Source organism: Medicago sativa, chromosome 8 (genome assembly GCF_051527215.1).
Source record: "Medicago sativa cultivar Bolivia chromosome 8, Bolivia_mono, whole genome shotgun sequence".
Lineage (NCBI taxonomy): Eukaryota > Viridiplantae > Streptophyta > Magnoliopsida > Fabales > Fabaceae > Medicago > Medicago sativa.
In genome coordinates, this window is record NC_140756.1 from 35,385,496 (window position 1) to 35,457,584 (window position 72,089).

The window sequence follows — 72,089 nt, forward strand, 5'->3', positions numbered from 1 at the left end:
ACTACATAATGCACAAAGTCGATCATTAAATACTGAAAGTGACACTTTCTTGCCGAGTGACTTGTAATCATCAATAATTTACTCGAAAATAATACATGCACTAATTTTCCTTTCAACTAATGCATGCTTGAAACCCAGGTCATATCTTGATTCTCAAATTAGAGTTAATAATTTTCATTGCTGAAAAAGATATTTCAACTGTGGCCGTAGAAACTGGAAGAGTCAAAATAAGGTGCAACAACCTAGCAACCAAGAAGTGTTTTTTGGTTTGTCTAGTGGTAGCCAAACATTATCACAATTCTTGTATAATTGATAAAGTCTTCAAATTTGATGTTTGACGAGCATCAAAAAGGAAATGTCGAAGATGAAATGCCAAATTAATCTTCACTTGATCACTAAAATCTAGGAGATAAATATTTTTCAACAATAGTACATACAGTGCCATTAAGCTGCTCTTGATCACTAAAATTGAATGACAATCATTGAGGTCAAGATTCTCAATACCATGCTCTTCACAAAATGACACGACATTGGCAAACAATTACAAGTGTTGAATAACAGATTTAGTGCACAAGCATAGATTTGTTAACTCTAGGTTGTGCTTTGTCTCCTGAGGATAAATATAAAGCTTTTGGTGTTGAGACTATATGTACGCTTGTTGAAAAATATTATCCCATTGATTTTAGTGATCAATAGAAGATTAATTTGCCTTTTCATATTTGACATTTCCTTTTTGATGCTCACCAATCAACAAATTTGAAGAATTTATTAACTATTCAAGAATTGTGCTAATGTTTGGCTGCCACTAGTCAAACCAAAAAATACTTCTTGGTTGATAAGTTGTTGCGCCTTATTATAAATCTTCCAAGTCCTACAACCACAACTAGAAGATCTTTATCAACAATGATAATTGTCGAGTCTAACGTGAGAAACAAGACGAGACATTTGGTTCTAGCTGATAGCATGTCAGTTTATATTGAAAGGGAAATTAGTGCGTACTAGTTCCGAGTAAATTATTTATGATTACAAGTCGCTCGGAAATAAAATGTGTCACTTTAAGTATTATTCACCGACTTTAAGTATTATGTAGTTTAAATTTCGAACGATTGATTTTTGGTTTATTACAACTTAAATGTGTTGTATGCAATATGATTTATATATTTTAGTTTATTTTGATGACGGCCATCCCAAACTTTTTTGTCTGGCTCCGCCACTGATTGGGGCAGTCATCATGGCAAAGCCTTAAACTGATTGCTCTGAGACAAATAAAGGAGCAACTTATGGACATAATGAAGAACATATTTTCTTTGAAAATCATGAATATGATATATCAAAACTTGATAATGAACTCAATGATAATTTATTTGTAATGAAAGGGCGTCAAATAAATGAATCCATTTGGTTTTCTATATGACGTGGCCGCCATCAAAATAAACTAAAATATATATAAATTAGTGGCATAGCATTTGAAAATATTGAGAATTTAGACGCCATCAAACTAGTGGTAGCTACTAATTAATAATTTTCAAGTGTTCCACGACCGATTTACATATTTTAGTTTATTTTGATGGTGGCCACCTCATATAGAAAACCAAATGGATTCATTTATATGAGGCCGTTTCATTACAAATGAATTGTAATTGAGTTCATCATCAGGTTTCGATATATCATATTCACAATTTTCAAAGAAAATATGTTCTTCATTATGTCCATAAGTTGCCCGTTGATATGTCTCAGAGAATTAATATAAAGCTTTGCCATGATGACTGCTCCAATCAGTGGCAGAGCTAGAAATAAAAGTTTGGGTTGGTCGCAATCACAATGAACATAAATATATAAATCATATTTCATACAACACATTTAAGTTGTAATAAACCAAAACTAAATCGTTCAAAATTTAAACTACCTAATGCACAAAGTCAGTCATTAATTACTGAAAGTGACACTTTCTTGCCGAGTGACTTGTAATCATCAATAATTTACTCGGAAATAATACATGCACTAATTTTCCTTTCTACTAATGCATGCTTGAAAACTAGGTCATATATTGATTCTCATCTTAGAGTTGATAATTTTCATTGCTGAAAAAGATATTTCAACTGTGGCCGTAGAAACTGGAAGAGACAAAATAAGGTGCAACAACTTAGCAACCAAGAAGTGTTTTTTGGTTTGTCTAGTGGTAGCCAAACATTATCACAATTCTTGTATAATTGATAAAGTCTTCAAATTTGATGTTTGACGAGCATCAAAAAGGAAATGTCGAAGATGAAATGCCAAATTAATCTTCACTTGATCACTAAAATCTAGGAGATAAATATTTTTCAACAATAATACATACAGTGCCATTAAGCTGCTCTTGATCACTAAAACTGAATGACAATCATTGAGGTCAAGAATCTCAATACCATGCTCTTCACAAAATGACACGACATTGGCAAACAATTACAAGTGTTGAATAACAGATTTAGTGCACAAGCATAGATTTGTTGACTCTAGGTTGTGCTTTGTCTGCTGAGGATAAATATAAAGCTTTTGGTGTTGAGACTATATGTACGCTTGTTGAAAAATATTATCCCATGGATTTTAGTGATCAAGAGAAGATTAATTTGCCTTTTCATATTTGACATTTCCTTTTTGATGCTCACCAATCAACAAATTTGAAGAATTTATTAACTATTCAAGAATTGTGCTAATGTTTGGCTGCCACTAGTCAAACCAAAAAATACTTCTTGGTTGATAAGTTGTTGCGCCTTATTATAAATCTTCCAAGTCCTACAACCACAACTGGAAGATCTTTATCAACAATGATAATTGTCGAGTCTAACGTGAGAAACAAGACGGGACATTTGGTTCTAGCTGATAGCATGTCAGTTTATATTGAAAGGGAAATTAGTGCGTACTAGTTCCGAGTAAATTATTTATGATTACAAGTCGCTCGGAAATAAAATGCGTCACTTTAAGTATTATTCACCGACTTTAAGTATTATGTAGTTTAAATTTCGAACGATTGATTTTTGGTTTATTACAACTTAAATGTGTTGTATGCAATATGATTTATATATTTTAGTTTATTTTGATGACGGCCATCCCAAACTTTTTTGTCTGGCTCCGCCACTGATTGGGGCAGTCATCATGGCAAAGCCTTAAACTGATTGCTCTGAGACAAATCAAGGAGCAACTTATGGACATAATGAAGAACATATTTTCTTTGAAAATCATGAATATGATATATCAAAACTTGATAATGAACTCAATGATAATTTATTTGTAATGAAAGGGCGTCAAATAAATGAATCCATTTGGTTTTCTATATGACGTGGCCGCCATCAAAATAAACTAATATATATATAAATTAGTGGCATAGCATTTGAAAATATTGAGAATTTAGACGCCATCAAACTAGTGGTAGCTACTAATTAATAATTTTCAAGTGTTCCACGACTGATTTACATATTTTAGTTTATTTTGATGGTGGCCACCTCATATAGAAAACCAAATGGATTCATTTATATGAGGCCGTTTCATTACAAATGAATTGTAATTGAGTTCATCATCAGGTTTCGATACATCATATTCACAATTTTCAAAGAAAATATGCTCTTCATTATGTCCATAAGTTGCCCGTTGATCTGTCTCAGAGCAATCAATATAAAGCTTTGCCATGATGACTGCTCCAATCAGTGGCAGAGCTAGAAATAAAAGTTTGGGTTGGTCGCAATCACAATGAACATAAATATATAAATCATATTTCATACAACACATTTAAGTTGTAATAAACCAAAACTAAATCGTTCAAAATTTAAACTACCTAATGCACAAAGTCAGTCATAAATTACTGAAAGTGACACTTTCTTGCCGAGTGACTTGTAATCATCAATAATTTACTCGGAAATAATACATGCACTAATTTTCCTTTCTACTAATGCATGCTTGAAAACCAGGTCATATATTGATTCTCATCTTAGAGTTGATAATTTTCAATGCTGAAAAAGATATTTCAACTGTGGCCGTAGAAACTAGAAGAGACAAAATAAGGTGAAACAACTTAGCAACCAAGAAGTGTTTTTTGGTTTGTCTAGCGGTAGCCAAACATTATCACAATTCTTGTATAATTGATAAAGTCTTCAAATTTGATGATTGACGAGCACCAAAAAGGAAATGTCGAAGATGAAATGCCAAATTAATCTTCACTTGATCACTAAAATCCAGGAGATAAATAGTTTTCAACAAGAGTACATACAGTGTCATTAAGCTGCTCTTGATCACTAAAACCAAATGACAATCATTGAGGTCAGGAATCTCGATACCATGCTCTTCACAAAATGACACGACATTGGCAAACAATTACGTGAGTTGAATAACAGATTTAATGAACAAGTATAGATTTGTTAACTCTAACTTGTGCTTTGTCTCCTTAGGATAAATATAAAGCTTTTGGCGTTGAGACTATATGCACGCTTGTTTAAAAATATTATCCCATGGATTTTAGTGATCAAGAGAAGATTAATTTGCCTTTTAATTTTTGACATTTCCTTTTTGATGCTCGCCAATCTACAAAGTTAAAGAATTTATTAACTATTCAAGAATTGTGCGCGTGTTTGGCTGCCACTAGACAAACCAAAAAATACTTCTTGGTTGATAAGCTGTTGCGCCTTATTATGAATCTTCCATGTCCTACCGCCACAACTGGAAGATCTTTATCAACAATGATAATTTTCAATTCTAACGTGAGAAACAAGACGGGACATGTGGTTCTAGATGATAGCATGTCAGTTTATATTGAAAGTTAGGGAAATTAGTGCACGTACTAGTTCCGAGTAAATTATTGATGATTACAAGTCACTCGGAAAGAAAATATGTCACTTTAAGTATTATTCACCGACTTTAAGTATTATGTAGTTTAAATTTTGAACGATTGATATTTGGTTTATTACAACTTAAATGTGTTGTACGCAATATGATTTATATATTTTAGTTTATTTTGATGGCGGCCAATCCAAACTTTTTTGTCTGGCTCCACCACTAATTGGAGCAGTCATCATGGCAAAGCTTTATACTGATTGCTCTGAGACAAATCAAGGAGCAACTTATGGACATAATGAAGAACATATTTTCATTGAAAATCATGAATATGATATATCGAAACTTGATGATGAACTCAATGACAATTTATTTGTAATGAAAGGGCCTCAAATAAGTTAATCCATTTGGTTTTCTATATGAGGTGGCCGCCATCAAATAAACTAAAATAAACTAAAATATATATAAATCAGTAGCAGAGCATTTGAGAATTATTGAGAATTTGGACGCCATCAAACTAGTGGTAGCTACTAATTAATAATTTTCAAGTGTTCTGCGACTGATTTATATATTTTAGTTTATTTTGATGGTGGCCACCTCATATAGAAAACCAAATGGATTCATTTATATGAGGCCCTTTCATTACAAATGAATTGTCATTGAGTTCATCTTCAGGTTTCGATATATCATATTCACAATTTTCAAAGAAAATATGTTCTTTATTATGTCCATAAGTTTCCCCTTAATATGTATCAGAGCAATCAATATAAAGCTTTGCCATGATGACTGCTCCAATAAGTAGCGGAGCTAGAAGTAAAAGTTTTGGTTGGTCGCAATCACAAATAACATAAATATATAAGTCATATTTCATACAACACATTTAAGTTGTAATAAACCAAAAATAAATCGTTCAAAATTTAAACTACATAATGCACAAAGTCGATCATTAAATACTGAAAGTGACACTTTCTTGCCGAGTGACTTGTAATCATCAATAATTTACTCGAAAATAATACATGCACTAATTTTCCTTTCAACTAATGCATGCTTGAAACCCAGGTCATATCTTGATTCTCAAATTAGAGTTAATAATTTTCATTGCTGAAAAAGATATTTCAACTGTGGCCGTAGAAACTGGAAGAGTCAAAATAAGGTGCAACAACCTAGCAACCAAGAAGTGTTTTTTGGTTTGTCTAGTGGTAGCCAAACATTATCACAATTCTTGTATAATTGATAAAGTCTTCAAATTTGATGTTTGACGAGCATCAAAAAGGAAATGTCGAAGATGAAATGCCAAATTAATCTTCACTTGATCACTAAAATCTAGGAGATAAATATTTTTCAACAATAGTACATACAGTGCCATTAAGCTGCTCTTGATCACTAAAATTGAATGACAATCATTGAGGTCAAGATTCTCAATACCATGCTCTTCACAAAATGACACGACATTGGCAAACAATTACAAGTGTTGAATAACAGATTTAGTGCACAAGCATAGATTTGTTAACTCTAGGTTGTGCTTTGTCTCCTGAGGATAAATATAAAGCTTTTGGTGTTGAGACTATATGTACGCTTGTTGAAAAATATTATCCCATTGATTTTAGTGATCAATAGAAGATTAATTTGCCTTTTCATATTTGACATTTCCTTTTTGATGCTCACCAATCAACAAATTTGAAGAATTTATTAACTATTCAAGAATTGTGCTAATGTTTGGCTGCCACTAGTCAAACCAAAAAATACTTCTTGGTTGATAAGTTGTTGCGCCTTATTATAAATCTTCCAAGTCCTACAACCACAACTAGAAGATCTTTATCAACAATGATAATTGTCGAGTCTAACGTGAGAAACAAGACGAGACATTTGGTTCTAGCTGATAGCATGTCAGTTTATATTGAAAGGGAAATTAGTGCGTACTAGTTCCGAGTAAATTATTTATGATTACAAGTCGCTCGGAAATAAAATGTGTCACTTTAAGTATTATTCACCGACTTTAAGTATTATGTAGTTTAAATTTCGAACGATTGATTTTTGGTTTATTACAACTTAAATGTGTTGTATGCAATATGATTTATATATTTTAGTTTATTTTGATGACGGCCATCCCAAACTTTTTTGTCTGGCTCCGCCACTGATTGGGGCAGTCATCATGGCAAAGCCTTAAACTGATTGCTCTGAGACAAATAAAGGAGCAACTTATGGACATAATGAAGAACATATTTTCTTTGAAAATCATGAATATGATATATCAAAACTTGATAATGAACTCAATGATAATTTATTTGTAATGAAAGGGCGTCAAATAAATGAATCCATTTGGTTTTCTATATGACGTGGCCGCCATCAAAATAAACTAAAATATATATAAATTAGTGGCATAGCATTTGAAAATATTGAGAATTTAGACGCCATCAAACTAGTGGTAGCTACTAATTAATAATTTTCAAGTGTTCCACGACCGATTTACATATTTTAGTTTATTTTGATGGTGGCCACCTCATATAGAAAACCAAATGGATTCATTTATATGAGGCCGTTTCATTACAAATGAATTGTAATTGAGTTCATCATCAGGTTTCGATATATCATATTCACAATTTTCAAAGAAAATATGTTCTTCATTATGTCCATAAGTTGCCCGTTGATATGTCTCAGAGAATTAATATAAAGCTTTGCCATGATGACTGCTCCAATCAGTGGCAGAGCTAGAAATAAAAGTTTGGGTTGGTCGCAATCACAATGAACATAAATATATAAATCATATTTCATACAACACATTTAAGTTGTAATAAACCAAAACTAAATCGTTCAAAATTTAAACTACCTAATGCACAAAGTCAGTCATTAATTACTGAAAGTGACACTTTCTTGCCGAGTGACTTGTAATCATCAATAATTTACTCGGAAATAATACATGCACTAATTTTCCTTTCTACTAATGCATGCTTGAAAACTAGGTCATATATTGATTCTCATCTTAGAGTTGATAATTTTCATTGCTGAAAAAGATATTTCAACTGTGGCCGTAGAAACTGGAAGAGACAAAATAAGGTGCAACAACTTAGCAACCAAGAAGTGTTTTTTGGTTTGTCTAGTGGTAGCCAAACATTATCACAATTCTTGTATAATTGATAAAGTCTTCAAATTTGATGTTTGACGAGCATCAAAAAGGAAATGTCGAAGATGAAATGCCAAATTAATCTTCACTTGATCACTAAAATCTAGGAGATAAATATTTTTCAACAATAATACATACAGTGCCATTAAGCTGCTCTTGATCACTAAAACTGAATGACAATCATTGAGGTCAAGAATCTCAATACCATGCTCTTCACAAAATGACACGACATTGGCAAACAATTACAAGTGTTGAATAACAGATTTAGTGCACAAGCATAGATTTGTTGACTCTAGGTTGTGCTTTGTCTGCTGAGGATAAATATAAAGCTTTTGGTGTTGAGACTATATGTACGCTTGTTGAAAAATATTATCCCATGGATTTTAGTGATCAAGAGAAGATTAATTTGCCTTTTCATATTTGACATTTCCTTTTTGATGCTCACCAATCAACAAATTTGAAGAATTTATTAACTATTCAAGAATTGTGCTAATGTTTGGCTGCCACTAGTCAAACCAAAAAATACTTCTTGGTTGATAAGTTGTTGCGCCTTATTATAAATCTTCCAAGTCCTACAACCACAACTGGAAGATCTTTATCAACAATGATAATTGTCGAGTCTAACGTGAGAAACAAGACGGGACATTTGGTTCTAGCTGATAGCATGTCAGTTTATATTGAAAGGGAAATTAGTGCGTACTAGTTCCGAGTAAATTATTTATGATTACAAGTCGCTCGGAAATAAAATGCGTCACTTTAAGTATTATTCACCGACTTTAAGTATTATGTAGTTTAAATTTCGAACGATTGATTTTTGGTTTATTACAACTTAAATGTGTTGTATGCAATATGATTTATATATTTTAGTTTATTTTGATGACGGCCATCCCAAACTTTTTTGTCTGGCTCCGCCACTGATTGGGGCAGTCATCATGGCAAAGCCTTAAACTGATTGCTCTGAGACAAATCAAGGAGCAACTTATGGACATAATGAAGAACATATTTTCTTTGAAAATCATGAATATGATATATCAAAACTTGATAATGAACTCAATGATAATTTATTTGTAATGAAAGGGCGTCAAATAAATGAATCCATTTGGTTTTCTATATGACGTGGCCGCCATCAAAATAAACTAATATATATATAAATTAGTGGCATAGCATTTGAAAATATTGAGAATTTAGACGCCATCAAACTAGTGGTAGCTACTAATTAATAATTTTCAAGTGTTCCACGACTGATTTACATATTTTAGTTTATTTTGATGGTGGCCACCTCATATAGAAAACCAAATGGATTCATTTATATGAGGCCGTTTCATTACAAATGAATTGTAATTGAGTTCATCATCAGGTTTCGATATATCATATTCACAATTTTCAAAGAAAATATGTTCTTCATTATGTCCATAAGTTGCCCGTTGATATGTCTCAGACCAATCAATATAAAGCTTTGCCATGATCACTGCTCCAATCAGTGGCAGAGCTAGAAATAAAAGTTTGGGTTGGTCGCAATCACAATGAACATAAATATATAAATCATATTTCATACAACACATTTAAGTTGTAATAAACCAAAACTAAATCATTCAAAATTTAAACTACCTAATGCACAAAGTCAGTCATTAATTACTGAAAGTGACACTTTCTTGCCGAGTGACTTGTAATCATCAATAATTTACTCGGAAATAATACATGCACTAATTTTCCTTTCAACTAATGCATGCTTGAAAACCAGGTCATATATTGATTCTCAACTTAGAGTTGATAATTTTCATTGCTGAAAATGACATTTCAACTGTGGCCGTAGAAACTGGAAGAGACAAAATAAGGTGTAACAACTTATCAACCAAGAAGTGTTTTTTGGTTTGTCTAGTGGTAGCCAAACATTATCACAATTCTTGAATAATTGATAAATTCTTCAAATTTGATGATTGACGAGCACCAAAAAGGAAATGTCGAAGATGAAATGCCAAATTAATCTTCACTTGATCACTAAAATCCAGGAGATAAATATTTTTCAACAAGAGTACATACAGTGTCATTAAGCTGCTCTTGATCACTAAAATTGAATGACAATCATTGAGATCAGGAATCTCAATACCATGCTCTTCACAAAATGAAACGACATTGGCAAACAATTACGTGAGTTGAATAACAGATTTAATGAACAAGTATAGATTTGTTAACTCTAACTTGTGCTTTGTCTCCTTAGGATAAATATAAAGCTTTTGGCGTTGAGACTATATGCACGCTTGTTTAAAAATATTATCCCATGGATTTTAGTGATCAAGAGAAGATTAATTTGCCTTTTCATATTTGACATTTCCTTTTTGATGCTCGCCAATCTACAAAGTTAAATAATTTATTAACTATTCAAGAATTGTGCTCGTGTTTGGCTGCCACTAGACAAACCAAAAAATACTTCTTTGTTCATAAGCTGTTGCGCCTTATTATGACTCTTCCAATTCCTACCGCCACAAATGGAAGATCTTTATCAACAATGATAATTGTCAAGTCTAACGTGAAAAACAAGACGGGACCTGTGGTTCTAGCTGATAGCATGTCAATTTATATTGAAAGGGAAATTAGTGCACATACTAGTTCCGAGTAAATTATTGATGATTGCAAGTCACTCGGAAAGAAAAAGTGTCACCTTATTTTAGTTTATTTTGATGGCGGCCACCCCAAAAAAAAATTATTTGGCTCTACCACTAATTGGAGTAGTCATCATGGCAAAGCTTTATACTAATTGCTCTGATATAAATCAAGGAGCAACTTATGGACATAATGAAGAACATATCGAAACTTGATGATGAACTCAATGATAATTCATTTGTAATGAAAGGGACTCAAATAAATGAATCAATTTGGTTTTCAATATGAGGTGTCCGCTATAAAAATAAAGTAAAATATATATAAATCAGTGGCTGAGCATTTTAAAAATATTGAGAATTTGGCCCCCATCAAACTAGTGGTAGCTACTAATTAATAATTTTCAAGTGCTTCGCCGCTGATTTATATATTTTAGTTTATTTTGATGGCGTACACCTCATATAGAAAACCAAATGGATTCATTTATATGAGGCCCTTTCATTACAAATGAATTGTCATTGAGTTCATCATCAGGTTTCGATATATCATATTCACGATTCTCGAAGAAAATATGTTCTTCATTATGTTCATAAGTTGCTCCTTGATATGTATCAGAGCAATCAATATAAAGCTTTGCCATGATGACTGCTCCAATCAGTGGCAGAGCTAATCAAAAAAGTTTGGGTTGGCCGCAATCACAATAAAGAAAGAAAAAAAAAAAAATATATATATATATATATATATATATATATATATATATATATATATCATATTTCATACAACACATTTAAGTTGTAATAATCCAAAAATAAATCGTTCAAAATTTAAACTACATAATACATAAAGTCGATCATTAAATACTTAAAGTGACACTTTATGCTTTCTGAGTCACTTGAAATCATCAATAATTGACTCAGAAAGAGTAAACACACTAATTTCCCTTTCAATATAAACTGACATGCTATCAGCTAGAAACCCAGGTCATATCTTGTTTCTCAACTTAGACTTGATAGTTTTTATTGATGAAAAAGATCGTTCCATTGTACTGTAGAAATTGGAAGAGTCATTATAAAGCACAACCATTATCAACCAAGAATTATTTTTTCGTTGGTCTAGTGGTAGCCAAACATTAGCACAATTATTGAATAATTGATAAATTCTTCTAAGTTAATGATTGGTGAGCATCAAAAAGGATATGTCGAAGATGAAATGACAAATTAATCTTTTCTTGATCACAAAAATCCATGGGATAATATTTTTCAACAAGAGTACATAGAATGTCAACGTCAAAAGCTTTATATCTATCCTTAGGAGACAAAGCACAACTTAGAGCCAACAAATCCATTACTTGCTCACTAAATCTGCTACTTAACTATTGTTTTTTTTACTGAATCAAGAGTGAGGAAGACATCAAGGAGCCGCTGGACATCCCGACTAGATCGGCACTCCCAGGGAACTCCAATCCTTTGTCACTCACCCATTTATTATATATATAAAAAAGGGAATAATATGTAGGGGGCAAACCAAACCCTTGATAGAAAGCGAAAATTACAGAAAACAAAAGTTACGTATCCCCGACTGGTCCCTAAAGAAATCCCCCGAACAAACTCGGGCATAATGTCCCACCAAATCGTGTCTGAACCATGTGACAGTGACTAGCTAGCGCATTGGTTCAACAATAAATATGAGAATAGGCTTATGAGTAATACGAGAATCCGAATTACCTATACCTCAAATATTCCAAAATAAAATCTTCATAGCAGTAAACCCCTCATCATCAACATCTTTACCAACTACTAGGGAATGTTGTATGACCTCTAATTGGTAATGATAGGAAATCGATGCGGAATGACAATAGCAAAAGGATTTGATTGAATGGCAAGAGATCTACCTGCAACTGCAACTAACAAGGCACCTGAATCCACTTGCGCATTCCCCTCCTCGACCGTAAGGGGGGCATGAACATGTTGGAGCTGCAGCACCAGGTCTAAAACAGAGGTACTCTCTACATCATTGGAACGAATAACATAATTAGTAAAGAACCAATTGATAGGTGAAGGCAGACTTGTCACTATGCGCATGTCCGCTTGAATTAAGGGGCATCGCTTCTGGGCAGGTTTATGATTGTGCAACATATGTGTCAACGGGGGCAGCAACCGTGGGGGAGACGTGTTGTTCAGGTGGTTGATCAGTCGCCGCAACTGGTACCGTAATTTCAGAAGTCAGTTTTGCAAAAGAAGAAGACCCAACGTGATGTTCAGGTGACTTTTCTAATGATGCAGCAAGTGCCGTAACTTCATAATTAACGACAAATTTCTCAAAAGCCACAGATGACCCAATACCAAGTGGATTTTCACATGCCTGCCACTTCTTTGTTTGAACTTTCTGTTGTGTTATAGCATTCTTCCCCTTGTCATGCACCTTCTTAGTGTTATCTTTGTCCAAGTTCAAATCTTTTTTCGGATGCAACCAACGACAGTTAGTGAATCAGTATCCAAGAACTTGACAATGTGAGCAGAATTCAGGGAGCCACCCGTACTCCACCTCAATAGGGAAAGCAAACCCTTCCCTCTCCACCATGATCTCATAAAAAAGCCGATGAGGGAAGTCTATATCCACCAGCACCCTCGCATAATGGCAAAAGGGGCATTTCTGAGTTGCGGCATCAATAATGAGAGGAGTGTCAATTGCGCCTGTAATTTCCAATAATGTTCTTTCTAACCAGTACTCCTGTTGCAAGTCAAGTAGTCGTATGCAAACATGTGTATGTTTCGGACGCTGATAATATTTATTAAAATACATGGACCATTGGGAAAGATGCAATAGTCTCGTCTTTAAGTTAATCGTCCCCATTGAAAGAGAAGTGCGGACATCATCACCTAGGGAGAATGAGAACTTGTAGAATCCACGACCAAGTGATATCAAATGCCACGAACCCTTAGTTTTCGAGTGCTACAATAAATTTGTTGTTATTTCTTTAGCTGTGTATGGCTTGTCTCCCTTGTTCAAGAATAGTAGGTCGTGCATATGATGCTTGCAATTCTCTGACCCCATGACATAGACTTTCTCTACGATTTTTATTTATAAATTATCCCCTCGAATTATCGGTTGACGAAGAGGTTGTTGTTGCAGTTCTCTAACCCCATGACATAGACATTCTCTAACCCCTGTGCAAACGAGCGTTGTTGTTGCAGTGTCTTTGGTGTGACATTTGGATTTTCTGCTATGCAAGGCCATGGTCAATAGAGGTCCATGGCCTCAGCTGTCCCTAGCTCCAACCAAACCAATTGATTCAAAATAATGAATCATGTAATCCCAATCCAATTGAAATTAATGGAGACCTTGCTAGCGCTACAAGAATTGGGATCGAATGAATTAATTGAATTAAAGGAGAGAAATTGTACCTATATGTTGGTGACCGCTGGACAGCGGCCAATTTTCCCTCAAATCCTTATGTGCACATGATGTTGCTCTTCCTCTTTCTTTTGAATTGATTGAATCTAAAGTTAAATCAACACATCATTACCCATTTAGCTATTGTAATTGTTTGTTAATGATATTAAAAAAAACAACTCTAAAATAATGCTCTATTGTTACCTGATTATCTTCTAGGCGAGAACATCCAAATCTTGTTGTTGAAAGACAATTATTGAGGTCAGGAATCTCAATACCATGATTTTCACAAAATGACACCACGTTGGAAAACAACTTATCCCAAACATTTTCTCTCAAATCTTGAATAAGAGCTTTTGTTGAACAAACCATAAGGATAATCTTTCATAAAAAGTGCTTGTAAACCATTCCATTCTCCTTTCATATTGGAATCTCATGAACTTGTTTAGGTTCACATTAAGAACTTTTAACTTCTTTATCTCTTTCAATATCATCAGCCTTCCTCTTGAAAAATGAATCCATTTTTTGCCTCTTCATCTTAACTTTTCTATTGCAAAGAAACAAATTTATCAATTTCAACGAATTTCAATTTTAATTTTACAATGCGCAATGAACAAGAATGATTGAAATTGACAAAAGGAAGCAAAGTTAAGTAAGAACTGGACAAGAAAAGTACACTTATTAAGGTATCAATTATGTACCATATGTATATATTTCATTGTTTGTTTCTCTAGATTACCATTTAATAAGTTAATATCAATTCCTTTAAACCAAATAAATGATATATAAAGAGAATTTGTAAAATTAAGAATTATGTCATCAAGACGTAACATACATGTAGAAAATAAGGGATTTTGCTCGTATAAGTAAAATAACTAATTTGAGAAAGCAATAATTTGTGACAACCTCATTACTTTTCAGAATACTCACAAGAATCTTCTTTGAGCATTTTGTTTTACACCACAAGCCAAACGATTTTCAATATATAGTTGCACTTCAAATACTAACCACGGTCTATGACAGAAACACTTTCAACAAGGCATAACTTAACCAATAAAACATAGGTTATTCAGACTAAATAAATGGACAAAGTTTAATTAGGTGATGTTTTTCTGCAAATTCAAGTATTTTACAAAGTATAGCATGGAAATCAAATCAGAATCATAATAGAAGGAAATCGCATTCAATTTCACACACTAATTTCAGTTTCTATTTCCCTTTTGTTTTGATTAGGGTTATGTAAAAATTGAAGGTAAAAGAAAATTTAAAACCAAATTCATTAACAAATAGAAGGAAATCAAACAAATCAATACCTAACAAAACGAAATTGAATGAATTAGTACCTTACAACAATTAGGGTTTGTAGAGAGAGATAAAGATGGCTCTGAACTGAAGAATCAATACAAAGAGAGGGGTTGTGGAAACAGTGAATGATGGAGGGGGGTGTGGTGGTGATGGATGGAGGAGGAGAAAAAGTGGTTGCGCCGTCACGGTAATGTGGTGGTGGATGGAGGATGTTACAAAGAAAAAGGATTGATGGATCGCGCACAAGTTTTTTAAGAAAGGAGAAGAGGAAATGAAAAGGGTATGGATAATTTTCATGATAACTAACGGGCAAAATGGTAATTTTCTATATATAAATTTTTTATAATTTTTTTAAATGGGGTTGCCATGTCTCCCCCTTGCACCCCTGCTTCGGCCACCGCCTCCAATCAAATATGTTCCATCAAAGAAAAAAAAGTATGATAACGTAGTGTTTATTACATTGTAATTAGTACACAAATGTCCCAAAGCATCAACATAAATAGCTTCATAAATCATAACTAGCTTGCACAATGAAACTATTTATTTTTAGATCAAGATAGTATATCAAACTTCATAAAGCTTTTACATACAAGATCGAAATATAATCATCATTACTTTTTTATATACCAGATCTAACCATTTTTTTTATTTACCATCATGTTTATTAAGCAAACTAATTAAAAAAAAAATTGAAAAGGAAGAAAAGCTTTGGTTTTGACAATGGATGAAGACTGTTAGAAATATTAGATCTTACATATAACAGATTTCATAAAACATGTTCAATAATCATGAATCAATAGCGGAAGCAAACAAAATATTGAACATGATTTAGATCATATCTACGACATGTTTAATTTATCAAGGATATAAATAACAAGGTATTAGGAATACCTGGATAAAGCTTTCATGGTGGCCCTCTCAGCAGAACCGATAAACATAGAGAAGTTATATGAAACAAACAACAAGGTTAATGGCGGCTTATTTCATTCTTCCTCAATCGATATTGATGATAGGTCATCTTACGTTATTCTTATCCTGTTTTCAGTCATTTTCAGTAGGTTTTACAAGCAAAATGGAGGAGTATTAAAGGAATTGCCTATGATTTCGGGAGATTTGTAATGTTTTCTATATTTGAGTCTGTAATTCTATTCTTTCTAAAACATAGCAATTTTAGGGTGTTTTTGATGTAATTCACGAAGAAATTATGCAAATCGGCAAAGCAAGAACATTTGAAGATTAGTTAAACCTTGGGAAGATCAATAATGAAGATTCAATAAGCCTTATAAGATTTTACAGAGGGAAGAATTATGTTCCCAGGTCCCAAGACAACTTATTTGGAAGCAAACACCTAAAAGGACGGGAAAACAGAGAAAAGGGCTCTGAACGCACTCACATGCGCCTAGGGCATGGTGCGTTTCACACTCACATGCGCCTAGGGCAAGGAGTGTGTGCCCGAGGACTGAAAAAGTGCGGGTCAAAAACGACTTTTCCTACTTTTTTGTGGGTAAAGCCCACGTTTTTAGCACAAACCCATGTGGAAACTCTCCCTATAAAAACTGCATTCGTCATTCATAATTTCTCATTCAGAACTGGAGCAGTTCAAGAGGAAGGCGATTCTAGGAGCTTCAAGAGTAGTTTTTCTATCTTCTCCTTGTTTTTCTAGGGTATGCTTTTATATTTTAGTAATTAGCCTTTAGTTATCATGTGTAACTAAATCTTTTTAGGTTATGGTTCTAAGATTAACCTTTGTTTATTTTGTTGGATAATTATTTAATTTAATGTCGTTTATTTAGTTATTTTCTGTTCACTATTTAGTTTTATTAGGTTAGATTTATTTGTGTTGTAGTGCAACCCTAGTTTAGGCTCTTAGGTTGTAACATGACCTAATATTGATGATTATATATTAGTATTTATATTTTTCTATCTAAGAATTAATTAATTAATAACTAGACGAAAGATGCTGAAAGTGAGTCGACCCTAATAGTAAGTACTTAGGAGGTGACATTACTAATATTGAGTAAAATATGTCGAACCTAGTATGTAACTAGTTGCTAATTAAGGAAACAATTACTGCATGAATTCAACCAAGCCTAGTAGAACCATTCTCCTCGACCCTTCGTAAGGTTGACGCTGATAGGGCTGCTCATTTGTAGAACTACCAAGAGGGAGAGTGTGCTATGTACTCCTAAGATTCATAGATGGGAAAACCTTTAGGAACACTGGCCCTCATACCTTTGGAAATTTAGGAACGCCAACTTAAGTCTATGTTTCAATTACCTTTGAGGGATTAAGACACCCACACTAATAATCCTTACGTAGGTGGCGGATCCTATAGGATTAATACCCCTATACCTTAGCACACATATAACTTAGTGTGGATCAACAAGTGCACCTCAACATTGGAGGGATAAACCGAAATCAACTGAGAGAGTAAGGGCTCGCATGTAAAGATCATCGTGTGATCACCAATTGCAACTTTATGAACCGATTAAGCATTTTAGGCGGAGGCCCCACACGTAAAGATCACTATGTGATCACGCGTCTAACTTAGTGAAGGTACTTATAAGATCACCTACTCTTTTCTGAATAGCATAACCGGTGAGATTCAGAGCCAAATATTTCCATATCGATTCTAGGTTGTTAGATACTTAAATATTTCTAATGCATATTATGAGTATTCCATATGAATGTTATTATTGCTTGAATTTGCGGCCGTTCTTCACAGACAATCGGTTAGGTTATATTACACACGAGGCAATTTTCTTTGGTACCTTGAGCCTTTCAAGCCACCCTGGTATATTCTTATTATCCTTTGTAAAACCACTTTGAGCCTCCAGACGAAATTTTTTTTTCTTTATTAGTGACTAATCATGTCACAGTCTTACACTTACATGAACCCAATTTGATTTCACTTGGAGTTAGATAGGAATTATTATGACTGCACATGTTTTGAAACTAAGTTTGGGGTTGTTCTTTGGAATTAGCAACCTTTAAGTTTTGGGTGGGGTAACAGTATAATACATTTGTAAGAAAGAAAAAAATGAAGAAAAAAAATGTAGATGACCATGGATCTACACAACAACAAAAAAAATCATGAGCCAAAGAAATGGTCTCTTCAAAAAAAAAATGCATCTTTCTGCCAAAAATAAAAAAGACAAATAGTTATATTATTTTACCCATCTTGTAATCAAGGATGGAAGGATGGCAGTGCAGTAATGTTTATTAGGAATCCATAAGTTAGTAACCTAACTCCAAGTTCTTTTATTAGCCTACTTTCCCAAATTATATCCCTCAAAGTCCTCTAAGTGTGTGAATAACTTTAACTTGACCATATGTTTAGAATTGTTTCAAATTTATAGCAAGGTATATTCATGTGATGACTGGAGTGGGAAAATGGTGTGACCAGCCCTACTGGCTTTAGGAGATACATATGTGTATCATAGAAAAGAGTATGGCTGAGAATATAGGTTCCTTTCACCAAGCTAGACCCGCATGAATGTACAGTGGTAAGTTAGTTGTTGCTCTGTTATAAATTTGAAGAATGATTCCTAAGCACAACTCCCGGAAAGGTATGTTTTCCTGAAAATAATGCAAAGAATAAACTATGTTTGTCTTTTGTTAGTTGAGGACAAGCAACAGTTTAACTTTGGGGTTATGATGACAGGTCATCATACGTTATTCTTAACATGTTTTTCAGTTATTTCCAGTAGGATTTAGCAGCAAAAAGGAGGAGTATTAGAACGATTGCCTATGATTTTGGGACTTTTGTAATGTTTTCTATGTTTCAATCTATAATTCTAGTTTTCCCGAAACATAGCAATTTTAAGGGTTTTTTGAAGTAATTCATGAAGAAATCATGCAAATTATCAAATCAAGAACATCTGAAGAATTGTGAAGATTCAGGATAACAAGAAAGAAGATTCAAGAGGCCTCAGAAGACTTATAAGTGGGAGGAATTTTGTTCCCAAAGTACCGAGGCAATTTATTTGAAGACGAAGACCTAAAAACGATGGAAAATCAGAGATTGCGCCCAGGATAAAGACACCATGCGCCTAAGGCATGGAATAATGCCTCGTGCATGAATTTTATAAACCATGTGCCTAGGGCATGCATTGGGGATCCCTCACATGCGCCCCGTGCATCTGTCACGCGCCTTGTGCATGCAAAAATACAGGGCGCAACTGTTTTTCCTACTTCCGTGTTGGGTAAAGCCCGCACTTTTAGCGCAAACCCAAGTAGAAACTCTCATTATAAATACCAGCCTTCCTCATTCATAACTCCTCGTTCAGAAATGTAGCAGTTCAAGAGGAATGCGACTTTGGAGCTTCATGAAAGTTTTTCTCTTCTCCTTGGTTTTCTAGGGTATGTTTTTATCTTTAGTAATTTGTTTTTAGTTACCATGTGTAACTAAATCTTTTTAGGTTAGAGTTCTAAAATGAACCTCTGTATTTTTTTGTTGGATACTTATTTAATTTAATTTCGTTTATATTTTATTTATTCTTTTGTTCGCTATTAAGTTTTATTAGGAAGTAGTTTATTTATGTGATAGGTGCAACCCTAGATTAGGTACTTGGGTTGTGACAGGGCCTAATATTGTTATCACTAACTGGATGCTTATATCTTGATATTTATATCCTTTTACTGATAAATATATGTCTAGGAAATATGTGATTATTAACTAGCCAAAGATACCATAAGAATTGTTGACCCTAGACGTAGGTGCTTAGTGGCTAAAAACTATCAACACTAGGTGGTGACCCACTAAACCTAGGAAATAACTAGTTAGTAATTAGAAACATGTGCCTAGCTGAAGGAAATAAGTTGTAACCTAATAAAATCATTCTCTTGAAACCCTTAGTAAGGTAGACGTAGATTAGGGCTACCCGTTTGTAGAACTACTAAGCACGCGTAGAGAGAGTGTGATATGAGTGTCTTGAGATTCCTCGATGGGCAGACCTGAGGGAACCTTGGCCTTCATTGCCTAAGGAAACACTAGAAAGCCAATTTAAGTTTATGTTTCAATTACCTTTGAATTAGCAAGACCCCGCACGTAAGGATCACCGTGCGATCAGCAGGTGCAGTTAGCCATCAGATGGATAGACCAAAGTAGGTTAGTAACGTCCCAACGACCTCATCACTTGTATAGTCTACCTAAGATAAATAAACGCGACATTATTGTTACTTAATATCCAACAATATATATAGGGTGGATACGAAGAATCTTAACCGCTGCTTACTTTTTTGCAACCAAAAGCAGGTAACTTGCTCTGATGCAAACAGATAAAATTGCAAGACTTTCTAACCATTTATCTTTTATATCTTCAACTTATAAAAATAAGTAACGAGAATTGTTTGGACGAAACAACAATCCCTAAGGATACGATACTCTACTTATCACTTTATTACTTGGTAAACAATTTGGTACACTTGCCAGAACCGTAACCGTGCATCAGCAATGTTAAACACATTTTATTCCAACATATTCAATCTTCATCTAAAAAATGCTTGATTTGATTCATAGTTCTTGACAATCGTATCAATCTTCACAACCTTCAGATATCCTATTTTGACACTATTTGAATCAATTCACACTTAATGTGATTCGATTCAAATTTGTTATTTTGTGGCTAAATTAACTCTTTCCACTCACACTTATATATACCCTTACACATACACTTTCTCATTCATAGAATCAATTTGAAAATACAGTCTAAAGTTTCCAAATCCTCTCTCTACAACTTCTTTGCATTAAACACTTTTTCTAAGAGCTTTTGTAGGTTTTGTGGTCTAGATTTTTAGGGTGTTATAGGATATTGTAAGATTGGTTTCTCTCAATGATATTGGTGGAGCATCGGGGATCTAAAGGAAAATAAGACACTTTTCACCTAAAAAGGTCATTGTGGGGGTTTTTTTCTCAACAATTCAACGTTCAAGGGGATCGAAGCGGAGAAATAGCAGAGATGATTTCTCGGAGTAGAAGAACAAAGGATTGCATGAAAGCTTGAGATTCAAAAATCTTATGGCTGTGTAATTTCAAGAGTTCTTGAATATTGGATCTTGTGTGATTGTTTAGCATAGAAGATTAGGAATCGAAGAAATCTTTGTAATCATACACTTGTAAATATTTTCATCATAGTGGAAGCCCGTAGAAGAGACGTATTCTTATACGAAGAAAGGACACACCCCTAACGAGGACGAAATAGGGGAACCTCTATACATTTCGGTGTCCTTCTTTCCATTATCCTTTTACTTTCAGCAATTTAATTGTGATATATGAATCTATTGAATGAATTAATTACCATTTGATTATGAGTGTTTATTTTGCATTAACCTCATCTCAATCTGCTTGGTTGAGGTTTATAAACATTCAACTCATTCACAATTAAACTCAGAATGTAACTTCTAAACAATTCATTCATATATCAAGTGTTCAAATTCTTAAATAGTGTGAGTTGTGATCAATTTGTTTTGGTTTGAGATAGTTTAGTTTTGTGATTTAGATTATGTATTGATTGTTGAATTTCTTATTCATAGTTGAGTTGTTGTTTTTACACATTGATTTAGTCTTATCATTTGAACCATTAGCAAAAATCCAATAGTCACAAATATTTTCAAAGGTTTTTTAAATTACGCTTCGCAAATGCATTATTCGAAAAGAAACTATTCACATGTAACCAAAAAAAAAGAAACTATTCACCCCATCGCCTCGAGCTTCCTTGTTTAATCGTCATATAAACTACCAAGAGTTTGAACTCCGAACACACCACTTATTCATCTTAAATAGTAAATTTTTAGTCACGAGACTAATTAACAAAAAAAAACTATTGTCTTGATCATAACTCAGTTGATAGAGACATTACATTATTTATACAATATTAGATTTAAACCCCCTTATTCTTCACTTTAATACTTTCGAGATGAAATTATTGTTGGTAGACCGTAAACTGCTTGGGAAAAAAAGGAGAGTGGTCTACACTCTACGTCAAAAAATAATACTACCTCCGTCCCTAATTATAGGACCCTTTTGAGAAATTTTTTTGTCTCTTTTTATAAGACCCTTTTGGTATTTCCAAGTACATTAATTAATTCTTTACCAACATACCCCTATTTATTTATATCTTTTTCTTCAATCAACATTAAATATTACATTGAAAACATAAACTAACTTTCTCTTTTAAAGGATAAAATTGTAAAAACAATACTAATTACTAACAAATTTATTACACTTATCAATTTTCTTAATATGCGTTATTTTTTCAAAAGGGTCTTATAATTAGGGACGGATGTAGTAAATGCTATTGAAATTTTGAAAATAATCTCATGAGAAAAAGAATTACAAAAGTACCTAATTAGTCTTGTAAAACAAAAAGTACCTAATTAGTCGGTAACGTGCGCATCATCTTCCAATCCAACAAGTTATCTAACCATCACCACCACCAATCAAACTCCATAAGTGAATTGAATAATAACTACAAACGGATCCAAGAAAAAACCAAAAAACAACTCATTATTGCAAAAAACAAATATAAGTTTTATTACATTTATATATTTGTATCAAATATAAAACCGAAAGAAGTAAAAGAAAAAGTAATGTGTTCTCTCAAAAAAAAAAAAAGTAATGTGATTTGGTTCCTAAAATTGTTATAAATCGTTATAATAATATTTGAATGTATTGAAATTTCAAAATAAGTTTTTTATTGTCGAATCTGTTAGTTAAAATAATCTCTTGCGTTCAAATACTTGATTAATATTATTGTATCAATCCTTATTTCGATGTCATGACTCTTTCGATTAACAAAATACGCAATACTATTTTAAAACTTCAATAAACTGAAGAACTACGTAGGCATGACAACAAAACTCATACTCGTGGTTACCCGCCTGAACAGAACCCAATTAGACGGGTTTTCCGCGTTTTGACTGGGTTTGAGTTTTCCCCGATTTCAAAACACGGGGATGAGACGGGTAACGGGTATATAGGTACCCACCCCGAACCCATACCCAAACCGGTCCCGAATGCAGAAAATTATTTTATGTTGATATGTCATGTTATTTTGTTTGATAATTGTCGTGTTATAAAAATTACCATTGATATTTAAATGAGCAACTAAATCAATCGGTTTAAGAAATGTTAATGTGAACATATTACTGGATAACGAATTACAACATTTCTCGAGGAGTTGCAAAAAAACTTATATTTTTTATTAAAAAAATATTCAATGCGGGGACGGGGATGAGGCGGGGATACCCAAACCCTTCGGGGACGGGGTTGGAGTTTAATTTTTCATCCCCATTAGATATGAGTAAGATAACGGATAAGTACATGAGAATCGGGTATGGGGACGGAGAATATAAAACTCATCCCCACCCCGTCCCGTTGTCTTGCCTAGAACTACGTGGCTACTCTTAAAAAAAACAATGAATTATTATTAATTAATATAAACATCCACAACATGATAGAATGACAAAGACAGTATTGCTCTGTTTCAACCAAATCATTGAAACAACCTTTTTCTTTTTCTTCATCTTCTTCAAAGATCCACCAACGATGACGAAAAAAGCTGTATTGATCGGAATCAACTACCCAGGAACAAAAGCAGAGTTACGAGGATGCGTAAACGACGTGTGGAGGATGCACAAATGCTTGATCGAACGTTACGGTTTTTCGGAAGATGACATCACTGTTTTGATCGACACGGATTCGTCGTACACGGAGCCGACAGGAAAGAACATAAGACGTGTTCTGTCGGAGCTGGTCAGATCATCGGAGGATGGTGATCTGCTGTTTGTTCATTATAGTGGACATGGGACTCGTCTTCCTGCTGAAACCGGAGAGGATGATGATACTGGTTTTGATGAATGTATTGTTCCTTCTGATATGAATCTCATCACTGGTTCGTACCAAGGGAAAAAAAACTACTCTCCTTTTTATTTACCTTTTTCTCTCTGTTTTTATTTTGTTTTGATTAAGTGAATTGTATGTTAATTTAAATGTTTAATTTTGTGATTTTGGATCCTGTGGTTACAGCTGAAAGTTGTTTTAAAATTATTATTACTTTTTGACAAAAAGTGTTTTGAGAATTGAGAAACGATTTCAATGTGTGTTTGATTTGATTTGATTTGATTTGATGATAAGGAATCTCCAGGTACGGAATTCTCTACAAGAAACTTTTTAAAGTTTTTACTTTATTTGAAAATTCATAGATCAGTTAAGATTGTCTCCATAGTGGAATTGACCGGAATCTCACAACCTCCGGAACCAATGTTCGAATTTTAATTGAGAAATGTGCATACATTTAGTATACATGAATATAAAGGAACAGAAGGGAACGTGTGGAAAAAATGTATTGATAGCTTGTGATTCATGATTTCTTTGTAGTCTCGTGCATGTCTGGAATCTTTATATAGGGTAATTCTGATGTTATTAGTGAGTAGTAATGGTAGTAGTATTGCTGTCTTTTCTTTGATGATTTTTGTGTGTGAACAGATGATGATTTCAAGGAATTTGTGGATGGGGTTCCTAGAGGATGTAGGCTGACCATTGTATCTGATTCATGCCACAGTGGTGGCTTGATTGAAGAAGCTAAGGAGCAGATAGGAGAGAGCACAAAGGGAGAAGAGGAACATTCTGGATCCGGCTTTGGATTGTCAGGCTTTCTGCATAGGAAAGTTGAGGATGCCATTGAGTCAAGGGGATTTCATGTCCCTTCAGGATTGCGTCGCCATACACACAGGGATGAAGAAACAAATGAAGATAGGGATATCGAACTCCCACATGGAGTGAAGAATAGGTCTCTGCCACTTTCAACCCTCATTGATATACTTCAGCAGAAAACTGGGAAAGAAAATATAGATGTTGGTCAACTGAGGCCTACACTTTTTGATGTTTTTGGGGAAGATGCTAGTCCTAAAGTGAAGAAGTTTATGAAAGTCATCTTGAACAAGCTCCAGCATGGAGGTGGTGAAGGTGGACAAGGTGGGATATTGGGAATGGTGGGTAGTCTTGCCCAAGAGTTTCTTAAGCAAAAGCTGAATGATAATGATGAGGGATATGCAAAGCCTGCCATGGAGACGGAAGTGGGAAGTAAGCATGAAGTATATGCTGGATCGTCAAAGCGCGGTCTTCCAAGCGGTGGGATTCTGATGAGCGGCTGTCAGACAGACCAGACTTCAGCAGATGCTTGTCCTGCCGGAAATGCAGCTAATGCTTATGGAGCTTTCAGCAATGCAATACAGGCTATAATTGAGGAGACTGATGGTGCAATTACATACTCGGAGCTTATTCTCAAGGCTAGAGAGAAGCTACAGAAAGATGGATTCACTCAAAAGCCAGGACTCTATTGCAGTGATCACCATGTTGATGATCCTTTCTTGTGCTGATATGTTTTCATCTCATTCAAAAAGAGAATAATGGGTGTTTCTATCTTGCTGCTACAAAATTTGCATCGTTTTTATATTATTTTTTGTAACAAACTTGACGATGGTGATGCAGTTGAACAATTAACGTCTGTGTGTTTATCCATGGTATAGTCGTATGTTAATAATGGGTGTTTGGACAATGAATGTTGCTCCAAAGGAATATTTATGTTATTATAAAAAAAATGAGAATATTTTCTTCCACTATCATTTTAATAATCATATCTGTTGGTACAAACTGGTTTCCTCTAAAAAATAGTAAAAAAAAAAAAAATCAGACTGGATTATGTGATACAAGCCTAGCCATCTACTTTCTCAGTCAATCAGTTTTACAAATATACAAAATCGTATTTATACGCTAAAATGGAACATAAATATTGGTAACCAAATGAGACTGCACAATTGTGTTGAATGGTGAGGAGGATGAGTCATTCCTCCTAAAAAAATCAGCATCAAGGTTGAGCTTTTCCTAAAACATAAATTGATTATCGACGAACAGAGGACACCGAATATTGAACCCATGGTCAAGACTGGAGACATCAAGCAACTTTCAAAAGGCTTCAAGTTGCTAAAATGAGAAGGTGAGCAAAGTCTATTATCCCAGGTCAATCATCAATTTCTTGAACCCACGCTAAACCTGCCAATGATGTCAATAGGTTAGCTTCTTGACCATGTTTGACAAAAAATGAACAAGGTCAAAATTCTGAGAGAAAATCTTTCTATTAATTATATCAAGTTTCTATCTATTTTGAAAGCAAATTATCAATGAATATATTATTCACAAATAGAAATGTGTTTGAGAGAGAGAACCTTGAAGCACAGTTTCAACAGCTGCATTAGGAACAAGAAGTCCAACAATTCGTTTGTTATCCACAGTAGTTTCTATGCGTACAACACGTAGCCTCCTATGGCTTAGGCGAGCCTGTACATATTTGATTTGCAGTTAAGTTTTTTTTCAAAGAGGTATATTTAAATAATTTCTGAAGCCACTGCTAACAAAAATATATCAAAGAATCAGTCACTGGTCATGTCATGTAGTATAATTGTCTAACGACTAAATAATGAACAAGAGTGGCTTTACAAAGAAAACCTTTTCAAGCAGATATAATCTCACTAAGTCGAAAGTTCTTCTACAATGCAAACTCGGTTGTGTCAACAGTTACTATAATAAATTTCTACAATTTATATCAGAATCCAAGCTATCTACTACAATTTTCATGCTGCAAACCATATCGTTTAAAAACTCAACCAGAAGATTAAATAATAGAACAAAGTAACAAAAGAATGGAAGAGTTGATATTATAACATCATAGATGCAATACTTTCTCATTAGAATGTTTTAGTTTTTGTCATCAATCATCATATATGGTGAAGAAATACCTGCTTAGCAAGGGCCTTTTCTATGGTTCCCCAAACAGGAAGAATGAGGCCACCCAAGACATTCACTTCCTGTAGTCTTCTGCCCACTGTACAGAAGTTGCCAATCTTACAATTGGGACCATGCATGCACTGTCAAAAAAGGTAAAGAGAAGTCGATTTCAGACAATGTAGAGTAAGCAGGGATTGCGATTGTTTCATCTAACTTGTAATGCATCTTTTAGATACTACCATTCATGCATCATACATAGCCATATACTAATCAATGATGTTAAAGATGGTATGGATAATACATCAGGGGAGTAAGTACAGCATATATATGTATACATCAAGGGAATAAGTACAGCATATATATGTCTAAGTGTATTGCTAAGTTAAGTATAAATGACAACTGCCTAAGAAATTCACAACAAAGAGAGCATTAGCATATCAGAACCCCGGCTCAGTTCAGTATGAATGGCAAATGTTCCAGGATTCACAACAGATAGAAAGTACAAATGTACAATGACATGTCAGTTGATCTTAGAACAACACTAGAAAGAACAGAGCATGTATGACTGAGCAATATTTGCTTAGTCTACTTTCTTAAAGGATTTATTTATGAATCTCTGTGGTCAATAGTGGTGGTGGAAGTACTTTGTGTGGCAGGGAAATTGCGGAGAAAACGAGCAGAACAGACGAGACGAGTAGAAAAGCCAGAGATGCCCTTTATTTTATTTTTTATAGCGTATTTTACTTCTGTGACCTCTCTTCTCTTTCATGACCTCTCCTACTCTGCAAGAATGCGACCTCAAATCTTTTTCTCTTGTTTTTCTCTCCCCTAAACTTAGGCATAGCGTCCTTACCTCTACCTGCCAAAACACTATAATGTTTTGGTGGTCATCTGCTACGCTATCCATCATTGACTACATAGTTATGAATAAAGAAAATGACAGTAAGAGCGGAGGAATGGTATTTTTTAAAATTTTGATATAATCACCGTCTATAAGCCTATAACAAATAAATAAAACTATTCCTTATGTTGTTCTAAGAAACCGGTACCCTGATTAAAATGCAACAAGCAAAGCTTGACCTAGCCTCAAGATTCAATAATATTTGGTTTCATTGCAAATTTACACACAAGAAAAATACATTCTAAAGAAATATACCTGTTTAGACGAAGCTTCATATTCCTCTTCCCAACCAGTTTGAGCCTTTTCTAAGGATGAAACTTTTCTGTATTTACTTTTTAATTCAGATAGAGGCATCTCCCTAAATGATTGAGAGGAAACCATGATTAAAATAGAATAAAACTGAAATACCCAACAAAGCCTAATTGCTAGAATACATACCGGTTTGATTCCCCAACGGGAGGACGAACTATCTTATACATACCCGAAGCAGAGCTAGAATACGAAGAACAAAATCAAGGAAATGCAAATCAATAAGATCGTGTGTAGAACAGAATGAAGAACAAAATCAAGGACATAAACAAATCAATTAGAAGAGTGTGTGTCAGTGTCGCATGGGGCTACTCCATGTCTTGATCTATATACTATCATGTCTAATATTATAATGAATTAAAACATTGGAAGCATGTAATATATTCTCCTAAAATTCTCTGCTCTTAAGCAAGTCAAATATCATGATGATATAAAAAAGTATATTGAGAAGCATGTATATCCTGAACTGGGCATCAGACGTTGAGTAAAAACTAGTGCAGAAATCAAGTTTGTTAAAGCAAGCTAAAGGAAATTATGAGGCCAGCTATCTGTACTTTTAGGTGTATCCGTGCACATGTTTTTAATTTGCTCAAGTTTTTAATTTGGCAACTTAACAGCAGAGAGAAATGCTTGATAATTAGTTCATATTCAATATTCAATGATATTGAATCTGAACTAAGGAAACGGGTATTAGGTAAGGCTACTTCCAATAACAGGAACACATAATGAAAACCAAAAATGATACCTTTCAAATGCTAAAATGAAATGACGCTTTCCCAACCACTCCCTCTTGGACTCATAGAAGCCATCATTGGCTGAGCCAAGCCCATCCTTTTGTTTTTCATTCAGCATGTTACTTGCTGACTGACATAAAAATAATAAGAAAGTCAGTATTTTAAGTTTGTTTGAGTAATGCACACACCAAAAATTGGGTCAAACAGAAAAGAACAAGCACCTCCCATGTGATCCCACGATCCAAGATGAATGTAAACAAAACGGTAGAAGCCGCAGTCAATTGATCAACATGAACTGTCTGCATGTACATGAAAATTTTACTACTCCATATTAACAATACAACAAAGTTAACTAAAAGAACAACGACTAGATATTATTTTTATTCTCTGATGATTAAAAAGGAAGGAATACAGCTCATAACATAGGAGTAGAATTGGTTCTAAACAAGGTATACAAAATAATTCTAATATATATTTCAAGGTTGTAAAAAGAGTACATACACTAATTCATTTAAATAGATTAGTCTAAACTGAACGTGCCTGATAAATGGGACGAGTACAATTATTATAATTATAAGGAATTACAAATATACATTAGTTACAAGAGAAGGAAACAATTCTGCAGGCATAAAAATAAAAGATCCCAAGATCTGTTCAAATAAAAAAATGATATTTGGAGCAGATTTGACACAATTCAATAATAAGTAACACTGAGGAAGGAATAAGGAAAGAAGTTAATAACATAAATATAAATATAAGAGCAGACACAAGTCTAGCAAACAAACCTTTGGAGTCCCCTGTAGTTCAATGACATTAGCCTTCAAGTCAACAATGCCCGTGTCGAGGTTACCTTCAATGCGAGCATTCCGAACAAGAAGATCCAAGATACTCACAAATAACTCAAATAGCCTGTTGATACAGTAGTATTTAGCATATTGAATTCAGTACTTTAAATTAGAAGCATCAAGTCATTAATATACAAAGGACACACCCATTCTGAATATCAGGAGGTAGTCCCAAAAGCCGGTTGAGGAATCGTCCAACTTCGTGCATATCTGAATCAATAATTCGACCAGATAACCTTCCAGAATCTTTACCATTTCCTACAAAATAGGAATCACATGTTTAGTCAAAAGAAGGCTAGGTAGTGCGATATGTGGTATCACAACAACACTTCAACAATGAACAAAACCACTCCATTGAACGTTTAGATGAAGGTAGTAATGACTTACCGAGAACTGAGTCCCTAACTATCCCAACAGATACAAGAGCAGCTTTTGCCTGAATAATGAAATCTTGAACAGTATCTGGTCTGTCAGATGAACATCCCGGAGGTACGACAGGTAGAGAATCCTAGAAAACAATTTGACATTAGATGGATTTGAGCACCATGTGGACAAATCTAGTGAGAACACTTGGTTACTGTATCAAATGAGAACAATTAATCGTAACCGGTATATTTAAATTATTGGCTCAGGTTACATTTTAGGTAAAAATAGCACGGAAACTTCATTGCTTCCCCAACCTTTCTCCTCACTCATGGTTCTCCGCAAAGCAGATATCAAGCGGCAGCTCAAAAACCACTTTGCGTAACAAAAGAAGTCATGAATGACACACCGATGCACATCAAAGCTCAATCCAGTGATAGTGGCTGTACTGGTGGCCATTAAATGGTCGGTTTTATGTTATACAGGATCTTTACTAGTGAATATATACTACATATAACAGGCAGTAGTTAATTAGCATTCAAATTCACATAAAACCCTGCATGATTAAAGAACACCTGGAATTTTACTTAACTGCATTTTCGATCATTACTATGCCTCTGGTGTTGACTAGTTGGTGTCATTCTAAAAGGACCCTCAAACAATTAAATTAAAAAAAAATATTTAAAAAAATTAATCAGTATGCTAATCACACCAAAGCATTGGGTCTGCTCCAGATTACTAGATTATTCCAGTTTGTTGTTGTTGTTGTTGTATTTGGGTGAAGACGCGATTGTGGATGAAAAACGGATGAAAGTTCAGTCACATGATAGCCATTAATCTAAATCTATCGGTTAAGATTAATTGTTCTCATCTCTACAAATAACCAAGTGTGTGTGTGTGTGTGCGCGTGTTTGTTTCCCATTTTCAAAGAATAATACTAACCTGCTCCATTATTCCTTTGTACATAATCATCAGTGCCCTCTTTCCATAAGCACTGTCGTAATTATAAGCACTTAATGAAGGCCCAGCCCTGTAAGCCATGAAGGAAGTCAGAAACATCAACAAAGATTTCAAAATTCATTGATGTCAACTCATTGAAAATACAAAACCGATAAATCCAACATGCCTGCGGTCCCCCTGAGTCAAAGCACCAAGAGATTCTAATCTCTTCGCAACAATTGATGCAAATCGTCGTTCTCCACCAAGATTAGTAAAGAGTATCCTGATGCATTTATGAGAATAATGATCAGGTAAAACTAGTATAGCCTGGTAAGACAATATCAACCAAATCTATCGCTATTGAGTCTAAGGGGCATACATCTTAACTTCTATAGGATTTCATGAGACATTGAACAATATACACCAGCAATATAGCATTTTGACAAAGCGTGATAACAACTTATGTATTTAGGTTGACACAATTAAAATTATCTGGTTACTGTAGGACAGTAGGACGGAGAAAAAGATAGATATGAGACTCTTACTATATTCTATTAGATCAAGGTCAATGAAACGTGGTAGTATTGGAGTTTTGGACACACCTTTGACACTGATACTTCTTCAACACATGTCGAACACTACTCACAAACTCAATAGGTATCCAGTTAAAAAATTAATTTTTTATTGCCAAAGACAGGGACCAAACAAGTTTGTCCAACTGTTGCTTAAACAATTGTGAAGCTTGTATGGATGAAACAGAATACTTTGCCTTCAGGCTTCAGTTCTAAGTTAAATACTTTCTCTACACATTTTCTCATTCTCCTAATACCAACCAAAATCTTTTCCTTCAGACTTTGGTTCTATGTTAAAGACTTTACATATATGAAACCAGAGAGGCAATAAGTTAACTAATTAACTTGGTGCAACGGAAATAACAATATGAAAAGCAAGCAAAGAGAAAGAGTGCAAGTCATTTTAACTAATAACCTGTATTCTGGTGCCGAAGCTTGATTTGATCTATGAGTTCTTCCAAACTGCTGAATTGCACGGTCAGCACTCCATGGAAGCTCTAGTGTTAAATGAACTCGTCTTTTCTGTTGTGTAAAGGTCACGGGGCACATAATGGGGAAAACAAGAATAAAACAGATTATAAGTTAAATCAAGCAGGAGTTCAAAGCCACACCAAATCATAAACAAGGGACAGACAAGACAATGATATCAGGGATAAAAATACTTTCAAGTCAGATTGGCATACCTGATTTGCTGCTCTCCTATCTGCCTGCAAAGAAACACCAGCTGATCCAGCTTCAGAGATTATAGCAACAAACTTTTTACCATCCATAAAAAGCTGCTTTTCATGCATGTTAACCATTTCCATGGTGACTTCCTTTCTAAACAGATACACAAAAATTAGCATAATGCAGCTACTATTAAATGCTGTTAATCAATAAGATTTGGAGACACTATAACTTACGTATTACGAGCCTGATAAGTTACACCCTTTCCAGCAGGGCCCCTCACAAGCATGCCTCTCCTTCCTGTAATTTCTGCAACTTTATCGGGCCCCCCTAGCTGTATATAAATATAAATAAAATTTATAACCAGAAATGTTGGTACTGTTAATTCATGCCAAAACATTATTAAGTGGAAAAAGTACAACAAAAAGGACATGGCATTCTCACATGATAACCAAATAAGAAAACTAGAACCTATGAGATTTAACGATGCAACACAGCATGCTAATGTCTGTGAATGTAAGAGGAATACCTAAAAATAATCCTATCACTAATGATTATAGTTATAATTAAGATTTCTCTCTCTATTATCGTTGATATAGTTTCCTCAATTTACTATGTTTCCCTATTTTGAGAGATTCTCTCGTATATATATATATATATATATATATATATATATATATATATTGTGCAGCCACATTGTGTAATGCAAGTCATTCACTCAAAATTATTCAAGCTGGTATCATAGCCTATCTATTCCAGCCATCAACCAAATTATCCACGCACCAAGCCCAGTAGTGCTAGGCATGAGGGGTGTATTGGGAAAAACCTAAGTCTCACATTGGAAACAGATAAGGTCTTAAAAAGAGTTTATATAGATCAATATAAAAACTAAGATGAAAAATGAAGTCTGAATTGAAGCATTTCTCTTGACCCAAAATTATGTAATTTGGGGATAAAGCTTTAGGGTCCCCAAATGCAGCAAGAAACAAAATATTGTGGTAAGATGAAGAGCAGATGCATAACATGAAACCATTGCTTAAGACATTTGTCAACTTATATGGAGCAGTAGCTCAAAGAGATGGGGATTGGGGATGATTCACAGGTGACACCCGAGATAATCAGGTTGCCTTGCATATAGCCTCAAATCCAAAAAATTCACATACAACCTCAACAAACACCGATCATAAAAAAAATTCCTACTTTAGACCAACAATGAGTTATATTGCATCAACACCACACCAGATAGATGATGAGTACAGGTCCTTTACAAATTTATTACACAAATATAGAACAATGTCAAAAAGATTAAAGAAGAAAATCTTCAAAATCAAAGTTTTCAATCATACAATATGGATGAAGAGAAACTTCCCGATCCATGATATCATGCATCAATAACGAAAAAGTTAACTATTCTGCCTATACACGCAGATAGATTCAATGAAATTTGTAATTTGCATTGGATGCTTGAACACACATTTTTCCTATAAATGGGATATTAAATATTAAATATTTCAAACAAAGAGAGATATTAAATATCAATACAAGAGCAAAAACCGGAAGTTTCAAAACTCTGTATAAATCAAACATTTTAGTCATTCCACAACAGCAAAGAGTAATATCAAATATCAAAACAAGAGTAAAAACAGGAAGTTTCAAAACTCTATAAACCAAACACTTCAGTTATTCCACAACAGCAATTGTGATTGAAGAAAAGGTCAGCAAGCATCTTTAATTTACTGTTTTGCATCTATGTAGTCGTTTCAAAATAACCTATAAAGATTATAATTAAATTGTATTTTAGCACAGAAAATGATGCTCAAAGCACGGGGCTAAATCAAACACGTGATCACTACCTGGTCAGTAATGTCATCCAAAGGATTATTTGGAAGATCCAACGAACGAATGATCTCTAATATTTTTGTCCTACGTTCCAAGGCTGCATCATACCTGTCATAATTTAATAAAACAATCAGCATTTTTTTGTGTTTTATTTTTTGCCCCCTAATTTATGTTCATAGAGATAATGTATCTTGCAGTTTCTTTTCTAACCAGTTATTCTCAATAAAACCATCAAAGTTAGACCCCAATAACTTGAGAAATGTTTAAATTGTATACCTCTTCTGGATTTCTGCTATGTAGGCCTGCCTTGCTTGAAGGTATTCATCTGTTTTTTCCTTACACAAATGGCATGACCACTCTTCAGGAACTATGTCACCAATTGGTGGCATCAAGCATGCGGAATGGACTAATTTACCACAGCAGGAACACTGTAGCATTTTTTTCCTTTCCTGCAATGGAAACCATGTGACTACTACATCCCTAGCATAACATCAAAACAATTCAAGAGATTCAAAAACAAAAAAAAAAAAAACACCTCCTCAGTAGTGCAAATTTCACATATCTGAAACTCCTCATCAGAGTCATTAGATTCAATGCCCGAATCAGCTGCATCAAACCAGAGGAATCTTGATAAAATTCAAACATATTTTGATCAAATTCACACATTTATTTTTCAGAGGTTTGGTAAGAAGGAAATAAAATATTGTTGCTAAGTGTTGTTTAACGGATTTTTTGGTTGTGGCTGGGAAAGGACTGACAACGTCTTCAAGAATTTCTACTCGCCTCTGATTTCTCATGGTTCTACTGTAGCTTCCCTTTAGACGGTCTTCCTATTTTAACTGATTCACTATCCTCAATTTTTGTAGTTTTCTCTTCATTACGTATTTTTCTTGAAAAAGAACAACAAGCTCTTACAAACAATTCTTTGCAGCATGGTAATTAATTTGCATTCTTTACTATCCATCAACATTCAGCAAGTCAAGACCAATAAATGCTAATACATTATGAATAGATTGTCGACCGAAGCATGCACTTTTGCACACGATATAGTCCTCAAGGTTATCATTAATTAGTTGGACCAAAATATGGCTTATGACAGAACATTATGGCATAATTTGATTCATGTAGCCGACCCAATTAGTGAGATAAGGCTTGGTTGTTGTTGTTCAAATAGAGTTATCAATGTTATGAGGTGAAATTGAAGTGTGAGGACCACATACTAACTACTTTTTTCTAGATTGAAAAGTGGATGAAATGGTAGTTCGCTGGGTTAAAAGCTAGATGAAGACTAAAAACATTTAAATAACAGAAAGAAAAAAGTCCTCGTCTAAATGGTTTTTCTCAGAACCTTTGACTTTTGAAAATTAGCACAATGGTTTCATTTTTCCAACATAGTGAGACGAGGCTTGGATGTAGATAAATTGGAAAAATGGCTTCATACCATATGCAGCTAAAGCACAATAGGAAAAAGGTTATGTATACAAAAGATTAATCAACTTTACTTCTGGGAGACTCACTTTCAGACTCTTCGTCGCTTTCAGCATCACTAGGAGGCTGCATCTTGGCTGATTTTCTGACCCTTCCTTTTAATGAAACATCAGGAGTTGCGGAGTGCCGCTTCCTTTGAAGCTCCTTAACACCATCCTCTCCTATATTGTATATGAGAAAATATATATATAGCAAGTCCACAATAATGAAAACAAATTAAAATCATTTGGCAAAACAATCTCAAACCTGGAAGGAGTTGAGGTTTTTCTGGTAATGGGTAATTTTCTTCCACAAATTTAAGCAGCAATTCCCGAGGTCCAGAAACAAAGTCATCAAGTTCAGAACCCTTCAGAAAAAAGAAGAAAAAAAAGTCGAGTGAAAAAACTGAAATGCAGAAAAATATTTGTTTATATGGAAACAAATACATAATCGAAATACACACATATTTTGTCACAGCTTCCTCTGTCCTTGCTTCGCCAGTACTCTGAAGACCAATGACTACACATTTTCCATCAACTAATGCTTGCTTTGCTAGTGTTACAGTAGCAGGTACTTTAGCAGACATACACATGTGCCTAAAGAAACGCTACAGAGCCAAGAACATATTTAGTATAGGGACAAGTGACACATCAAAATAGAGACTGTGTCTTCAGGCACCACTTAAATATTAATACCTGGTGGCTTGCCCAGTATAATCGCCATAGTTGACTAGTGTTCGGCTTATCATTTAGGAAGGCACTAGCTGACAGCAATTCTACTCGTAATTCTGCCCAAAATTCTGCTGCCTTTTTATACATGTCCTGAGAAGTTTCATACAAACAATAAGGTCATCAGGTATAAGTATTGAACTCAAAGGATATATAAATGAAACTTCAGATAACATGGATGATCATACATGTTACAGATTTACAATTATATAAAAACAAAAGTTGAACAGTATGCAGCCAGGAGATGTCTCTAGTTTTCCACAACATCAACCCCTTTTTTACAATACATGAAATGAAGTAAAAGGAGTTAAAGTACACATAATAGAATGGAAAATTACGTTCCTAATCTGATACTTACAATACTTACAATACCCATAACAGCAATATACACACACACACACACACACACACACACACACACATACATACATACACACTGGTGTCTGAATATAATGCAGGTAATTGTATATAAATCAATCAATACATTTAATATTGGCAAATGAAAACCAATGAAACACAAACCAAATGTGGATGGACTGGGGGAGCTAATTACAACATATCACAAAACTAACAAACATCCGGTTTAAACTGGTTGTTGGGCTCTACAATTATTATTTCCAGATGCCAGTCAACCAGTCAACATTTTATCAGATAATCTCCATCATTATTTCTTCCGTAGAGCAATTACAGCTTCAGTAAATAAGATAGTATTAGTAAACAAATCAGTGTCACATACCATCATTTTATCTTCTAATGGCGCTTCAATAACTTCAAACTCAGCACCCTCATAGCTAAGTGTCCGACATAAATACATCCCCCTACAATGAGAAAAGTCAACAATATTCTTTCATGAGCATGCATGTTCTCAAGTCTAAGTGTTCATGTATACTTGGAAATATTATACCTTGCTTTCATGTCCATGGCAACTAATTCTAGAGCTCCAACACCCCCTCTATCAAGAGCACCTGGATGTATAAATTCAAATAGTTAACTAAACTTTACATCAAGGGGATGGGCACATGGGGAAAACACATGTAGAAAGCAAGTATATACAAAATTCTAGAACATTTTATATTATGTAGCTGTAGTAAGTTGAAATTTAAACGATTGTAAAATATTAGTTATCCATCAATACATTCATAAATGCTTCCCAAGTTATAATACAAGTCAAAAAATTGTTTAAAAAAAACAGTATGTTCATGAAGAAAACTACATAATCAACTGGAGGAGCATAATTACTTTCAAAACATTGCAGCAGCAAGTATTGTAAAAGAAGTGCAAGAAAGAATAATTTATCCTAAAAAAAATATTTAACGAAGATGATCAATAACAAGATAATAAAAAAAGGAAAGGAAAGACTTAAGAACAGATAAGAATGCTACCAAGAAATTCCCGGAACTCGGAGAAAGAAGTTCCATCTCCCCAAAGACCAAGTCTAACCATATAACCCATATTGCGAGGTTCAGATGCACCAGTTGCTGAGCAATAAACAACACGAGCTTCAGGTAGTTTATCCTGTAAAATTAGATCGCAATAACTGAAACCATGTTTTCAATCCACCATTTCAATGCCAAAATTTACCAAGTAATTAGACTTAAACACAAGTAGATCTGGACCGAGCATGAGACATATAAAGACACATGCAAGATGGAGAGAGCATGTGTACGGGTATGAGTAAACGCTGTTGGGTACCAGCGAAAAAATATCCGTTATGAGTGAGCGCTAAATTTCAAGCATTGTTATAACAAAAAGATGGTCTACTACAGCTTAATAATGAAGTGACTGCTAAAGAGGCTTTAGGTGGTAATAAAACTTGAAAGATATATTTGTAACTTGATAATAAGGATGAGTTTGGCACCTTTCCTAGATAAGTTCAGAGAATGTGTTTGGGAATGCGGTGGGAACCGATTCAATGTGTGGTAGTCCAACACGTCAGAGTGTAGTTTTGGTTCAACTGCGAGATTCCACCATGAAAAGTGTGTCTTCCAACACACGCTGAGTTTGGTATTTTAAAATTGTTGTTGCTCCTAATGTTATTTATCAATTTATTATAGTGAAAAGTGCGGGTAATCGGTATGGATACGGGTACTTCGCTACTCTACCAAGCAGAAAGACTTTATTTAAACCTTTGTATAATTAAGTGGAGCAAAACTAAATTGTCCATATAGCTTAGATTAAATTATTGTCCATTTATTGTTGTTATCTATCAATTAAACCGTCCAATATTAAAAGTTTAAAGATATAAAAGTTCACCCCGTCTTAAAAACAGAGTACAATTTTTCTTAAAAAAAGGGACAAATAATACAAATATTCTTCATTCACTAATCCAAGAGATTGAAAATTAAGAACAAAACCTGAATTTCAAGCACTGCTTCTCCGGTTCGTGTTGGCTGACTACCAGCTTCAGGGACCAAATTTTTTGCTTTATGACACTACAATGAACCCATCAAATATTAGTAACAAAAGGTTAAGAAATAAAATTGAACCAAAGAAGCACTTGAATCATTAATGTTATCCTTCAAAACAAACATTGGAAAATAATAATTTATACCACAAGATGTTTGCATACCTCATCAAAAATTACAAGGCCGTCAAACCCTGGTCCACACCACTGCACAAGCTGCTGGAGACGAGAACGACCTTTCTCTGAAGACGCTATAAGGCTATTGTATGTCAAGAAAACAACTCCCTCCTTGATCCCAACAGACTTTGAATCAAGCTTAGAATAAGGCAGTTTGTTCAAAGCATGCACTGGATTAAAGGAAAAAGAAAAGAAAAGGAAGACATTTGAACTTATCAGAGAACATTGATTGAAATATAGATGAAATTATTACAGGAACATTTTAAATAAAAACCTAGATAAACACGAACACCTGAAATGGGCTATAGATGAAATTACTCCCATGAAGATGATAAACAGAAAATTTCCATTCTTTGGCAAAAGAAGCGTAATTTGAGTTGGGAACGCAGAAAAGATGATAATGATGATAACAAGTAATCCGTGATAATGTGGCTAGTTCATATGACCAAACACAAGAGCAAGGGACGAAAGGGGGTATGACAAGTAAAAACCTAGCACGTTTAAGACCGATAATGTAACATGTCTCGTGGATTAATAAGAATCCTACAATTTTAGCAATGTTGATCGTATTGAGAACCACTGGCCATGAATCACCTATACATATCCAAAATCCTAGTGCGCAATGTGATATCACAAAACTACTCCATAAAATATCCATACAAATCCTAAAATTTGAAAAAATGAAAATAATAAGAGGAAATAAATCCCACAATGAGGACTATTTCTGCACCAGTTATGTATTTGTAAAATTATGTAAACTTAGTGTAAATTCTGTGTCTATAATGAGATCACACGCCTTTGTATTTATAATGGTTATACGATAAATGCATTGAATGCTTAATGAGTAAGCACTACCTTAGGAAGATGTATACTTTAGAAGTAATAACAATCAATCTAATGAGATCACACACCTTTGTATTTATAATGGTTTTACGATAAATGCATTGAATGCTTAATGAGTAAGCACTACCCTAGGAAGTTGTATACTTTGGAAGTAATAACAATCAATCTAGGAAGTTGTACAATTAAAGGAACATGTAAAGATTGTTAACTTTAACAATAGTGTCTTCTAAATAACCACAGTGGTTAATTATGTAACACAGATTTATCTATATAATATCACCAAAGGAAATACCTTCAATACATGTTGCGCCCGCATCATCCAAGTCTCTTCTAGCATCAAACTTCAAGTCTGAACCAACAGAAATCCACCTGTGTAAGATCGTTGAAAACATGACAAAAGCATCAAAACAAGTAAACTCTTAAGAGTATAGCCAGGCATCGAGTTCAAATTACAAACACACATGGTCATATGGTTGGGTAAGTGTGTTCAAATGTGCATCCAAAGAATGAATTTGCTTTTAACTCAGTTATGAATAACAAGCAAGTAACATTGCATGCAGAGACGGTATGACCAAAACTTACAATGCTTTTCTCCTTCCATGGTGCCAGTTCTCCCAAATTAGACCTGCAATTGTTCGACCTTTACCTACACCAGCTCCGTCTCCAATAAAAAATCCTGCCCTAGCTCCACTGGGGAGGTGCTGAAGGTGTCTCTGTCAAAAAAAATACATTATACACAAGAAAGGCAAAGTAAATCATAATCATACACTGTCTATTATGTCAAAGAAGAAACCTGACAAGCATAGACCAAGGTCTCAATTTGCAAGCATGACAAAGCCTTTGAACTTTCCAAATTATCTTTAGTTTTTGGATCATAGGTAGGATCCGGTGGTTGCACTGCAGACAAGGAAGATGTCTCCACAACAGGGTCTGGGTGCGGAGGTCCAATAGATACTTTTGGTGGTCGCTGCATAAGGAGACAATTTAACATCACAATCGAGTACTTGTGTAACTTGAAATATCAAATGAAATGTTGATAACAAACTTTTAGCATAAAATGCTGGAGGAAACAATTAGTAACTCACATAATCTGTAAATGTTTCTCCAGCCATGCCGCCTTCATCTTCATCACGCTCCACTTCAACAGCAACCTGATTTTAATTTAATGCAGGATAAAAGTAAAAATATAGACATACGAAGGCTAGCTAAATATGAAAACATTTTTCAAATAATTAACAGAAAATCAAATAAATTTATAAAAGGAGGGAAATATCACTGAACAACTAGACAATAATTTAATAAAAGTATCAAAAAGGTGGAGAGTAGGCCATCCAATCCCTTTTGCCTATAGGGGTTTTATGTTCACAAATATATTTTATCATTATTCAAAAACAAAAACAAAAAAATACGTCAAATATAAAAATAATAATAACACAAATATAACCATATGTCGAACAAAACTTTAGAATCAAGAACCCAACCATGCACACAGAAAAAAGGAAAATTATCAATTCAAAAGAGCAACCAATTCCCTAGACAGGCGCACAATATATAAATCTAAAAGTATCCTTAAAACGACCATCAGAAGAATGCTTGTAGCAATAGAAGTCTTTCTCTACTAATTTTGCGGGACAGGCTTGTTGTCTTGGTGATACTTGCATTTGACCAGCAGGCTGCATACAAATTATTATTCTTACTTTCTCAGATATATTCAGGTCATTCCTTTAAATCACAAGGCCTGATCATCAGAGATCACGATTGATGACAATCTCAATTTTATACAAATAATCCAGGGTCTGTTTAATTGAGTAGTTTAAAAGTGAAAAGGTATAAAACAGATAATAGAGAAAAAATTATTTTCAACTGAAGTTTTGGTCCAGAGTGAACAATGAGTACACTTTAATATTCACCCTTTATTTCTATTGCACAATGCAAGCATGAAGCTATTCACATTCAAGATTTTCCACCTTCCACCAAGCCAACAAAGGTTTGGATGGAGGGGACTGGTGGAAAAGAGATAGAAACATAAAGTTTTGTAGCTAGATTGAGAAAGTTATAAAAAAATTGTAAAAAATAATGTGGGATGATTGAGCAAGGTATTGCTTCCGTGTTATAAAATCCTCAGATAAGGGAAAAAAAGTTTAATCAAAATAAAAAATTACACTCAAGGACCCTTTACCAGCAAACCCTTTCATCCAAAGGATAAGTGATGAAAAACAGAAGGCTGGTTTTGCCATATGAACAACTGATTCTTGCAGACTGAGGGCTACATAATTGCAAAATTTTAAGACCCGTAAACAATTTCACTTCTTTTTAGAATAACTCCTATTCCAAGTTTACAATGCATGAAACTGCTATTAATAGAAGTTCCGCACCCATCAACGCAAACTATACATTCTCATCCTAAAACAACAAAAAAATTCATGCATGAAATGGACGAAAAGAGAGACAAAAGGGCAACATAGACACCGATAATAATTACCTTAAAAAGTTTACTTACATCTCCCAAAATATGAATTCCCTCTTCTCATTGATAAACTACTTTCTCTTCATCCCAAAAAACAAAGAATATTCTACTTTCCATTCACAGTTCTTGTTCCCCAATCTGTATATTAACACATTCATCTTATAAACAATCAAACATATTTCCTTCCTTGTTGCAAACATAAGAGTTCCTCCATATCTACTACAGCTTAAATATAGAAAACAACTCAACAACAACCAAGTCTTATCCCACTAAGTGGTGTCGGCTACATGAATCAAACAAAGTCATAATGTTCTATCAAATACCACATCTATATCCAACTCATCAATCTCTAGATATTTCTTGATAGTTTCTCTTACGGTTTTTATAAGTCTTCTTCTACCTCTAGTGCTTTAACTCCCATCCATCTGATCTACTGGCTACTCTTACTACAGAATCCAAATGTCTTCTCTCTACATGCTCAAACCACCTAAGCCTAGTTTCCACCATCATTTCTACTTTAGGTGCTACTCTAACTCTCTAATATTGTCATTTCTACTCTTATCTCATCTAGTCTTACCACACATCCATAACAAAGGTAAAAAAAATCCTACATTTTGGTTCCATTAACCGACGACAACAGAACAGAACGCCAAAAACATTGTATTCGTTTTTGCATTAAAATAACACACTCGCATGCAAATTTGAAGCGAAAGTAACAATGTATCATTACAACTCAATCTCACTTCAAGTGTATTTACAAATAAACCACACTAAATTACTGCATTTCCACCATTGTCAATATCTGTAGTTTCGCTTCTGATTGAAGGTGTGTCCGGTGACTGACACGACACATGTTATTGATTACATTCAATTATGTAATTTTTTTTAAATTACTACCGATGTCGTCAGTGTTCGTTTCATAGTTGTCAATCACTAAATGGTATATAAAATAAATTATATACAGAAATCAGCATCACATTATGCAATGTATACAGTAAAACAGTAACACAAGCAACTTCACAATTCCAAAATCATCAACAAAAAAACGATGAAGCAAAATTGAAGTAACGATCAACGAAACCGAACCTCGTTAACTTCTTCAAGCGTCGGCGGAGGTAAAAACTGCTTAACCTTCGACAGATCAACCGCAAGATCAACATTACACTGCGGACACGAAAACCGCGATAATCCATGTGGAACATTGAGAATCGCCTTACACTTAGCGCAAGGAAGCTGGATCTTAGTAGGATCAATACCATGCGCCGGCAAATTCTGCGTCGGCGGAGTTACCGGCGGTGCCGTTTGGTGTACCCTAGCCATGAGTTCCGGCGGAAGCATCTGCGGCATTCGACACGTAGGACAAGCGAATTCGGTTAGTCCAGGCGCTACAGTTAAGATCATCCGACAACCGGCGCAACGAACACGAACGCCGCCGTCAGACGGCGGTGCCGTTGATGCAGGTGGCGGTGGTAATGGCGGAGGAGGAGATGGAATCGACGGTTGTGATGTCATTGCTTTTTTGTTTGTTTGTTCCTTTCGAGCGAGAGAGCGCGAAAGGGAAGAGAATGAAAAGAAAAAAAAAAAGTTTGTTATGGCTTTGATTTGTGTAACTGCTTTTTATATTTCGTTCTTCTGAATTGTGTTTGTGTCTGTGTGGCTTCTCGGTAGGAAATGAACCAAATTGTGTATTGGATGGAGTGTGTGAGATTTGGGATTAGGGAAGTTGGGTTCACTTCTTTCGCAAACTGGGAAACTGGCACGTGATATACCACGTGACACATATCATGTGTTTTATTTTTTTCTTCATTTTTTTGAATTTCTGGTTATTGGTAAATAACAATTTTCCTCTTTAGTAGTTTGAGTCGTGTTGTTCGTCGTCTTTTGCGGTGTTGTATGATATCTTATCCTATAGCTTTATGGAAAGAAAATTTCGAATTTATCCCCGTGAGCTTAGCTCAGTTGGTAGGGATATTGCATATTATATGCAGGGGTCGGGGTTCGAACCCCGGACACCCCACTTCTCAACATTTATATGTGTGAGCTCTAGCCACTAAGCCTACTGACCAAAAAAAAAAAAAAGAAAGAAAATTTCGAATTTTTAAGATGGGTTGGGGATATTAAGCTTTCCATCAACGATGCCCCTTGAATTATATCACTCTTTCCTTTTTCATTAAATTCTTCCAAAGTGTGAGAAAAGACATTGTCATGTAAGTATGAATATTATTTTAAAGTTCAAATATATCTTTTTGTCTTTTACGTTTGACAAAAATATTGGTTAATCCTTAAAGTTTTTTAAATTTCAAATAGGACTTTTAAGTTGTTAATTTAATACACCATTGCCTTTTTAAGGATCTATTTGAAACTTAAAAAACTTCAAATAGGTGCATTAAATTAACAACTTAAAGGATTTATTTGAAACTTAAAAAATTTAAAGGATTAACTCAGTATTTTTGTCAAACAAAGGACTAAAATTGGTATTTGGTGACCACAAGTTCATGAAATAAACGACAGGAAAAAACCAAACATGACTCTAGCGAAAAAACCATTGTTCATCTGCCTCCCCTGTTTAGCTTTTTCATTGCTTATAATCTCCACCACCGCCAATTGAGCCTCCTCCTTTCCCCTAAATCACTATGTAATCTATTGTCATTACTTGGCCTTGCCTTAAAGATGCAACAAATCAACTTGATCTTGCTGTAAACCCATCAAAAGCCGCAACCTCCTCAAAAAAAACCCAATTCCGATAAAAACAAGCACCGCACAAATTACCAATCTTCCAACCATTATCACCTGGAAATGTCTTGAAAATGGTACTGATAACTCATATTCCATCAAAAAAAATCACCTCAAAACATCCAAAAACAACCCAGAACTTTTGCTCAAGCTCTCTCAAATCTTTGTGATATCCCTACCTCCCAGTTACCTCAACCGGTGCTAAAATGTGAAAACTTTGCTATTCCGCTTTCGGTGGATGAGTATATTGCTGGAATTGAAGCGTGCAAGCACAACCTACATGCTCGAATTATTTGGCCAAAGGGTTCCACGCCACTCACCATTTTTGACCTGAAATCCAAGCTTTCTACCATATGGAAGAATCTGAGCAAGTGGGGGATCTAGTTCTTAGGAAAGGGCTTTTATGAGCTTACCTTTTCTTGTTTGGAAGATGTGAAAAGGGTTAGACCAGTGGCATCTTGGAATCTAAATCCAGGTATTTTGAAATTATTTACATGGAAACAAGATTTTAATCCTAATACACAAAATAGCTCATCTGCCCAAGTCTAGGTTAGAATTTATGGCCTATCACAGGAATATTGGCGCCCAAAAATCTTTTTTGATATTGGCAATAGTGTAGGCACTCCCATTTGCACTGACTCTGCATCAACCAAACCAATGATAGATAGAACTTTTGGTCAATTTGTGAGAATTTTGGTTGATATGGACATTACTCAAACTCTGAGATACAAAGTGCTTAGAGACCGATGAGGACATTAGAATTACAATGGAAAAAGCTGATAAGTTACTTGAGGATGAAGTAAATTTAGAACTTGCAGCAACTCAAATCACTCCACCTGAAGTCAGAACGGAAGAAGTGGAAAGTTCACAATCTGAATTTGTTGAAGGAACTCAGTTTGAAAAGAATTTCAATGAAGATTATGATGGGAACAATGAGATGCAATGTAATGATGATATTACAGAGGATATGTTGAATGAGCAAGGAAGACTGGCAGAATTAGAAAGGAAGAACAAGGCATTTTTAGATCAATCATGGGCAAACATTACTGAAAATAAGGAAGTTGAGGCAAGACTATTGAAAGAAATAGAAGCTGATGATTTTGAGCAGTCGGGGAACTCAACTGATTTCCAAGTTGTTGACAGATCAAAAAAGAAGTTAATAAAGAAATCTCTCATTAAGAGTGGTTATGTAACCAGATTTAAGTCTGGTAATTTCAAACCTTTTAGATGAAGACTCTTTTTTGAATATAAGGGGTATAGCCAATGCTCCTTCTAGATTGTCCCTTAAGAGACTCATTTTACTACATAAACCTGACTTCATTTTCATAGCCGAACCTTGGATGAATCATGTAAATTTTCCTGCTACTAGGCTCAATAGATTAGGTCTTAAGATATTCTCTTGTAATGACAGGGAAAATCTTCTGCCTAATTTATGGTGCTTATTGTAACATCCCAATATATTATACAAATTATATATGTTCTTCGTAGTAATTTTCTAGATTTATTTACTCAAAAAATATTTTTATATGTAAAGAACTTATGAAAATTGCATCACTCTATTTTAAACTAGTTAATTAGAACCTCTAATTGATATTTCTTTTGTTGATTTATCTCATTCTGCATTTATGAATATGTTAATCTTCTACTAATGCATCTTTATGTCCTTGTCATAGAAGTTACGTTAAATTGTTGATTATTAAGCCTATAATTTTATGTAAAGCCAAAATATGCTAGTGTAGATTATTACCTAGAGGTTTAATTAATATATAATGGTTAAAGAGGAAGAATGGAAATGGGATTGCAGTGCGTGGACGTGCCAGGAATTGGGTGTATACATAGGATAAGTACTATAAGATGATAATTTAAGAAAAATGTGGAAATAAGAAATGTGACTAAATTCATGGTGTGGTAGTTTTACTTTAGTGATGAAGTGTATCCCCTTAATTTGTGAATTGTGCTGCAGTGTATTACCCATCCAAATTAAGTGGCCACCTCACACTCTCATATATAATGGCTTAATATTAGCAACTACCGTAGGTTGTAAACTGAAGCACGGTCCTGCATATATACACGCACAAATTTACCCCATCAAGGATAGGCACATATATATCAGAACAAACCATAGAGAGCACGACACATAGCAGTTTGTTTTGTGATATCCTCACTGCTTCTAAGCTTCATGGCGAGAGAAATTCTTTAGGCTAAAGTGGTTATTAGGAAGGAAAGCTTTCAGGTAAGGGCACTTCCCCATACTTATCATAACCGTAACTAATGGTTAGGTATTATAATTTAAAGAGTATGATTCATAATTGTTGTTGAAGGGAAATGAAATTAAAATAGAAACTTGCTTTGTAATATTTTACCTTTATAAAAGTGATTGTTTTAATATGTTTTATATGTTATTTATGTATGAAGCTGATATGTGGAATGATTTATGTGAAGTGGATTGTGATTGTATTATGTCTGATATGTTTTGTGATGTTTTTGTGGTGCTTGAAATTTTTTTTTTTTTTGATATCTGATAATTTTAAAGAAAGAAAGAAAATCAAGGAAATGTGAGTTTTATGAAAATATTGGTTTTTGGGTCATGTGCGTGATGGTTATTAATATTTGATTGTGTTTGCCTAAGTGGCGGGATTGCATTCATCGTCATGCATGCATATGCATTTCTGTGTGCCTTAGTGGAGGTTAATAAAATATATATGTTTGCCTGTGTGGCGGTTAAATATTATGTGTGCCTTAGTGGCGGTTAAAGAATCATGTTTGCCTTAGTGGCGGTTAAATATTTTGTGTGCCTTAGTGGCGGCTTATATCCGGATCATTTAGTTTTTAGGAGCATGCATTGCATTGCATAATAACCTAAAGAAAAACAAAAGAGGAATGATTTGTGAATATTTCTTTTCTTGTTGGGAGCTTATGTCTTGTACCATTTATTTTATAATATTGTACCGTATGTTTGGTTTGATTTGTATGGTTTGTGGTTTATGGAAGCTGACCCCTTACACCAACATTTTAGGTTCTAAAGAAGAGATGATGTATGCTTTGGTGTTTTGCTTGAAGCGCGTGCGGGGACGGAAATTAGTTTTTGGATTAAATTGTAATTGTAAAGATAATTTGAAGGATATTTATTTTAAGAATTTTAATTAAATTATGTTAAGAATTTTTGTATAGGTTTCTGGTGAGAATTTATTATTGATGAAAAAAAAATAGTAGTGTTTTTCTAAAAATGGAAATGAATTAAGCGTAATGTCTTGGATCAAAATCCGGGGGTTACACTTATGTTCCTCCAATCTTAACCCTGTTGTTATAGATAAAGATGACCAACAAATCACATTTTCCTTTAACCTTGATAATAACACCTTATTTTTGTCAGCTATGTTATACCCTAATTTTGGACCTAAAAATACTTGTTCAAAATTTTCTTTCATCTTTGATATATGTCTATTATTCTTGAAGAATTGCCAAATTGCTATTGTTTACACTGACATTTTACTCTGCTTTATCTCTCAACTTAGCTTTACAAATCTTTTCAACTGTGTATTTGTCCATGTTTCTTGCATCCAAAACATCTTTCTTGCATTTCAAGTCATTTGAATTGGTCTCTGATCAATTGCATATTTCTCTGCATTTTATTTCAATATTATTTGCAAAATTCATGAAGAAGGGCATTTTAGTCATTTCCTGCATTCAAACTCTTTTTAGTCCTTGAAATTGTTTGAGTCTTTTCAATTGGTTTGAATGAGTTTTTGTTTAATTCCATGTCAAAATCCATTTCAAAAGATTGCATCTGAGTCATTTTGAGTCAGTTTAGCCCCTAGGGGCATTTTAGTCATTTCCAGTGTTAAAGCTCTGTTTAATCTCTGAAAAATTGTCTCTGAGTCTTTTAATTTGCTCGTATAAACTCTTGCTTTAATTCCTTGTTAAAAACCATTTTAAAATTGCATTTGAGTCATTTTAGTCCCTAGGGGCATTTTGGTCATTTCACACGAAAATTTGGCAGAAAGAGGTTACTTTGAAGTACCTCATTTAAGTAGTTGGTTCATGTTAGTCCGTTTTGTTATTTTTAATCGTTTCACTTTACGTTATTTTCAAAATTACATTTTTTACCAATTTTATTTTAATTACATTTTAGTCCTTTTTGTTATTTTGCACTTTAGTCCTTTTATTTCAGTTTTTTGCAGATTTGTCCAAAAGTTAGTTACAAGTCCAATCCACATGTCATTTTCTCATTGGTCCAATCATCACAGTCATCAGCTATAAAAGCCCAGTCATGGTCAAAATCACAGTCAGAATTCTGACCCCAATAACTCATTGCCACATCACAACCACACTTCAGAAACAGAATTTTCTTTCTCTCTCCACAAAAAAAACGATCAAAGAAGCTAAAAACTCAAGAACAACATGAATGTTGCATGAATCTCCATGAACATTCATACGAATTCTTCCAGGAACTCATCAAGTTCCATGAACTGATTCGTCCCAAAATCAACACAATTTCACCTCAAACCATCGCAAATTATCTCCTCAAAACTGAAATTCGCAAAAAACGAATTCCTCAAACCCTAACATTCAAGATCCAAGCTCGTAACAACATCACAGCACAAACTCAAACGCAGATTCACACAACAACACATACATCAAGCCAAAAAACGGATTGAAGAACACAAAAGCCAGAAGTACAAAAAGGGAAAGAACACGAAAGCCAGAAGCACGAACAGGGAAAATATTGACTCACACTTCACAAGATTCGAAGAATCTCTGAAGTTTCCTTTCAATTCGTCTCAAATCTCCGAATCAAACTCAAGGTAAGCTTGTTCCCCTTCTTTCTTTGTTTAAGTGCGAATTTTTGTTCGGTTAGATTCTTGTAGATCTAGAGTTGTTGAGACTTGATATGCGAAAACTAAGGCCAGAATTGGAACGAGGAGGATGAGACGAATGCTTTGATGTGAAAAGATTTTCGAAAACGTAAAAAAAATGCTCCGGTACGGTGGCGCCGCCGGCGAACCACCGCACCGGAGCAAGCTCCGTTCATCTTCTCCGTTCAACTGTTTTCAGAGCCTCTCTCTCTAAAGATAACCTAGAGAGAGAAAGAAGTGTGAATTGTGGTGTTTTGTGTTGTTGCCTTGCTTTTATACCCTCTGTTCAACCACGCGCGCGCGTACGCTATGCTCCCATGCTCCCTATACGTTTGGACAGTTGGATCCAGGTTTTGGAAGATCTGGATCAATCCAACGCCTCTGAGGCGTTTGGATGATCCAGATCCTTTTCAATCTTTGGGCCTGGGTTTCTTTCTTGTTGGATTTCGTTTTTCCTCTATTTTCTTGCTAGTTGCACCATATTACTTGCTTTCTACACCCCTGTCATGTCCAATTTTTTAGAAAATTCTCTAAAAATTTTATAGAGACTTTTTGATATTTTGTGATGTTTTTGTGTTGGTTTTGCTCTGAAAAACTTTATAAAAATATTGATACTTTTTTTTTCCTTGCCTTAATTCTCTTTTTTGTTAAAAAATGTGTGAAAAATGTGCATCGTTTTAATTCCAATTCTTGATATATGTTTGTGGCTTGTGATATATGGACTGATCTCTGTGGTGATGTATCTTTTTACTACTTGTGAATGTGTTATTGTGAGTTGCTTCTTTTACAAGTCATGTGGATGTTGGTTTGTGGAAATAAAGTGCCAAGTATGTCTAAAATATATCATGATTCTTGACTTGCATGTGTTCTTATAGTTCTCATATCATTGATTGTAATAAAGCCTTTGGAAAATTGTCATGATGTGAGGGTTATAAGTCATATACTTGTCTTAATGTTATGGTAAATTTTAGGTGAATTTTGCTACTTCTAGGTTAAGAATTTCATTACTTTTCGTCAAGTTTTTTAGTGTTTCTTTTGCTTATAATTTTCATGCTATTATACCTTATGCTACTAACCACTTTACTTCATGTTTCATGCATTCCATAAGCACCTCATCTTCCATCTTACATTCTTGGTCTTTATCTTCTTACACTTTAAAATTCATGCAAAGTTAGAATGTAAAACCCTAGGAATACTTGTACTTTATCTTATGCCCTTTAATTTCTTGCAAGACCATAGAATGTAACTAGGGCATGATGTAAAGGACAATGGACTCTAATGATGTACACCGACACAAGCATCGACACATGCACACACATCACATGGATATTTTAGATGTATGTTTAGGGAATGTACGTTTAGATGTATGCTTAGGAATCACGATACTTAGAAAAATCCTTTTTTCCAAAAAAAAATATGAACAACATCACTCAAATCTTTTTCCTAATAAACTTTGGGATCAAAATCCCATTGAATTTTCCTTTCATTTTCTTAAACAAAAATCATTAAAGAATTCTAATCATACCTAGACTTTCTTTTGCAAAATGACTAATTCAACCTCACAGTTTCAAAGTCTTATGCCCTTGAGGCCTCTCTCTCTCATTCTTCAAATTCCAATTTTCAAACTTAAAATCAACCAACAAAAACAAAAAAACATTTTTTGGAAGAGAACTACGGTGGATTTGATCCCTTAAAAGGGTACGTAGGCAAGGAACCAATATTCCTTCAATTCAAATAAAATAAAAATTCAAACGCTTTCTTCTCCCTCCAATTCTTCACTTAGTAAACCCTTAGGTGTAAATATCATTTTCCAAATAGCATTTAAAAATAAAGCGCGCGCGTAGAAAGTAAAGACGGTTCCTATAGGATACTATAGTCGTTATGGGTGCCTAACACCTTCCCGTAGCGAAAACAACTCCCGGACCTCGATTCTCAAGGGTTTTGTTTATTTTTTCCCTTCCCAAGAAAAAATGAGATATCAAAGGTTAAAAAGGTTCAAACGTAATCAATGTTTGACACCCGAAAACCAAGATAAAACAGCTGGCGACTTCACTGGAGACATTCGAGAATTACGCCTAGTCTTTATTTCCATGCTTGCGCTTTCGTTTTTACTTGCTTCTTTTTGTTTTCTTATGTGAATAAATGTTTAAATTCTTGCAAACGTGTGGGGTGAGAATATCAAAAGTCCTACACCCGGGCTGAGTGAACTTAGGATTTAGGGGGGATATAATCGACAATTCATTCCGAGGGTTGCCTCGTGTATTGGATTATGTGATCAATCCAACATAGTTGAGGCATTTTGGGGGTAATGTTTTCGGCGCGTGTTGTCGCGTTTAGGCACTTTACTTCTAATTGTTCTATGACGCTATGAACTGTAGATAACCGAACCCATCCATGGCCATTTTCTAGGATGTAGTGCGGAGGCTAAACCGAGTGTTGTCTCGAATTTTAGTCGTCACGCGATACTACACTCAAGTTAGACCTTCTTACGGATAATCATGGAGCTAGTGTTTGTCTCGTGACACCGTGATATACGTCGGAGAGGTTGCAACTTGGGAACCTTTTAGAACCCGGTTACTATTATCCAAAGCCCTAGTTTCACCGGACACCGTGTCCACCCATGACTCCTTGACTTTGAATTTCAACCCACCATGTTTTCTCCGTGCTTGCACATAATCATGCATACATGCATACATGCATAAACATTTTTCCCATGCATTTATCGAAGGGCTTAGACCAATTGAATTTGTAAACATTGTAGGAATGGGGAAGACTAAGTCCTACAAGTTCAAGGAAGTGGATTTGGCTAGTTTGAGAGATTTGGCACTCAAGATCGAGGATCCGACTGGTTTCCGACATCGTTACGGGGCCTTACTTACTCTTCTCCAGACTAATGTGGATGAGAAATTGGTGCACACTCTAGTGCAATTCTATGATCGGGACTATCGGTGCTTCACTTTTCCCGACTTTCAGTTGGAGCCCACACTCGAGGCTTATTCTTGCTTGATGGATCTATCTATTGCTAAGGGGGTACCCTTCGCGGGACTTGAGAATCCTCCTACTCCATTGGTTATTGCTAAAGATCTCTATCTCAAGACCACTGATGTCTCCAAGAATCTTGTCACTAAGGCTCACATCCGAGGGTTCACTTTGGAGTATCTACTTGAGAAAGCCAACCTCAAAACCACTTGTCAAGACACTCTTGAAGCTATTCTTGCACTACTCATCTATGGGCTTATTCTCTTTCCAAATCTTAACAACTTCGTGGATATGAATGCTATCATGATCTTCCGCTCCAAGAATCTGGTTCCTACTTTGCCATCTGACACATACCATGCTATTCACGATCGATCCGGCAAGGGTCGTGGATACATTCTTTGCTGTGTACCTCTCCTCTATAGGTGGTTTATTTCGCACCTTCCGAAGTCTTTCCATGATAATCCAGAGAATTGGTCTATTTCACAAAGGATCATGGCTCTCACCCCTAATGAAGTGGCTTGGCTCACTCCCGCTGCTAGAGTCAAGGAAATCATCTTCGGTGGTGGAAAGTTTCTTAATGTGCCTCTTCTTGGTACCCGGGGTGGAATCAACTATAACCCGGAGCTCGCCTTGCGACAATTTGGTTTCCCGATGAAAGAAAAGCCCATTAATCTTGCTACATCTCCTTACTTCTTCCATTACTCCAATGCACCCACGGGAATAAGAGAAGATTTCATGGAGGCTTGGTCTAAGCTTCGGAAGAAAGAGGTGAAGCATATGGGTGTAAGGTCCGGTGTTGCTCATGAGGCCTATACACAGTGGGTGATAAACCAAGCTGAGAAGATTGGTATGCCCTACCCCGCCATGAGATATGTGTCTGCATCTATTCCAACCATGCCTTTGCCTCTACTCCCACCTACTCAGGAGATGTATCAGGAGCATCTAGCTATGGAGAGTCGGGAGAAGCATCAGTGGAAGACTAGGTACTATGAGGCTGAGAACTTGATCATGACTTTGGATGGAAAAGATGAACAGAAGACTCATGAGGTGATGACACTGAAGAAAGAGTTGGCTAAAGCTAGGAGAGAAATTGAAGAAAAGGATAAGTTGCTTATGAGAGACTCCAAGAGGGCTAGGAATGCTCGTAACTTCTATGCACGATACTGCAGCTACGAGTCTGGGTCTGAGTCTGAGGATGAAGCTTCCACTTCCTATGCTTGAGGATTTCTGTTTCCTGTTGTTATTTCCAGTTGTTTATGTTGTTTTACATTTCAAAGTCTATCCCTTGGCTTAGTATTTCAAAGGGAATTATCTTGTAAGACTCTGTGATGTTTGTTTGTTTTGTCTGGTTTTGATGTTTCAACTGTTTAGTAATGTTTACAAATTCCTAATTTGTCTAAAACCCTTCGATAACACAAAAAAGAGTCTTTTTGCATATGCATTAACACATCTCATGCATCATATGCATTCATTGGTCACAAAAGACTTCTCTAGTGCTCATTGCCTCGTGGTTCTTCTGCCGCAGTCTAAAAAGTGGCTCGTGCTCGTAAGGTTTACCAACTAGATAGAGTTCATCAAACAAGATTTTACAAGAGAAGAAACATGGCTAACTTTGAAGAAGAAAATGCTCAGCTCCGTGCCGAATTGGCTTCTATGAAAGAAGACTTGGCTAAGGCTCATGACGCTATGTCCACTATGATGGCTGCACAAGAACAACCAGCCACATCTGTCCCAGCTTCTACTGAGGTGATTCCATCCATCCCACTGTCTACTGTGATGTCTGATACTCGGTTTGTTATGCCCAATGGACGCCCTTATGGGCTCTCAGCTTTCTATGCTCCTAATACTGCGGCTGGTATTTCTGGTATCGGCAATCAAGGACAGATTCCTGTGACAACTTTTACTCCTACGTCCGCCTTTATGCCTCAAATGACTACTGTTGTTACCGATCCTGTTGTACACACTGTGCAGCAGGTAATCGATGTTGATACCCCGCGTGGACAAGACCCTATAATGGAGGCTATGAGACAACAGTTAAGGGAGTTAGCTGGAGAACTCCGTGAGGTCAAAGCTAGCCGTGGGAACGGTGTTTCTGCTAAGGCTCGTGATCTATGCTTGGTATCCCGATTTGAGGTTCCTAAGAAATTCAAAGTGCCAGATTTTGACAAATACAATGGAACTTCTTGTCCACATAGCCATGTCATTCGGTACGTCCGAAAGATGGCCAACTACGCAGATAATGATGCGCAGATGATCCACTGCTTCCAAGATAGCTTGATGGAAGATGCGGCAGACTGGTACACTGGTCTAAGCAAAGACAATATCCATACTTTTGAGGAACTCGCTGCTGCCTTTGAAAATCACTATGAGTTCAACACCCGCTTGAAACCAAATAAGGATTCTCTTAAGTCTTTGTCTCAGAAGTCAGATGAAACCTTCCGTGAATATGCTCAGAGATGGAGAGGGGCAGCTGCCCGTGTTTCTCCTCGGCTTGATGAGGAAGAACTAACACAGACATTCCTGAAAACTTTGAAGAAGGAATATGTTGAAAGGATGATAGTCTCTGCTCCGAATAATTTCTCCGACATGGTTACTATGGGAACTCGTCTAGAGGAGGCTGTCAGAGAAGGTATCATTGTTCTTGAAAAGGGGGAATCTTCAGCTAGTGCACCTAAGAAGTATGGTAATGGCCACCATAAGAAGAAAGATTCCGAAGTAGGGATGGTATATGGTAACCAGTCCACAGTTGCTACTCAATTACCTCTACCCTACCAATATATGCAGTACTCTCAACATCCTTTCTTCCCATCGTTCTACCAGCAATATCCTCTGCTACCGGGTCAACCACCAGTGCCTGTTAATGTCATTGCTCAGCAAGTACAACAGCAGCCTCCTGCTCAACAGCCACAGCAGCAACAACAGGGTCCTCGACCCAAGACTTATTTTCCACTAATACCAATGTGGTATGCTGATCTACTCCCAACTCTACTCGCTAAAGGCCACTACGTCACCAGACCAGGCAAGCCTCCGCCTACACCATTGCCTCCCAGGTTCCGACAGGATCTCACATGTGAATTCCATCAGGGCGCTCAAGGCCACGATGTCGAGGGTTGCTATGCTCTGAAATATGTTGTAAAGGATCTGATAGACAGAGGACGGTTGACTTTTGAAAATAGTGTTCCTCATGTCCTTGACAACCCACTTCCAAATCATGATGCCGTTAACATGATCGAGGCTTTCGAAAGAGTTCGTGTTCCTCGAGAGGATCTTACTTTAGATGTCCGTAATGTTGCTACTCCTTTGGTGCCACTACATGTCAAACTTTGCCAAGCTTCTTTGTTTGGTCACGATCATGCTTCTTGTTCAGAATGTCTTCAAAATCCCATGGGTTGTTGTGTGGTGCAAGGTGATATACAGAGCCTAATGGATGACAAACACTTGATTGCCAGTGACGTTTGTGTGATTGTGCCAGTGTTTCATGATTCTCCGGCTGAAAGGGCATCTCAGACAAGGAATGTTGAACCTTTGGTGATCAGGCTACCTGGCCCGGTGTCTTATGCCTCTACGAAGGCAATCCCTTACAAGTATGATGCAAGATTGAGAATGGGGTAGAAGTGCCTCTAGTATCCCCAGCTACGGTTGATAATGTTGCAGGTGAAATTATAGCTCTAAGAAGCGGAAAAGTCCGTCCACCTTTGTTCCAAAAGAAGATGGTTACACTTGTTGCTACAATAACTCCACCAGTTGCTCCTCCTGTTGACAAGAACGCCGGCCCATCAGGCCAGTCTATTGAAGAGTCTAATCTGGACGAAATTCTGAGGCTTATCAAAAAGAGCGATCATAAGATTGTAGACCAACTGCTGCAAACTCCGTCAAAAATATCCTTCTTGTCTCTGCTTCTAAGCTCAGAAGCTCACAGGAAAGTGTTGATGAAGGTGTTGGAACAGGCTTATGTTGATCATGAAGTCTCCGTGGATCAGTTCAATGGAATAGTGGGTAACACTACTGCTTGTAATAACTTGGGGTTTGGTGACGATGAGCTCCCCGAAGCAGGAAAACACCACAACTTGGCTCTGCATATCTCAGTACACTGTAAGTCTGACATGATATCCAATGTGATGGTGTACACTAGATCATCCTTAAATGTAATGCCTGAGTCCACACTGAGACAGTTGAGTCATCATGGACTCTCTCTAAGGGGAAGCAGCTATCTGGTTAAGGCTTTTGATGGGTCTCGCAAGGATGTTCTTGGGGAGGTAGATCTACCAATTACCATTGGGCCTGAGACATTTCAGATCACTTTCCAGGTCATGGACATCAATGCTTCTTACAGTTGTCTCCTCGGAAGACCATGGATTCACGACGCTGGGGCAGTAACTTCTACTCTGCACCAGAAGCTCAAGTTTGTGAGGAATGGTAAGCTTGTCACTGTACATGGTGAAGAAGCATATCTGGTTAGCCAAGTGTCATCTTTCTCTTGTGTTGAAGCAGAGTCCGCTGAAGGGACGTCATTTCAAGGCTTGACTGTTGAAGGTGCAGAACCCCGGAGAGCTAGTGCTAGTATGGCTTCATTGAAAGACGCCCAGAAAGCTGTTCAAGAAGGGCAAGCTGCTGGCTGGGGCAAAGTGATACAGATTTTGGAAAACAAGCGTAAAGAGGGCCTTGGGTTCTCCCCGACCTCAAGCGTTTCAACCGAAACTTTCTACAGTGCTGGGTTCATTAATGCTATTGCTGAAGATGCTGCTGAAAGTAGTTATGTGCCTACGATTGTTGAACCAGGAGGCATCGTGAGAAATTGGGAGGCCATTGATGTTCCTTTAGTCATGCATGCTTCCATGTAATGCGTCTTGTTGCTCATGTTTTTCTTTGTTTTCAAAATAACAATCCTTTCGCTCTGCCCAAGGCGAAAGTGATATCATTGTAAGGGCATGTTTGTTTCGGCATTGCCGTTATCAATAAAAGTTGTCGTCTTTTCCGCGACTCTTTGTTTTTTTTGACTTTTTAGTGCCTTTTTCTTGGAAATAATGGTAATGCCAGAAAAAACCAAAACATCTGTATTTTCTTATTAATTTCAAAAATCTGCATAAAGAACATTTTTCTAAAATCATCCCAATCATATTATGCAGATTGAACCATAATAAACCCGTTGAACACAGTGACCCTATGGTTCCTCCAAATTTTGAATTCCCTGTATATGAAGCTGAAAATGAGGAAGATGATGAAGAGATACCGTACGAAATCACTCGACTGCTTGAGCAAGAAAGAAGAGCCATTCAGCCTCACCAGGAAGAGATTGAGCTCATCAACCTGGGTACTGAAGAGAACAAGCGAGAGATCAAGATTGGTGCTGCACTTGAGCCAGAAGTGAAAAAGAAGATCACTCAGCTTCTCCATGATTATCCAGATGTCTTTGTATGGTCCTATGAAGATATGCCGGGTCTAGATCCCAAGATTGTGGAACATCGGATACCGACAAGACCTGAATGTCCTCCTGTCAAACAGAAATTGAGAAGGTCTCGTCCAGACATGGCTCTTAAGATCAAGGCTGAGGTGCAGAAGCAAATTGATGCGGGTTTCCTCATGACAGCTGAATACCCTGAGTGGATTGCCAACATTGTACCAGTACCAAAGAAAGATGGGAAAGTTCGAATGTGTGTTGATTACAGAGATCTGAACAAAGCCAGTCCAAAAGATAACTTCCCATTGCCTCATATTGATGTGCTTGTTGACAATACTACTCAATCCAAAGTGTTCTCCTTTATGGATGGTTTCTCTGGCTATAACCAGACACGGATTTCACCTGAAGATAGAGAAAAGACGTCCTTCATCGCTCCATGGGGAACGTTCTGTTATAAAGTGATGTCGTTCGGCTTGATAAATCCTGGTGCTACCTATCAAAGGGGTATGACTACTCTGTTTCATGATATGATTCACAAAGAGATTGAAGTATATGTTGATGATATGATTGTGAAGTCAAGTGACGAAGAGCAGTATGTTGTATACTTGAAAAAGATGTTTGAAAGATTAAGAAAGTACAAGTTGCGTTTGAATCCTAACAAGTGCACATTTGGTGTAAGATCAGGGAAGTTGCTAGGCTTCATTGTCAGTCAAAGAGGCATTGAAGTGGATCCTGACAAAGTCCGAGCCATCAGAGAGATGCCGGCTCCTCAAACTGAAAAGCAAGTCAGAGGTTTCCTCGGACGCCTGAATTATATTTCAAGATTCATATCTCACATGACTACTACCTGTGGACCAATTTTCAAATTGCTCAGAAAGAATCAGCCTGTTGTATGGAATGATGAATGCCAGGAAGCTTTTGATAGCATTAAAGAATACTTGTTGGAACCACCTATCCTTGTCCCACCCGTGGAAGGAAGGCCTTTGATTATGTACCTGTCAGTGTTAGATGATTCTGTGGGTTGCGTTCTCGGTCAACAAGACGAGACTGGAAAGAAAGAACATGATATCTACTATCTGAGCAAGAAATTCACTGATTGTGAGACTCGGTATACAATGCTTGAAAAGACTTGTTGTGCTTTAGCTTGGGCTGCCAAACGCCTGCGTCATTATATGGTGAATCACAACTTGGTTGATATCCCGAATGGATCCAATCAAGTACATCTTTGAGAAACCTGCTGTTACTGGAAAGATTGCACGTTGGCAAATGATGTTGTCTGAATATGATATTGTGTACAAAGCTCAGAAGGCAATCAAAGGAAGTATCCTTGCTGAGCATCTTGCTTGTCAACCTCTTGATGATTATCAGCCGATTAAGTTTGATTTCCCTGATGAAGAGATTATGTATCTGAAAGCAAAAGACTGTGAAGAGCCACTGGTCAATGAAGGGCCAGATCCCAATAGCAAGTAGGGATTAGTCTTTGATGGTGCTGTCAATGCTTACGGTAAGGGGATTGGGGCCATCATTGTAACTCCGCAGGGGCACCACATTCCTTTCACTGCTCGAATAACCTTTGAATGCACGAACAACGTGGCTGAATATGAAGCATGCATCTTGGGCATTGAAGAAGCCATTGATATGAGAATCAAGCATCTTGACATCTATGGTGATTCCGCGCTTGTCATTAATCAGATAAAGGGTGAATGGGAGACTCATCATGAGAAGCTGATCCCTTACCGTGACTATGCAAGACGTCTGTTGACGTACTTCATAAAGGTTGAGCTGCACCACATCCCTCGGGATGAAAACCAGATGGCTGATGCTCTTGCTACTCTGTCTTCCATGTTTCGTGTGAACCATTGGAATGACGTGCCCGTAATCAAAGTACAGCGTCTTGATAGACCCGCTCATGTGTTTACTGTTGAAAATATGCCAGGTCAGGCTGATGAAGACGTGAATAATGGAAAACCTTGGTATTATAATATCAAACGGTTCTTGCAGAATCATGAATATCCACCTGGTGCCTCCAACAGGGATAAAAAGACCTTGAGAAGATGGGCTAGCAGATTCCTTCTAGATGGAGAAATCCTATACAAAAGGAACTATGACATGGTCTTGTTGAGATGTGTTGATAAACAAGAAGCTGAGAAATTGATGCATGATGTACATGACGGCACCTTTGGGACCCATGCTACGGGTCACACCATGTCAAGAAAATTGTTAAGAGTCGGCTATTACTGGATAACTATGGAGCGTGACTGCCACAAACATGCTAAGAGATGCCACAAATGTCAAATTTATGCTGATAAGATTCATGTGCCTCCACATGCTCTCAATGTTATCTCTTCCCCATGGCCTTTCTCTATGTGGGGCATTGACATGATCGGAAGAATTGAACCAAAGGCTTCCAATGGACATCGTTTCATTCTAGTGGCAATTGACTATTTCACCAAGTGGGTTGAAGCTGCTTCCTATGCAAATGTGACCAAGCAAGTGGTGGTGAAGTTTATCAAGAATAACATCATCTGTCGATACGGTGTTCCCAACAAGATCATCACTGACAATGGTTCCAATCTGAACAATAGCATGATGCAAGCTTTATGTGAAGAATTCAAAATTGAACATCACAACTCTTCTCCTTATAGACCTCAGATGAATGGTGCAATCGAGGCTGCTAACAAGAATATCAAGAAGATTGTTCAAAAGATGGTCACCACTTACAAAGACTGGCATGAGATGCTACCTTTCGCCTTGCATGATTACCGTACTACAGTACGTAGTTCAACCGGGGCAACACCTTTTTCTCTGGTATATGGTATGGAAGCAGTTCTCCCTCTGGAAGTGGAGATTCCATCTCTTCGAGTGATCATGGAAGCAAAACTAACTGAGGCTGAATGGTGTCAAAGTCGGTATGGTCAGTTGAATTTGATTGAAGAAAAACGTATGGACGCTATGGCTCACGGACAGTTGTATCAAGTGCGAATGAAGAATGCTTTTGACAAGAAAGTCCGACCTCGAGAATTCAAGGAAGGCGAACTTGTATTGAAAAGAAGGATAAGTCAGCAACCCGACCCAAGGGGCAAGCGGACACCTAACTATGAAGGTCCTTATGTTGTCAAGAAAGCTTTCTCTGGTGGTGCTTTGATCCTTACACACATGGATGGTGTTGAACTCCCGAATCCTGTTAATGCTGGTATAGTCAAGAAATACTTTGTCTAAAAAGAAAAGAACAGCGTGGTAGGTCGAAAACCCGAAAGGGCGGCCTAGGCAAAAATGCGCTTCCCGGTGGATCGAAAACCCGAAAGGGCGATCCAGGCAAAAGTTAGGGACAAAAAAAATGAATATGAAAAAGCTCGCTGAGATTGTACGCAACTCAGGCAAAAATGAGCGTCTCGATGAGCCGAAAGGGCGGTTCTTGTAAAAATGAGATTGATAATAGAAGACAAGTAACTATATCTGGCAAATCACCATCACCCCTTGGGGCATCTGCAACTGTCAATGATCGTCTTCATCAGAAGCTTCTGTACTTGTGAATTCAAAATTTCTATGAAATGTAGCAGTCATCGTGTTCAATGTACCACCAACCGATAAAATTACCATTTTCCAAGCTTTGTAAATCCGTGAAGTCATGCCTTTGGCTGACTCTCACTCTTCTACATCAATTTGAGCATGTGCTATTGTTTGAAACTCTATTTTTCTTTCTATTTTCAATGCTATATACAAAATATTTCCTTTCTATTTGATAATGTCAATGTCTGAAACAAACATCTTTTAAAATTGAAAAATCTTTTTGTCTATTTTGAAAGCAAACCTGAGCAACAGGGTACATTCCATTGAAACATGCATGAATAAATGAGTGTCAATGTCTATTTCAATACATGTTACGAGCAGGTTACTCCCCAGGATGATCTGTGGTCAATGGCAAGAATGAAAAAACAGAATGAAAGTAAAAAAATATGAAATGAAAATGAAAATAAAAGCTCGCTAAGTTGAAAACCCGAAAGGGCGGCTTAGGCAAAAATGAGCACCCCGCTGATTGACAACCTATGAAGGCAATTCAGGCAAAAATGGGGCAGTGAAAAGAATTTATTCCCGGTGAATCGAAAACCCGAAAGGGCGGTTCAGGCAAAAATGGGATTGAAAAATGAAAGAATGAAAAAGAAAGAATAAAGTAATATGAAAAGCATTGACCACAGATGCGAACATCCAATGTTTACCCAGCACTGACACGCCTAACAGCGGCGACCTGTATCCAAGAATCTTCTAAAAGGTCCCTCCTCCACAAGTCTTTATTGCCCTCAGCCATGGTTTTGATACGTCTTTCAACGACGGTCTCTCCAAAGAGGATTTCCATATCAATATGTTATAGCACGAGCCACTACGTGCCCAATCTTCCAGTATTTCGTCTGTCTCTGTGAAATTTCTCTGTCAAACTACGAACCAATCATGCACTTCAAGCATTCATACATGCATAATCATGCATTTTATGTGCTCACACATTTAATAATCTTGTTATACCATACATACATGTTGCATTTCCTTTCAATCCAACTCAAGCTCCACTTTCAATTCAGTTCAATCTCAATTTTCAATTCAATTCAATTTTAATTTCCAATTCAACTCAATTTCAACTTTCCAATTCAATGTCTATGTCTCTGTGAAACTCTCAATTCAATTCAAAGTCTATGTCTATGTCTTTGTCTATGTCTCTGATTGTTTTCAAATTTCAATGTCTCTTTCAATATCAACTTTCAATTCAATTCAATGTCTCAATCAATGCTAATTCACTCTCAATTTGCTTTTGGGCCAACAATAATGGTCATGTCTATTTTCAAATCAAATCAATGTCAACTTACTCTCAATTTGTATCTTTTCAAATTAAACTTCCAATTTGTATCTTGTTATATGTCTTGTTATCGGTCAAGTGGCTAGTTCGATCCAAAGAACAGCTTGTACCTGCTTATATGCCTATGTTTCCGGTCAAACGGCAAGTTCGATCCAAAGAACAGTTTGTACCCTGCTTATGTTTTGTTATTGGTCAAACGACAAGTTCGATCCAAAGAACAGTTTGCACCAACCTACATGTTGAGATATTAACCAAGCCGCAAGTTCGATCCAAAGAACAGCTTGTATCATCCTTTTGTCTATGCCTCCAGGTCAAATAGCAAGTTCGATCCAAAGAACAGTTTGTACCTGCCTATCTGTTTGTGTTTTCAATCAAGTAGCAAGTTCGATCCAAAGAACAGCTTGTACCTGTCTTGTACTTCTATTCCCGGTCAAGTAGCAAGTTCGATCCAAAGAACAGCTTGTACCCATCTCTTGTTTGTATCTCTCGGTCAAGTGGCAAGTTCGATCCAAAGAACAGCTTGTACCTATCTTTTGTCTCCTGGTTCGTCTACCCTGCCAATGTCTACCTGGATCCCCAGTGACATGACATGCTTTGTAGACTCCAGTTTGTTTGTCTTGCATTCATAATACTCCAGTTTGCTTGTCTTGCATTCATAATCAAAGTGTTGCATGGCATTCATGTTTTTTTGAAAATGTGAGAAGCGTATTTTTATGTCTAAAAACAGTGCAAATGTTAATATTTAAGTATCTTCGTCCTGTCAAATCAAAGACTTCGTCTCTTGACTCTCCGGACAAGGAAACTTAAATAGGGGCAGCTGTTATACCCTAATTTTGGACCTAAAAATACTTGTTCAAAATTTTCTTTCATCTTTGATATATGTCTATTATTCTTGAAGAATTGCCAAATTGCTATTGTTTACACTGACATTTTACTCTGCTTTATCTCTCAACTTAGCTTTACAAATCTTTTCAACTGTGTATTTGTCCATGTTTCTTGCATCCAAAACATCTTTCTTGCATTTCAAGTCATTTGAATTGGTCTCTGATCAATTGCATATTTCTCTGCATTTTATTTCAATATTATTTGCAAAATTCATGAAGAAGGGCATTTTAGTCATTTCCTGCATTCAAACTCATTTTAGTCCTTGAAATTGTTTGAGTCTTTTCAATTGGTTTGAATGAGTTTTTGTTTAATTCCATGTCAAAATCCATTTCAAAAGATTGCATCTGAGTCATTTTGAGTCAGTTTAGCCCCTAGGGGCATTTTAGTCATTTCCAGTGTTAAAGCTCTGTTTAATCTCTGAAAAATTGTCTCTGAGTCTTTTAATTTGCTCGTATAAACTCTTGCTTTAATTCCTTGTTAAAAACCATTTTAAAATTGCATTTGAGTCATTTTTGAGTCATTTTAGTCCCTAGGGGCATTTTGGTCATTTCACACGAAATTTTGGCAGAAAGAGGTTACTTTGAAGTACCTCATTTAAGTAGTTGGTTCATTTTAGTCCGTTTTGTTATTTTTAATCGTTTCACTTTACGTTATTTTCAAAATTACATTTTTTACCAATTTTATTTTAATTACATTATAGTCCTTTTTGTTATTTTGCACTTTAGTCCTTTTATTTCAGTTTTTTGCAGATTTGTCCAAAAGTTAGTTACAAGTCCAGTCCACATGTCATTTTCTCATTAGTCCAATCATCACAGTCATCAGCTATAAAAGCCCAGTCATTGTCAAAATCACAGTCAGAATTCTGACCCCAATAACTCATTGCCACATCACAACCACACTTCAGAAACAGAATTTTCTTTCTCTCTCCACAAAAAAAACGATCAAAGAAGCTAAAAACTCAAGAACAGCATGAATGTTGCATGAATCTCCATGAACATTCATACGAATTCTTCCAGGAACTCATCAAGTTCCATGAACTGATTCGTCCCAAAATCAACACAATTTCACCTCAAACCATCGCAAATTATCTCCTCAAAACTGAAATTCGCAAAAAACGAATTCCTCAAACCCTAACATTCAAGATCCAAGCTCGTAACAACATCACAGCACAGACTCAAACGCAGATTCACACAACAACACATACATCAAGCCAAAAAACGGATTGAAGAACACAAAAGCCAGAAGTACAAAAAGGGAAAGAACACGAAAGCCAGAAGCACGAACAGGGAAAATATTGACTCACACTTCACAAGATTCGAAGAATCTCTGAAGTTTCCTTTCAATTCGTCTCAAATCTCAGAATCAAACTCAAGGTAAGCTTGTTCCCCTTCTTTCTTTGTTTAAGTGCGAATTTTTGTTCGGTTAGATTCTTGTAGATCTAGAGTTGTTGAGACTTGTTGCCTTGCTTTTATACCCTCTGTTCCCCCACGCGCGCGCGTACGCTATGCTCCCATGCTCCTTATACGTTTGGACAGTTGGATCCAGATTTTGGAAGATCTGGATCAATCCAACGCCTCTGAGGCGTTTGGATGATCCAGATCCTTTTCAATCTTTGGGCCTGGGTTTCTTTCTTGCTGGATTTCGTTTTTCCTCTATTTTCTTGCTAGTTGCACCATATTACTTGCTTTCTACACCCCTGTCATGTCCAATTTTTTAGAAAATTCTCTAAAAATTTTATAGAGACTTCTTGATATTTTGTGATGTTTTTGTGTTGGTTTTGCTCTGAAAAACTTTATAAAAATATTGATACTTTTTTTTTCCTTGCCTTAATTCTCTTTTTTGTTAAAAAATGTGTGAAAAATGTGCATCGTTTTAATTCCAATTCTTGATATATGTTTGTGGCTTGTGATATATGGACTGATCTCTGTGGTGATGTATCTTTTTACTACTTGTGAATGTGTTATTGTGAGTTGCTTGTTTTACAAGTCATGTGGATGTTGGTTTGTGGAAATAAAGTGCCAAGTATGTCTAAAATATATCATGATTCTTGACTTGCATGTGTTCTTATAGTTCTCATATCATTGATTGTAATAAAGCCTTTGGAAAATTGTCATGATGTGAGGGTTATAAGTCATATACTTGTCTTGATGTTATGGTAAATTTTAGGTGAATTTTGCTACTTCTAGGTTAAGAATTTCATTACTTTTCGTCAAGTTTTTTAGTGTTTCTTTTGCTTATAATTTTCATGCTATTATACCTTATGCTACTAACCACTTTACTTCATGTTTCATGCATTCCATAAGCACCTCATCTTCCATCTTACATTCTTGGTCTTTATCTTCTTACACTTTAAAATTCATGCAAAGTTAGAATGTAAAACCCTAGGAATACTTGTACTTTACCTTATGCTACTAACCCTCTAATGATGTACACGGACACAAGCACCGACACATGCACACACATCACATGGATATTTTAGATGTATGTTTAGGGAATGTACGTTTAGATGTATGCTTAGGAATCGCGATACTTAGAAAAATCCTTTTTTCCAAAAAAAAATATGAACAACATCACTCAAATCTTTTTCCTAATAAACTTTGGGATCAAAATCCCATTGAATTTTCCTTTCATTTTCTTAAACAAAAATCATTAAAGAATTCTAATCATACCTAGACTTTCTTTTGCAAAATGACTAATTCAACCTCACATTTTCAAAGTCTTATGCCCTTGAGGCCTCTCTCTCTCATTCTTCAAATTCCAATTTTCAAACTTAAAATCAACCAACAAAAACAAAAAAAACATTTTTTGGAAGGGAACTACGGTGGATTTGATCCCTTAAAAGGGTACGTAGGCAAGGAACCAATATTCCTTCAATTCAAATAAAATAAAAATTCAAACGCTTTCTTCTCCCTCCAATTCTTCACTTAGTAAACCCTTAGGTGTAAATATCATTTTCCAAATAGCATTTAAAAATAAAGCGCTCGCGTAGAAAGTAAAGACGGTTCCTATAGGATACTATAGTCGTTATGGGTGCCTAACACCTTCCCGTAGCGAAAACAACTCTCGGACCTCGATTCTCAAGGGTTTTGCTTATTTTTTCCCTTCCCAAGAAAAAATGAGATATCAAAGGTTAAAAAGGTTCAAACGTAATCAATGTTTGACACCCGAAAACCAAGATAAAACAAGCTATATATGCGTCAACTAACCATAACAAACTTTAAGAACTTTGGCAGAAGCTTACCATCTTAAACATCCAAATACATGCCCCCTTGTGCTACATAGGTGACTTTAATGCAATCCTAGGGTCTCATGAGCATAGTGTATATTTCACTCCAGCTAGGCCTCCCATTATGGATTTTCAATGTTGGACAGATGCTAATTGTAACATCCCGCTCTTCAGTAATAAGAATTTTACCCATCAGATGTATCAGAGGTTAAGTGATGAAGAATGTTAACTACGACAGAAGATATTAATATGTAATGTCAGACAAATGCGGGTGGAGCCATTAGTGACGGAGAATGTTTATCAAATGATATCAGTCAAGCATGAGGTTATGTATCAGTGCCAGGTCAGACGCGATTAAGCCGTAAGGGTATTTAAGGCCACAAGGGCCATTTTTCCCTCATTTCCATTCGACTTTCTCTCTCTAGGTTTGAGAGAAAAAATTTATCTCTTCCTTCTCTCTAACCCACGCCTCTCTCTCTTCTCCTAATCTTCCTAACCTCCTCCTATTATGATCAAGCATGGATTATGGTGGCTTAGCAAGCAAGAAACAAGTGGAGGAAGGGATTAAAGCATGGTTTGGTTGGAAAGACAAGAATCATGGATGAAGCAAAAGCTAGGGTTTAAGCTTGAAGCTTGAAAGAATTGCAAGAAACTGGTTTGGGTGAGTTCTATAGATAGTTTTCCACCTTTGGGATGTGTAAATTCTTGTGAGAATGTATAGATTTATGTTAATTAGGGGTTTAGAACCCTAATGTCCCTTTGGCCAATTCTTGTTGATTAGATGTTAAATTGCCATAAAATATGTTTATAAATGTCTCTATAAGTTGCTGGATGTTTATGGTGCATTGCAGGATCGAATTGGACGAGTTTTGGGTCAAAATTGCAAAATATGCACCACAAACCCGAAGAAACTCGCTATTAGCGACATAATTTCGATAATAGCAAAATTTGCCAGAACTTACCCAGAATAAAGTCGCTAATAGCAACACTCTCTGTCCCAGCCAACATGATTTTGGCTTGTTGGCTTATTGTAGGGCGGATGGTGCATTCCGAAGCTTTTCTTTCATCGTTTTACAACTTTATAACCCCAAAACAACATCTAGGCAATGCACGTAACATCAAATGATTCTTGTAATGAAAATCATGGCAATCTTAGCATGTATGGCATGGATGGCACAAGAGAGTTAAGCCGAATTATTCAGGTAGATGATGAACTAAGAAAGGGAATGAATGTAGAGCCTCGACATAGTTTGTCGAAATTTAGAAGTAAAGCATGAAACCTAAGTAAGTTAAGACGTGAAGTATATCCTCTTCGCACATGAACAAGAATGATTATGCGCGCATGTTAAGCCGTGGATTGATAAGTTAATCTCTCCACTATGATAAGTATGAACATGAATGACCAAGTATGTAGTTTACCGCTAATCGGATCGACCTCGGATCCGAGGTAAATGAGAAAACATGAATAGGTTTAACCTTTCATGAATGATTAAGTTTATGACTAAAATGAATGTTGTAGGTGCCATGTCTCTTGTGATCCATGCTAGGTTGAGATCTCAAGGGGTTCTCTTTATGGGAACGGGATAAGCTCCGCAAGGGGGGCCCACATGTCACTGAGTAAGCAAGACGTAGGTGTTGTGAGAACGGGATAAGCTCCGCAAGGGGGGCCCGCACGTCACTGAGGGAGTCCGATGTGCCTTAGCTAGGTTTTCATCGGTTATGTATGGGTTTGCACTAGGGGTTACTCCACCCGAGGCTCTCCGTAAAATGAACCAAGATAATGATGTTTGTTCAACGCTAACCTAATGAATGAATATGACTATGTATGATACATTATGATTATGATATGATGTTAGCCATGAACAAGTCGAGCAATAGAGCAAGATATGAATGATATACCGATGACGATCTTAGGTTTCCCTAATCAAGCCATTCGTAGCGGAAGAAGTTAAGGATTTATGTTAAGATTTAGAACGACTAAGGCATTAGTTTCTGATGTGCCGAGAATTGTATCGATTGATGTTAATGTTGTCATACAAGGTTAAGAACTGTATTTTTTATGATGTTTGGAATAAATAATGTGCAGTGAGTTACTTGAAAAATAAGATTTTTATGCAAAGTATGTTTTCTGGAAAACTGAGCTGAAGAAACTCGCCAATAGCGAAATTTTTGCTATGAGCGAAATTACTCCAGAGGAATTCGCTGATAGCGAACCTGGGGCGAAATTTTCAGTTTTTTCGAAAACTGTCAGTTCGTCCCTAGGGTCCGCAGTGACTATTGGGGGTTGTCTGCACAATCTTTTACGCAATAAAAAAACAAAAACATTTATAACATCAAGTAACGAATGCACATTACAACCTAAGGTTTCCAAAGGAAAAAGGCATGGACAACAATTAACGGAATCGATTCGATTTAAGGTGACTTTGGAAGTTAATGTGTCAAGAGTTAAGAAGGAGCTTAGACCAAGAGTTTAGAGGTTTCGGCATATGGAATGGACGTTATGGATGTAGGACATGAAACGGAAAGTAAAAGTGGTAAAGAGTTATGTGAAATCACAAGATTCCCGGATTTTGTAGAGTTATGAGTACCCCTCGAATCTATGTTTTGCTTGATTGACTTACTAAGGCTCGTCATGATGTTAAATCATAAAGTTTATATGGTCTTAGAAAAGTATGCGCATATGGGTTATTGGAGTTGACGTTCTTGAAATTTAAATGGAATTCTGTAGGTACCGGTCGGTTATGACTCGTGAAGAGTAAGCTAAATTCACTTGGAGCAAGATTTGATGACACGGTTGTGTTATCAACTCATTCCGTGAATTTTATGGTAACGACTAGGACCCAGATTCACTATGTTTTTATATATACGATGAAGAATCATCAACGCCAATGACCCGTGTGTTAATTTATGAAGTTTTCTTAAAAAGAAAAATTAACGAGCAAGCATTAGTATGATCACGCAAAACATAGTATTCGAGAATACGAAGATGCAATGTTGGATGTTTAAGAAAAACATGTACAAGTACATGGTGGTCTACCATGGGAATTCGAGGTTACTCGGGAACAAGTTTAAGTACGATATGATAATACGATAAGTCTATTGTGAGAATCAACCTTACAAGGCAATGAGAGGTGCAAGATTGCGGCGTTGGTTTCCACATGAAAGGTCTTAAGAAGGGTACAAGAAGATAATAATCATATAGGAAAAAGGAATGTGAAGTTTCACTCGTCTCAATGGATTAAAGTATTGGTTAAAGCCAACAGGTGGGAATCAGAGTGGCGCAACGGAAGTTAATCGGTAAAGTAAGTAATGCGACTTATACAATCAGTGATAGATATGGTAAAAGTATAATGGATATGTCATGTGGGTCAAGGATCCTACATGATTTATGTTATACAGTAATGTGTGGCTCAGAGATATGCACATAGGTTAAGAAGGGATAGAAAGAACCTACTTTTGAAGTTTATGAATTTTAACGCGGAAGGAAATATGCTTCTTAAGTTACGCACGATGAGATTCATACCCTCCTATACCATACTTGTTAAATGATAACGATACTTGCTAGAATAATGTCAAACCATGATTTTATTACTTTTAAAGTTAGGGGGGGGGGGTAGAAAGGGACTTGGAAACGAAGTTTATTTTAGAAACATGATATCTTTATATACTAAAACCAATGATATACGTCCTAAGCGAGTAGGCTCACTTAAGACGTGCGGGCTTCAGGACCAACTCATCATTAGCGAGCTTGAGGACGAGTTGTAAACCTTTTTCAAAATTTAGTGACTCGTCCAGTGGTCCTGCAGTGCCGTTATGGGTTTTGTTTCGCAATGTACTTTTAAAAGTCATGCATCTATTCGTTCCAAGGACCCGTATACCAATGTTTAGAAATTTTTTTAAAAAAAAAACAATATGTTAGAACAAGTATCATTATTATCTAACAAGATGCGACACTTGAGACTATGTAAGACACCATGGAAGTTAAGGTTTGATGAAGTGAACGACAATGTTCGCTTAAAGATCATATGGAATGTACGAATTTTTGCTATGAATGTTCAAGTGCAAGCAGTCTAAGACGGAAGTTTCAAGAGCATGCGAACAAAAAGACTGGTTAATGGATGTCAGGTGTATCGGTATGTTTGATTTCGCTTCTCTTGGACAAGTTGTATGAACTACCCATGAATTCGGGTGCAATGAGATTGTAATGAGATCGGAAGATTTCTTAAGACTCTGAAAAGAGATAAGAGATTCGTAGAATCGTCAAGATAAGTAATGTAAGTAAGAGGCATGAGTCTCACGGTACAATAAGGAAGATTATGTATGAACTATGTGTATGCATGATAGGATGTCTTAGATGCAATCGAGCACTGTAGGGCAAACCTGGAATCCGGTAGGACCCCAGTTAAAAGGCAAATCCTGAGTGTTCCAGTTATTGATAAGTCACTTGTATGAATGGTTAATGCTAAACGGATAAGATATGGATCCGAAGTGATCTCTAAATTTCGAGGACGAGATTTTTTTTAAGGGGGGTAGAGTGTAACATCCCGCTCTTCAACAATAAGAATGTTACCCATCGGATGTATTAGAGGTTAAGTGATGAAGAATGTTAACTACGACAGAAGATATTAATATGTAATGTCAGACGAATGCGGGTGGAGCCATTAGTGATGGAGAATGTTTATCAAATGATATCAGTCAAGCATGAGGTTATGTATCAGTGCCAGGTCATACGCGATTAAGCCATAATGGTATTTTAGGCCACAAGGTTCATTTTTCCCTCATTTCCATTCCAATTTCTCTCTCTAGGTTTGAGAGAAAGAATTTCTCTCTTCCTTCTCTCTAACCCACGCCTCCCTCTCTTCTCCTAATCTTCTAAATCTCCTCCTAATATGATCAAGCATGGATTATGG

At 36.0% G+C, this 72,089-nt stretch overlaps 2 protein-coding genes across 3 annotated transcripts; one reads left to right on the plus strand and one right to left on the minus strand.

The window, feature by feature from the left end:
* Window positions 1-23,683: 23,683 nt before the first annotated feature.
* On the plus strand, window positions 23,684-25,837 carry LOC146898775 (metacaspase-4-like). The gene is made up of 2 exons (XM_085734451.1): window positions 23,684-24,111; window positions 24,705-25,837. The coding sequence occupies exons 1-2, from the start codon at window positions 23,766-23,768 to the stop codon at window positions 25,595-25,597; spliced, it is 1,239 nt and encodes a 412-aa protein (XP_085590577.1). The 5' UTR covers window positions 23,684-23,765; the 3' UTR covers window positions 25,598-25,837.
* On the minus strand, window positions 25,783-43,959 carry EMB1135 (RING/FYVE/PHD zinc finger superfamily protein). Of its 2 annotated transcripts, none has more exons than XM_085734450.1 (32): window positions 43,343-43,959; window positions 40,875-40,940; window positions 40,588-40,756; window positions 40,372-40,502; window positions 40,082-40,158; window positions 38,935-39,116; window positions 38,720-38,797; window positions 37,748-37,880; window positions 37,270-37,330; window positions 37,102-37,183; window positions 36,333-36,458; window positions 36,101-36,244; window positions 35,905-36,004; window positions 35,688-35,819; window positions 34,706-34,776; window positions 34,447-34,619; window positions 34,185-34,278; window positions 32,568-32,665; window positions 32,349-32,484; window positions 32,081-32,187; window positions 31,281-31,376; window positions 31,097-31,184; window positions 30,179-30,299; window positions 29,938-30,049; window positions 29,732-29,855; window positions 29,168-29,245; window positions 28,958-29,076; window positions 28,342-28,395; window positions 28,159-28,261; window positions 27,014-27,142; window positions 26,444-26,555; window positions 25,783-26,270 (listed from the first exon to the last, which is right to left on the minus strand). In XM_085734450.1, exons 1-32 carry the CDS (start codon window positions 43,513-43,515, stop codon window positions 26,239-26,241), a joined length of 3,501 nt encoding a protein of 1,166 aa, XP_085590576.1. In that variant the 5' UTR covers window positions 43,516-43,959; the 3' UTR covers window positions 25,783-26,238. The 2 variants fall into 2 exon arrangements, with proteins under 2 accessions (XP_085590576.1, XP_085590575.1); XM_085734449.1 differs by having other exon boundaries at window positions 40,583-40,756.
* Between the last annotated feature and the right edge of the window lie 28,130 nt (window positions 43,960-72,089).

What these genes read in the sequence shown, in the direction of transcription:
- LOC146898775 (XM_085734451.1), top strand. Translation starts at nt 23,766, where the DNA reads ATGACGAAAAAAGCTGTATTGATCGGAATCAACTACCCAGGAACAAAA. An exon ending in TGATATGAATCTCATCACTG is followed by an intron (nt 24,112 to 24,704) that starts GTTCGTACCAAG and finishes GTGTGTGAACAG; the next exon opens with ATGATGATTTCAAGGAATTT.
- EMB1135 (XM_085734449.1), bottom strand. Translation starts at nt 43,768, where the DNA reads ATGACATCACAACCGTCGATTCCATCTCCTCCTCCGCCATTACCACCG. An exon ending in TATACTGGGCAAGCCACCAG is followed by an intron (nt 36,245 to 36,332) that starts GTATTAATATTT and finishes TTGGCTCTGTAG; the next exon opens with CGTTTCTTTAGGCACATGTG. An exon ending in ACTTATCAGGCTCGTAATAC is followed by an intron (nt 32,485 to 32,567) that starts GTAAGTTATAGT and finishes GTATCTGTTTAG; the next exon opens with AAAGGAAGTCACCATGGAAA.